This window comes from Eucalyptus grandis, chromosome 7, assembly GCF_016545825.1.
Source record: "Eucalyptus grandis isolate ANBG69807.140 chromosome 7, ASM1654582v1, whole genome shotgun sequence".
NCBI lineage: Eukaryota > Viridiplantae > Streptophyta > Magnoliopsida > Myrtales > Myrtaceae > Eucalyptus > Eucalyptus grandis.
The window spans coordinates 18,270,418-18,342,506 of record NC_052618.1 but is presented as its reverse complement, the minus strand read 5'-3'; the positions used below and the strand labels follow the sequence as shown (position 1 = coordinate 18,342,506).

The 72,089-nt window shown below is 36.9% G+C and overlaps 2 protein-coding genes and 1 long non-coding RNA gene across 3 annotated transcripts; 2 read left to right on the top strand and 1 right to left on the bottom strand.

The window, feature by feature from the left end:
- Positions 1–14,374: 14,374 nt before the first annotated feature.
- LOC120286448 lies at positions 14,375–42,900 on the top strand. The gene is made up of 5 exons (XM_039317543.1): positions 14,375–17,320; positions 30,461–30,910; positions 31,172–31,426; positions 40,411–41,373; positions 42,076–42,900. Exons 1-5 carry the CDS (start codon positions 14,375–14,377, stop codon positions 42,898–42,900), a joined length of 5,439 nt encoding a protein of 1,812 aa, XP_039173477.1.
- Positions 42,901–49,406: 6,506 nt separating this feature from the next.
- Positions 49,407–51,704, top strand: LOC120296403. Its single transcript, XR_005553355.1, has 3 exons — positions 49,407–49,679; positions 49,760–49,877; positions 51,211–51,704. It is a non-coding gene; the product is annotated as an uncharacterized LOC120296403 (long non-coding RNA).
- Positions 51,705–68,183: 16,479 nt separating this feature from the next.
- Positions 68,184–70,079, bottom strand: LOC120295927 (probable bifunctional riboflavin biosynthesis protein RIBA 1, chloroplastic). The gene is made up of 4 exons (XM_039317542.1): positions 69,966–70,079; positions 69,686–69,816; positions 68,802–69,089; positions 68,184–68,450 (listed from the first exon to the last, which is right to left on the bottom strand). Exons 2-4 carry the CDS (start codon positions 69,692–69,694, stop codon positions 68,184–68,186), a joined length of 564 nt encoding a protein of 187 aa, XP_039173476.1. The 5' UTR covers positions 69,695–69,816; positions 69,966–70,079.
- Positions 70,080–72,089: the final 2,010 nt, after the last annotated feature.

The window sequence follows — 72,089 nt, the reverse complement described above, 5'->3', positions numbered from 1 at the left end:
TTCATTTGAATCTTCAATAACCATTTGTTGCTAGTCTTTCAAAGTCTGAGTTGCTTCTTAAGATTTAGACTTTGTAGAGTCTGGAGCAGGTTCAGATTCTTCAAGATGAGTCTGAGCAGATTCATTTTGCATAGAATCCTGGAATTTGACATTCATTGATTCCTCCACAAATTGACTCTTATTGTTATAGACTCTGTAGGCTTTGCTTGAAGTAGAATATCCAAGGAAGATGCCTTCGTCTGATTTTTCTTCAAACTTACAAACTCTATCATTTGCATTTTTCAATATAAAGCATTTGCATCCGAACACATGAAAATATGAAACAATAGGCTTCTTTCCTTTGAATAACTCATAGGGGTTTTTTTTTCCAGAATAGGCCTTAGAAAAACTCTATTGATAATGTAACATGCTGTTGAAACTTTAGCCCAAAATCGTGAAGAGATGTTACTTTCAATTAAAAGAGTTCTAGCCATTTCTTGAAGCGATCTATTCTTTCTTTCCACAACTCCATTTTGCTCTGGAGTATATGGAGAGGAGAACACATGTTGAAAACCAGATTCATCACAGAATTTCGTAAAATCTAGATTTTCAAATTCACCTCCATGGTCTGTTATTATACTCAAGATAACATACCATTTTTCATTTTGAACCTTTTTAGCAAACTTTTCAAAGTAAGAGAAGGTTTCAGACTTACTTGTAGGAAATATACCCAAGTAAATCGTGAGTAATCATCCACAATTACTAGGCAATATTTCTTACCTCCAATGCTCGAGTTCTGGTTGGTCCAAAAAGATCCATATGCGAAGCTGCAAGTACACGATTAGTGGAAACTTGATTTATTGGTTTAAAGGAATTTTTTACCTGCTTTCCCAATACACATGGTGTACATAAATCAGACTTTTGGTATGATAATTTGGGTAGACCACGAACAAGCTTCTTTGCTGAAATTTTGGCTATCTACTTCATATTGATATGCCCAAGCTTTCTGTGCCATAAGCTCGCTTAATCTTGAATTGAGATTAGACATTGCGATTCATCTGGTTTCACATCCAAGAGGTAGATATTTCCATGTCTTCGGCCCATGAATGACTGAGTAGAGTCTTTACTGGTTCCTGAACATAGTCCCTCTTGAAAGTTAATTTTGAAACTAGTATCACACACATGTGACCCGATGCGAGCGGATTGTAGTTGAGTCCTTCCACTAGGGAAACATTGCTTATTGTGAGGTTTCCAATCTTTACAGTTCCAAATCCCAAAATTCTTCCTTTGATGTTTCTTCCAAATGAGACTTTTCCACCATTTACTTGAACGAGCTTTATGAAGCAATTTGAATCTCCTGTCATATGTCTTGAGCATCTACTATCCAGATACCATTTTACCTTTTTCTTGATAATGACCTACATTTAAAAAGACTTAAGCTTTCTTTGGTACCCATATTTTCTTGGGTCCATTGGTTTTAATATAATATGCGGTTTTTGCCCATACTTTCTTAACAGGTTTCCAAACCATAAGACGCTCTTTTTCAAAATGATCTGCACTATTGCACTTTGAACATCTGAGAGCATTTCGACCTACTGGTTTTACAAACACTTTTTGAAAATGATTTTTGTAAAATGTCTTTGGAGGTCTTTGCTTAATTCTTTCATTCACTTTAGGAAAATCAATTAAAGGAATGGTTTCTGCTGTCATTCCTAAACCAGATTTATTGAAATAAGGTCTTTGTCTTTGAAAGAATTTTTTCAAGTTTCTCATATCCTATTGAAAATCTTTTTGAAATATTTGATAAGTCATTTTTTAAAAATGCATTATCTTTCAAGAGATTATCTTCACTTTCTTTAAGAGTAGAAACATTCATGTCTAAACATTTCAACTTTTCTTTCAAAACATTTTCCTGTTATTTTAGTGCAGAGTTTTCCTTTTTAAGTTCGGAAATCCTTTTAAGAGAAGTCTTAAGACTAAAACACGGCTCATTAATGTATTTAGAAACTTTAACAGGGATTTTAAAGTTACTTACCTCAAATTCACTATCTCGAATCGAGTCTGTTTCGGAGTTTGATTCGAATCCGATTGTGCCATCGACATATATTGGCATAATCATCATCACTTTCTTCACACTCTGTATCACTCTAGGTTTCTGCTTTAAGAGCCTTTCAATACTTTTCAGCTTTTCCTTTCTTCTTTTTCAAAAGAGGACAGTTGGGTCTGATGTGTCCCTTTTTCTTATATTCAAAGCAGACTACATCTTTGTTTGATTCATCATCATCAACAGACTTGGTCTATTGCTTTTGAAAACTCTGTTTCTTTGGATTGAATCTTCTTCCTTTTTTGTTCAGCTTTCTGAATCTTCTTATCATGAGAGCAAGCTCCTCATCGTCCATATCGTCTTCAGAATCTGTGACATTAGAATCATCATTGGATTTTAATGTAATGGATTTCTTACCTTTAGGATCTTCGTCTTCATTGATTCGTTCCACTTCATAAGACTAAAGAGTTCCAACCAACTCATTGACAGATAGTGGCATGATTCTTTGTGTTTCTCTTATTGAGGTCTTTATGTGATTCCAATACTTGGAGAGTCCCACACGTAGCTTGTTTACCTTCATGGGATCGAAATTGGTTGACCTTGATTTTCAAGACCATTCACGATTTCTGTAAAACGACTAAACATGTCAGTTATAGATTCTCCTGATTTCATTTTGAAGGCTTCATATTGACCGAGGAGAATGTTGATTCTGGTCTCTTTCACTCGATCAGTTCTTTCATAGGTGATATGTAATCTATCCCAGACTTCTTTTGCTGTAACACATGAAGATATTATGTTATATTCAGTAGGTGAGAAGCACAATATAAAGAATAAATTGTTTTTGCATCAAGAGCTTGTCTCTTGATTATCTCTTCCTGAGTCATTTCACTTGACTCAATAGTTTCTTTTCCTCTCTCTGCGACAGATGCAGCTTTAGGAGTGATTCCTTTTTCTACAACGTCCCATTCCAGATGATCCTTTGATCGTAGGAACGCTTTCATCTTGTTTTTCCAGATGTTGTAATCATTTCAATCAAAGTAAGGTGGTATGGTATTGCTTTGCCCTTCCACCAGCCCTGGTGCTAGCATACTAGCCACGGATTTTTAACTCTGAAGTAAAACACTTCAAACAAAGTGAGTACACAAGCTCTGATACCAATTGATATAGATAGTAATAGCACCTAGAGGGGGGTGAATAGGTATTTAAATAATTTCTCAAGATATGAAAGCAATACTAGGCAAACAATAGAAATGAAGCTCTCCTTTAGTTAACAAAACGAACTATGATCAAAGTAAAGCAAAGAGTAGGAAGAGAAAATTGAACACAAGGTTTATAGTGGTTCGGCTTATTCCAAGCCTACGTCCACTCTTCTACACCGATGCCCACCGGCTGGATTTCACTATGAACAAAAGAGATGTTACAGCAATGCTTTCCCTTGATTCTACAGTGTAGATATTCTACCACACTTCCACAAGGTATCTCAAAATATAGACTCTCTTTTGCGTACAAGATTTCGCTTAGTAAGAGAATTGACTAAGAATCAAAGAGTTTCAGACTTTGGAATTCTTCTATCGTGCACCACCTCAAACAACTAGAACGTCTTCCTTTTATACTCCTTTGTGCCATCATACCCGTTGGCACTTACCAAAGGAATTCTTCCAATCCCCCCGTTGGACAGAATCAATTAGAAATATTATTCTAGCTATTAAAGGAACATGTCGATAGCCCATCAATCTTGCTCGCCCATACAATCAGGATCTTGGTTTCCATAAGTAGAACCTTCCATGAATACTTCGTCAATCATCGGATCTTTAATCATTCTTGATTTGAATAAAGGAATCCGTTATGTCATATCCAGCCAAGAGATCTTCTCCAGTCGATAAGGCCAAATCCTTAATGAAGCAGTTCTGGATAGCATTTCTTCAACGGATTAGAAACTGTCAATGAGAATAGACTTTGAGTCTTGAGTCCAGTAGTCCAGAGGTCTTCAGACTTTAATAGTAGAGTCTGCAAAACTTCAGACTAGACTGATAGAACCGTTTTGTCAGCTTCAAAATATTCCAGAAGAATTTCTCCAACAAGAATCAGATCGGCTAGTTCTAGGGTTGACTTGAGAATTGGCCTATATCTTTTTTTCCGTATCATTTTTTATTTAATTATTTTATCATATTCATTAATTAGATATAAGGGTCTAAGTTAGCCCAGGTCTACTATGTTAATTGGTAGAACATTATCAAAAATTATTCACACACACATATATACATATGGCCATTTTATATTTTATTGAGTGTTTTCTTAATTTATAATTTATAATTTGATGGTATTCTAAAATTTAAAGTCAGTAGAGATAGAATTATTCAATTAATTTTGGCATTAGAAAAAGAATATCAACCAATGTATAATTTATGACATGAATGAAGTTTTCAAACAGTAATTAGGAAATTTACTGGCAAACTTAAGTAGGGAATGATTCGACAAATAATTTTCAGAGCTCTTAGCCTGTACTTTCGCTTTCCATCACATCCTCAAGAAAGTTATTATTTCCCACAAAGCAGCCATGAATTATTATTACCAAAATCCCAAAATTAAACCATTCATGCCAAAAATGGGGTCCACATGTATTCTCGTCTGAAAGAGTTCTATCATTGGAAAAAGGCAACGCACGCTACTCAGGCCACAAGATGCAATAATTTGACAAGACATCATTTAATAGAGTGTCCTCACTCTCTATCTATAATTGCCCTTTAGCATGCGGAGCATCACGCCCAAGATATTTTTTCTACAACGTGGAAATAAACCAATGGTTGATGATAAAACAAGTTTCATTTTTGCTGTTGAAATGAAATTTGCTTCTGTTTTGTTGTGTGCCTCTTTCGTGGTGAGTTCGTTTTTGTGTACTTCTGTGGAAGTTTTTTGTTCTAAAAGGGTCGTGTTGCTTGCTGGTCTGGGTGTTGCGGCTTTGCTTCTATTCGCTACTTTTTGGCAGATTCAGTTCAGTCATAGATTCTTGATTTTGGACCTCGAGACTCTGCGTACCGTCGCACCCTTTTATTTAAGTCGAACATTAGAACTAAAGATTTGGTGATTTAGGGCTTTAGCTTAGCTGCTCGACCAAGCAAAGTCGCCATTTATATCAACAAAAACAGCATTGTTCCTCAGTCCACGTCACATCTTCATCTTTTCTGCTACACATAGGATGATTATTTATTATTGGATTGACGCGTTAGATAAATTAAGTGAAACTTGTTTGGAAAGACTTTATTACAATTTTCCTTGAAGGATTAAGACTAAATTGATTCAATTAAAAAATTTAAGGCTCCATTACATTATGTATACTAAGTTTTAGACTAATTGTGCAATTTAGCAATAGTAAAACTCTAGCCTGTACTTTGATGAAAATAGAACATTCTTGTGTATGTCTCCCCATTAATCATGACAGAATCTTAATCTCATACATTTCTTGATTACACAAGTAAAATGATGATTTGCGCTTGTAAATTTTGATCATCTAATTTTTATGTCCTCCCCTTATCGCAAAACTTTATTTCCACACGTTAAAAACTCCACACTATTAAAATAATTAGATAGAGCAGTATAAGGGTAATATTTAAGTTCAACATGCATCATTTGGGTCTCAAGTGAAAATGACGTAATACAAAGAGCGAGATCATTTCAATTCATGAGGACTAGGTTCATGCAATTACAAAACCTCTTTGTTTATTCAAAATCTGGTTCTAAAAAGCAACAAGGAACTTCATTCGCTCAAGCTGATGGAGTTTCCTAAGCCATGGTTATGGTCAAAGGTGAAGTTCATCTTTTCTATTCTTCTTATTTTTACAACCGTTTTGAGTCGAAATAACTCATCTTTTTCAAGTACTCCTATTTTTTAAATTGTAATGCCTTCTTAGCCTAGAGTTTAGAGTACACTTGTGTCTAGCCAATCACCAATCAAAGTAAAAGTTTATAATTTAATACGCACATATCATTTGAATATTATCAAGCAAGATATAAATAACAACTAAAAGAATTGATTTATATAAGTGATGTGAATAAGCAGACAATCGCATCATTTAGTCAATCATCTCCAAATGCATTATTCTTAGCAGGATTCACTTAGCCAGCACATTTGAATTAGAGCATTTATTTTTCAAAGTGGTGATGTAGCCATCTTTTTTTAGAGATTCATGGATAGATCCCAAGCTCAACATGCCAAATTTGAAAGCTTGCCTCGTATTATAGTTTGCTTTTAGCGTGAGTTTTCACTTTGTTTGCTTTTATCCATTTTACACGTGGCTAAGACTTGAGATTACGTTATGTACCCTGTGTATGGTCTAAGAGCACAAATTTTAATAAGTTAAGATTAATTACTTACATATTATGCACCCTATTGTATAGTTTGGGGCGGTGATTGTAACTTCGAAACTAACAAATATTGCCAAGTGCTGTGAATAATTACACTGATAGTTAGTTCCCTTTGGATTCTTCATGGTATATATTGAGGGAAATAATAATTTCGCAACTTTTATTTATTTAGAAAAGTCGTGGAGGGCCAAGTTAAGGATTCATAGCATCTTGTTAAAAAATAAAAAAAAAAATAGATGACTAAATTGCTTGTACCTTCTTCTCTCCCATGCTTGACGTCGTCAACTCATATAAGGGTCAATAATAAGGGAGACCAAAACAGGTCCAGAAGATGCAATAATTTGAATACATATTTGCTATCGGGGTGTCCCACAAATATTCCTCTCGAGTTCCGCTTTTAACAAAGATGCTTGTTGAAAAAGCTAAAAGGACCAAGGGATGCAAGGACAATCAATGTTTGTCCATTAGCGGTGGAGGAAAAAGGATGGAGACCAGAAATTGTTGGTGGTCACTGTTCAAGCAAAGGAATAATAATGCAGAGAACCATCCCTGCACTAAAGAAACCGATTGGTGCTTAGTTCAGGCCTAAACTAAGGTTAAGACGTCGAGCTCCATTTTATGTATTAGAGATATTTATATATTTTCTAGGGATATTTAGAATATTTTTCTGAAAATAAAATGATTAAAGACAGTATTTGACAAAATTGAGAAGTTATTGAAAATGAGATAACTGAATATGGCGGCATAAAGGAATAAAAGGTTGGGTCAAATTTGATTCATTTTCTCTTGATTGGTTAAAAAAAAATCCTAAATATCTCTAATGGTATGTAAACCAATCTCTCTTTCTTTCTCAGGGTCTGTGTCTTTGTTAAAGTTTTAAATAATTGGATCTCTACTATTGAATCTCATAATATTTCACAAAAAGTTGCTATGTTTCTTTCACCAAAATTTAAAGATCGTCATGTCAAGAACCAAAATCGAGCGTAAATGTAATGCTCAGTTATAAAGACTCATCACATATTTCTCTTTATTATCCTCGAATTAAAACAACAGAGACATTATTATAGCACATTTATTTAAATAAATTTAGAGTTTGACCCCTTACTAATAAGTCTTGCCGTTTTGAAAAGAAATCATGATACTATCCCGCCATTAATATTACCTGGAGAGGAATTATTTTCATAATACTGTCTTGCCATTAATATTCCCCAGAGAGGAATTGTGTGAAAATAACTTCAACTCGCCGCTAATGCAACCGGCATTTGACACCACGGACTATGTTGTACTAGTTATTTGTGGGTCCATCTTCACTTTCCCTGTACCAAACTTTGGCTAAAAAAATGATACGAGAGATTAAAGCTGTGGGTGAACTTAAAATTGAATCTTTTGTCTTGCAAAAATGGTAGCTATCAAAAAGAAAACCATATTATATTTCACTTACATTTTTGTCCACATCTTACTAGGGGTGATGTTTCACAATAGATATGTTTCGAATCAACAACTTGGGACTTACTCTTTCGTTATCTTCCCAGTCATTTTTTTTCCACATATCTATATTCATTTTGATGACCTTGTTCAAAATGATTGTCATGAATTAGGAATATGCAAGAGAGATTCTGAAAAGATTCCATACAACATTCCATCATCATTTTTTTTTTTTTGACTTCTATAGTTAACTTGCTCTACTTGTTTAAACTTTTTGAGTACCACTTTCTGCGTTTTGCTTTCGCTAAAAAAATTGAAAATGATAATAATTAGGTTTTATAAATTATGAAAAACAAATAACTCTATTTGTCAATAATTGTATAGTTTTGAAGGCTTTGAAAATCAATTTGTGATAACTACAATATTTGGATAATAGATGTTAGAGGTAAAAAAACTCCAAACAGACCCAAGCATTTGTGATAATTAGAATCAGAATGAGAGGCCACGAAGCAATCGTCAGTTGTTGCTCACAATCGTTCCCATATTTATTTTGTCATGTATGGAGTAGCAGCATCCAAGAAGCAAGAACTGAAAAAGTTTAATTTTCTTAGGAGTTCTGATCGAGCAATTTTCATTTGAAGTTACATCTAATGTAACAATTACAATTGACATTCTAATACAACAATTTGCTCAATTATAATGTTAATTTTATATTTTAAATATGATTTCATTGATCTGTGCATGGACCGGGTTTAATACCAGTACCTAATTAGCGTTTGTCCATTAATGGTGGTAGAAAGGATGACAGGATGGATCGGGACTAGTACATTACCAGTGAAAAGGATGAAAGGGCCATTTGCGGTGGCAAATGATGAAAGGATGGATACCTACTAAATGTCTGTCCACTAGGGCGAAGGAAAGGATGAAGGCTCCATAGCATGTACCAATCTCCTCTTTTTTCGTCGTGGTTTGAAACTTTGTTAATGTTTTAAATTGATTGATATCTAGTACTAAATCCCAGCCGTTGATAAAATGTTTCAGCAAAAAGTCATTGTGTTTCTATTATCAAAATCAGGCTAATTCCCAAAAAGAAAAAGTACAAATTTGACCCAATTTATTTTTTTTTTCCGTAAAAAACACAAACTTTACATCAAGGGATAAATTGGGCCTAAACCTTTTTTTTTTCTCGCAAAAAAGTTTGAACTTTAGATCAAGTGATAATTATGGACCCAAATTTTTTTTTTTTTGGGTAACTTAGGGAACCCCGTTGATGAAAGCAAACCCGAGGAGTGACTGCAGGACCCACTACCATAGTACTCCAAGTAAGAATCCTTAACGCCGCCTCTGGGATTCGAATTTCTCCTATTCGTGAGGGAGAGAGAGCTCGAGCCAGCTGCGCCGCTGAAGGCGGTGGTTTATGGACCCAATTCTTTCTTCTTTTTTTGGTAAAAGGTAAGAAATGGACCCAATTTTTTTGTCTCATAAAAAATCACAAATATTCACTTTTATCCAAATTCTAACCCCTACCATTAACATTGTATTTGAAGTTAACCTTGTTTCAGCAAAAAGTATTTTAGTCGTGAACTTGGCGAATCTTGACCATGGTGTCTCTTGGTAGGCAATGGTCTACAATTCCATATTACGGTAAAACAACAAAATCTGACAAGAGAAATTCAATCAAAGGATTTTTTTACTTGTTAGTAAAGTGTAGGAAATGATGAATAGTTTCATCATTATTCTCCAAATTGTGGCTAAAACAAGAGGACGATGAATAGTGTTTTAAATCTAGCTAGCAAGTGCATAAATCCAAGAATAATTAATAAATCTAAGTTAAGGGAAACCAGATTTAGAATTCAAGTGAAAGTTGATGATTTTTTTAAAGACGAGATAAAAAAAAGAGTTAGGGATAGAATTGATATTCAATCTAAAGTTGGTATCGTTTTACAAGACAAAAAAAAGAGTTTGAGCAAATTTATCTTTCGATTTAAAATTGATGCTTTTTTTTTTAATTACCCACAAAAGTCTGAAGATTCTCGACTTGTCGAGCCAAAACATGACCTGGTGGGAAAAGAAAAAATAATGCTTCGACGCTAAGACCCGTCCATGCATTTATTTTCATCACCCTTTAGTTAAAATGACACGCGTCATTGGAGCTTCTTTATTCCAATATATCTCGAGCTAGACCCCTCAGTAAAAAGGCTTCATGTTCATAAGAAAAGTCATTGTACTGTCCCATCATTATTATAAACTGCAGGTGCAGAGGAAGAGTGTAAAAAAGGACTTCACGTGACGGATAAGACAACTGCCATCTGAGACCAGAAGGCCATGTTGTACTACACAGCAGTGCGTCCATCTTCACTTCCCATTACCAAACTTTAACCGTATGATAAAATGATACAAGTAAAGGAGCAATTACCCTGGTAGTGGGGAAGGTGAGAGAGATTAAAGCTGTCGGTAAAAATGAGATTAACTTTTTATCGCGCAAAAAAGGTAACTGTCAAAGAAAATTGTCACTTTCATTTCACTTATATTTCTATCTGCATCTTCTTATTAGAGGTGATGTTCCAGGAAAAATGTGCTTCGTACCAAGAACGCAGAACTTATCCTATCAAAGCCTTTATCCTTAACTTGAAGTCTGGATATGAACTTGTTGATCCTAGAACCAGCCTAGAACCGGCCTACCTTTTTTCTTCTATTTCAATTTTTATTAAATTGCTCTTTCATATTCAATATATTTGCAAAATTTCTCAATTGGAACACCATAAAAGACTTATTATTGAATATCAACAATACGATAAATTTATAGTACCATTTTCATTTAAAAAAATAATACAGAATGCAAAATACACATTATTTACAATAATAATATTATGCTTACCTAACCAAAAAAATTAGTGTAGTTGATTGGGATGCTAGGAATTTCTAGATTATGAACCAAGGTCACCCCTTTGAGTCCTACAAAGTACGCGAAAACTATTTTGATTTAAAGCCACCTTCGCTAGCCAAAAGATTGATCTCAACCAGTTCATGGGTTTGTGGGATATTTCATGAGTTACTAGGTAGACGAGTTTCCATGCTTGTATCATTGGATTATAAAAAAATATGCTTACTTTATGTGGTGAATTTTTCATATGCATTATTCCTTGTAAACTAATTGGTTATTATGCAGAAGGTCTTTATCAACTTAATCACAAATAGAAAGTACCTCATGACTTTAATTAGTTATAACATTTTTTGGTTAGAAATTTATGATATACAGAGCTAGGAGTAACTTCACATTCTAATCTAACAAACGTGGCTGGCAAAATGTTTTCTTTAAACGACTTGGTTTTCTTTATGAACTGATTTTTTTTTTTCTATTTTTACTTATCTGGATATTTTGAGGGGTTTTTTGTCAACAACTCTGTCAAAGTTTGAAAGATAATACTTATTTCAACTAACTGTTAAAACATTAATTATATAAACGGATCTAAGCGAGCCCAAGTCTATTATGTCAATAAATAGAAAATTATAAAAAAATTACTATTCAATATATAAAACAATAACGTGGCTATATTATATTTTGAAATTATTTCAATCCGTATATCATTTTGACCTTTAAACTTTCAATTTTTTCCTATAGCTTAATCCTAATATGACTTCTATATTTGTAACACGATTTCATTGACCTACACAAGGAGTGGTTTTAGCACCTGTACCTAATCAATGTTTGTCAATTGACGGCTGAGGAACGCATGAAAGGATGGATTAAGACTGGTACCCTGCCGGTGGGAAAGTATGGACACCCCCATCAATGCCTTGGAGGAAAGGATGGAGACGTGGACATTGGTGATGGCCACTAGTCCAGTAAAGGAACAATAATGCAGAGAATCATCTATTTCTATAACCAAGTAATTGACTGGTGTTTATTTAAGGCCTAAACTAACGTTAGGGTAGCATCTATATCTTGCATTATCGAATTATCAATAATATGACAATTTTATGTTAACATTGTCATTTTCTTTGCAAATGATATAGAATGCAAAAGAAATGTACCTACTTTAAGAGAATGATAACTTTACATGGTAATTTGTTTATGCACTTATTCCTCATAGATTAGGTAGTTATTATGCAGAGGATCCTTGTCAACTTAACTAGAAAGAGAACATCCCTCATAATTTTATTTAGTGATAACATTTTCTTTGTTAGGAACTAGTCCTAACCTTTTCAAATAATCATAACAAATAATACGGATTTGGGAGCAATCTAACAATCATGGCTGAGTTTGAGAAAAGGAGTGAGGAAGTTGTGCTGGCGCCCGGGCCTCTGGTGGAGCAAGCCGGCGAAGAAGACGCCAAGTTTTGGGACCGTAAATAGCAGCGGAGATGGCGGAGGAGGAGAAACACCGGAAAGAGATGCAAGTGTTGGTACTTTTGTCAGTTCATGGCCTTTCGCTTTTGTCTAATTAGAGAGAGTAGTTAAGAAAAACAAAGCGGGAACGCCCTAATTAGTAATTAGAGGAGCTGTGTGTATGCCCCTGTATGTATGGATGAGAAGCAGGGAAATTAAGCCTCAGATCGTGTGAATCACCACACCCCACGTTTTAATCACTATTCAGATCAGATCTCAAGTAATAAAGAGGAGCATAACGGGTTTTAACAAAGTCAGGCCAAAGATATAATTTTTGGAACGCAAGAAATGAAAAAGGGTTCAAAAGCAAATTTGACCTTATCATCTTAACAATTTTATGCTAACTTGGATCAAGACGTGATTTTTAGAGAAATTTGCACGTAGTAGTTAGAAGAATGGCTCAGCAAGCTCCACATTAATTATCAAGCCAGCGATTCACGTGGCACAATGGCACACAACTTAAGATTTCTTTAATTTCCAAATCTCTTTCTAGTCATATTAATTATCTGCCGCAAGCTGCCACTGCCAGTTCATGCTCCCTACAATCTTGCTCTTGAGAATGTACGTCTCGCTTGCCTTGATTGCATTCAAGAACGCCAGAGGGTACTCTCAATTGAGATTGACAATGGGCGAGATTGCCTAGCTCGATCCTGGCATGCTGCTTGGCAAAGTCATTGCACCTTCAAGGCCGTTGATGCATTGTCGCAAACACATTGAGCACAAAGTGAACTCATCCTTCAAACAAGGAGTGGAAGACTCATCCAGTGAAGGCGATGGATGGGAATCAAGGTCCTCGGCATCATTTGGCACGCATGGACGAGCTAGGCCAGCTAAAGCATTACCTTCTAAAATGTGCTAATTTGATGCTTCATCATCATCATCATCATCTGTTGGTCATCGTCAACCTCCATTAACGGAACCACTTGAGTGACCTTAGATCTGCATCGCGCGACCTCATATGTAATGCGCACAACCTTAAGCGAGGTGTCGCACCTCAATCCCAGGACACAAGCTTTGTTAATGTAGGTTGACCGTATAGTGAGGGCGAGAGAGAGAGAGAGAAACCCGATGGTGGCTTTTGTATGATGGTGGTTGTAGTGGCGGTGGTTGAGTTTGATCTTGACGATGGTGGTCGAGTTGTTGGTGATAGTAGTGGCAAGTTGTGGCAGCAATAACAATGGTGGTAACATCTTTAAAAAACAACAAAAAGCTAGGGAGAGGATGAACTGCAAATCAAGAGCTTTTAAAAAAGATAAGATAATAGAAAAAGAGAAATTTAGCAAAAAAAAAATGAGAAAAATAAGCAAAATAATATCATTTTAAATAAAATCATATATTATATCACTGTTTATATTGGACATTCAACGATTATTGAATAAAACTATATCACAATTGATTGAAAGGATTACAAAAGAATTTTGTATAGATATTTAAAATTAAATTTGTGTAATTAAATAATTTAAAGTTAAATTTGAATTAGGATAAGTTGGATAATCACAATTGAATTTATTGCGGGACCAAACAGCATGTCAAGTGGGTGTGACCTGTCCTTCTCCAGTTGCACTCACCACGCGTGCGAGGATTTAAGTCGAATCGTTTTGTTATTTTGACAGCTGGTCATTACTTTTACGATTTTCTGGTAACTATTCAATTTGGGCATTAGCGGGAAGGCTCTGATAGTGACCGATCAACTAAAGAAATAATAAAATGCAGAAATTCATCTAATTCTGTAACCTCGACTGTTCATAAGTCCACCATCTTTTTCTTGTCTTGATTGAGGCGACTGGAACGGTCTTATTTAATTTTTATCTTTTGCCAGTTTCCACTCTGAGCAATATGCTATCAAGTTTTCAGCTACCCAAGAAATTAACTAATGTCTAGTTAAGGCCTTGACCATGGTTAAGTTACCGAGCTCTTTTATACTTAAATTGACTGCTCTTCCCTCTCCTTCCTCCATCCTTGTTTGCGCTCAAATCTGTCAGGCTTCTTTCATCTCTCATCGTTCTTGCTCTGTTTCCCTCTTTCTTCACCTCGGCACAACCGTTCTTCTTCCTTCTCTTCTTCTTCGGTATCTGCTTCTCTTTTCCATCGTCTTCTCTCTCTGTCTCCCTATTTTCTCGCCCTTTCTTTCTCAAAAAAAAAAAAAAAAAGAAAAAAGAAAAAAAAAAAAAAGAAATGTCGATCGATGTTGCTATTGCTATTGCGTGGGATGTCTTCAAGTCCGTAGTTGCTCCCATCAAGCGTCAATTCGGATACGTGATCTACTCCAAGAGGCACGCCCAAGATCTTCAGGAGAAAGTCGTGGAGCTTGCGGATGAGGTTGATAGGGTCCACAATCTCGCTGAAGAGGCCAGAAACAATCTTCGGAAGGTCTACGGTCGCGTCACGGAGTGGCATGCAAGTGCTGAGAAGGCCTTGAAGGAGGTGCGAGACCTGTTGCGCGACTTCCAAGAGGCGAGCAAGACTTGCTGCTATGAAACTCTTCCTGATCCCAAGTATCGCTATCAATTCAGTAGGAAGGCCAAGGACAAGATCGAGGTCATTCAGCAACTCACTCAAGAATGCAGGGAATTCAAGGAGTTGAACGACATCTCCTCCAGCAATCCTGCTCCAGGGAACGTTGCTGCTCTGACTCCGGCCAAGATAGAGGGCATCTCCTCCAGCAATCCTTCTCCGGGGAACGTTGCTGCTCTGACTCCGGCCAAGAGAGAGGGCAAAGATGTCGTCCACTCGGCCACTGTGACGGCCTCCGCTTCTTTTACCTCGACGTCGAATAAGGTTAGGGACGATGGTGTCTTCGAATCGAGAGCTTCTATTATTCTGGACATCATGGGCGCTCTTGCCGATGATAGCAATAGCGTGGTCGGGGTTTACGGGCAGGGCGGGGTCGGCAAGTCCACCCTTTTGGCGGATGTTAAAGGGAGAATGATAGAAAAGAAGTCGTTCGATTGGGTCGCTAAGGCCGACGTGTCGGAAAATCCAGACATCAAGAAGATTCAAGGAGAGATTGCGCACGCCTTGGGCCTGGATATAAAGAACGAAGAGATTGTCAGCGTGCGAGCCGAGCTTTTGCACAAGAGGTTGGAAAATGAGGAGAGGAAAAAAAAGGTCCTCATAATACTGGACAACCTGTGGAAGGGGCTGGACTTGAAATCAGTGGGCATTCCTTGCGGACATGACAACAAAGTCATAGGATGCAAGTTGTTGCTGACGTCAAGATTTCAAGATGTTTTGCGAAGGGAAATGGGCTGCGACAGGGACTTCCACCTTAAAGAGCTGAGGGATGAAGAGGCAAAAAGATTGTTTGAGAGCATGGTGGGAGACAAAGTTCATGATGACCCATTCAAATCCTTGGTGGATGAAGCAATCCACAAATGTGCAGGTTTGCCTTTCCTAATTATTTCAATGGCGATTATTTTTAAAGACGCCGAATTTTATGAATGGAAGGATGTTTTGACACAAATCGAGAAGTCTACAGACATAGGAATAAGTGAGAGCATAAATAAGACGTTGCAGTTGAGTTATGATCGTTTCAAAGGGAAGGATGGTGAAGAGGTGAAGTCATTGCTACGACTCTGTGTTGTTTATGGTGTCTCTAAGCCCTCTCTTGAGAACTTGGTGAGGTACAGCGCGGGTTTGAGGTTATTTCGAGAGGATAGCAGCATGGAAGAAATTAGAAATAGGTTAAACACATTGATCCAAAAATTGAAAGCAGCCTCCCTTTTGTTAGAAGACAATGAAGATGTTGATGGTTTCAAGATACATGACTTGGTTCGTGGATTTATTGCCTCAGTAGCTTCAAGAGATAACCCTCTTCTCGTGTTGAAAGAAAATGATAATTCGGTTATAGAATTGCCAAAGGACAAGCTCAGAAGTTGTACAGCAGTATGCTTTCCCTACGTTGACATGAAGGAGCTTCCCGAAGAGTTAGATTGTGCCGAAATGCGGATCTTTTTGCTATTCATGAACAATGAATCTCTTAAGGTCCCAAATTCATATTTCAACTCTATGAAAAAACTCATGGTCTTACATCTTTCTCATGTGTGTCTCACTTGTTCACCTTCGCCGTTTCAGTTGTTGGAGAACTTGCACACTCTGTGTCTTGATGGTTGTTTGTTAGAGGATGTAGCCATGATTGGCAAGCTAAAAGGGCTGCATATTCTTAGCTTTGTGAATTCCAAAATTCAACGATTGCCAAAAGAAATTGGACAATTGGTAGAGCTGAGGTTGTTAGACTTAAGCCATTGCCCGCTACTTAAGATAATTGAGCCGGGTGTGCTTGGAAACTTGATGAAATTGGAGGAGTTGTATATGGAGAATAGCTTTGATCGATGGAATGCCATGGAGCAAACTCCAACTAATGCCATGCTTATTGAGTTGAATAACATGAAGAATCTATACACTTTGCATGTATCCATTCTCGATCCAAGTGCGCTCCCAGAGGATCTAAATGTCAAGAAATTAACCAAGTACAAAATCCATATAGGTGATGTGGCGTGCTGGCAACGTCACAAAGGATCGAGCATATTGGATCTTAAGTTGGATCCAACAAATGATATTCTTCAGAAAAGATACATACGAACTTTATTAGGCAAAACCGACAATTTATTTTTAGATGGATTAAACGGAATTGAGCAAAGTATCTGCGTGTTATCCCAAGAAGCCTTTCCAAATATAAAGCATCTACATGTGCAGAGTAGTCCCTCCATCCACTATGTCCTGCAGTCACCATCCCATGCAGATTTTAAGATGCTGGAGTCGTTAATTCTCATGAATCTCATCAACTTGGAGAAGATATGCAACAACCATATCTCCTCTAATTCCTTTAGTGCTTTAAAATTAGTAGAGGTTAGGAGTTGCAACAAGATAGAAGTTTTGTTTCCTCTTTCGTTATTGAGAGAACTTCCACGGCTTGAAGAGATCCAAGTTATCAACTGCCACTTAATGCGGGAGATTGTAGAAGTTGATGACTGTGGCAAAGTTGAATTGTGTAATTTGCATGTATTGATATTGTATAACTTGCCAAATATCAAGAAATTTTTCACCCCCGGGACGGCTGCTTTAAGTAGTGCATCAAAAGACCAAGTTGGCACTCAAGTTGCTTTCTTCAACGGACAGCAGGTAACTTTCTATCAAAAGAATATACTGCCTATTAATCTTTTATTGATTTGCTAATTAGAAGTACCATAGATTTTAATCCTCATTCCTTTTTTTTTTCAGTTCATTTTCTTCCTAATTACCTTGTCCAATCTTGCCTTGTAATTAGTTAAAGCAATCTTCCATTTCTCTTCATTGTGTAGAAGTCAACTAATAGAATGGAATCTAGGGGTGTGCATGGTCCGGGCAGGCGGTTCCCGACCTAGAACCGGGATCCACCCGTTTGTTGCATGGATCTACTTGGGAACTGGACTGTCGGTCCGGTCTGGTTCCCGGGTGGATCCATGGAACCGATCTTAACGCGAAACAATTTTGATTTTAAACATAGAACGACTACGTGACATCAAAACAAGCCAAATAAAGAAAAACCAAATTTAAGTATGTGAAGATGCGGACGGTGGGAGAAGTAAACGTAGCGAAATGGTGATAGGATTAGGAGCCGAAGACGAAGGGAGTGAGATGAGATCTAGGGTTTCTTCTAGTAATTTTTTTAATATTAAAAAGGTTCCGGTTCAGTCCGGGTGGGTGGGCGGGCAGATCTATCCATGGAATCGGAACCGAAACGTACCCATCGGTTCCCTCAAGAACCGCCAGTTCCGGCGATTCGGTCCAATTCCGGGTGATCCGGGCGGTTCCCGAGTATTTTGCACACCCCTAATGGAATCCATGTAAATTTAGTTTGGGATAGGATCTGAGTTATTTTCAACTTACATGCTGCAAGTATACTTGTATTAATAGGCTTTACAGAGCAACATTGAAGGGAATTTTGGCGCTAGAATAATTCCACAATAACATCATTTCATAATCTTGTAAAATTGATTCCTCGAATTTAGTTATCTTTGTTATTATCTATAAAATATAATATCTAGGTGAATTCTATACCAAGAATGAGCATGGGGATTGGGTTTTCAAATAGTAGCAACGATGCTAACCTGATTGATGTGTATTTCAATAAGCACTTAGTCATTGCATAGATCCTATTAGTATAAAAGTACTCAATTTCATGCGTGTTCATATATTTTGTAAAGCACTTTGGGCATAACAAACATAAATATTCAACTTGTGCTAATATCTTGTAGTCATAGGCTTTAGTTTAGCAAAAACTACATGTAATTCCATGAAGATTTTAAGCAGTACACATTTACTTCCAAAATTTGGTTATATTAATTATGGCATATTGAGCATAGCTATGTGATGTTATCATCCAATGGTCCTTTTAAATAGCTGACCGGGAATGCTATATGCATAATGAAATAAAAAATTTAGCCTTTCCTATGACTGTTTTATATGCTTGGGATATACTTGAAAGCCTAGTAGGTGTTTTGCTTTTTCATGAAGTCAACCGTATTATTGGTAATTTTTGTCTTAATCTCTATTAAGATTATCGAGTCTTTTTCCTCATTTTTATTTTGAAAATTTTCAACTCATTTTAGTGCATTCTGAAGCCAAAGGACGATTTAACCAAAACAGATACACAAAAATTGCAACTTTATCATACATGTAACAAGCATTTGAGTCCTAAATATGTTTGAGGGCAAAGTGTCTTAGGAGTCTTTAACATTTTAGTCATGAGTCAGTTGAGTACCAAATATATTATTTGGAATAGTCCTCACATTTTGAAAAACAATGAAAATCAAGTTCTAAACTTAGTGTTGTTGACAAATTTTATCAACAGAAATTATAACATCTTGTTTTTCGTGAAGTCCAGTATGATTTTATCTAAATCAAGGGAATGTACATAGGTTTGGTCCATAATGGAGTGGAACCTTGATTATCATAATTTACCCAAAATAAGTCACAAACTTGTGAAGTGGCGAAAAATCATTGTCATTTTCCCGATTTTTTTACTCAATATTTGAGCTTAATTTTATTAATTAATTCACATAATTGAGTTTTTTTGGCTCATTTCTAAAGTACCTCATGTGCATTATTATGGTCAAAATCATGGTCTTAATAGGTGAAAGTGTAAAAAGAAATGATTTTCAAGTGAATACTTGGTTTAAAGCATAATTCGAAGGTGTAATTGAGGCTCAAGCGTAGGAATTGGCAATTGAGATATAATAGACCGTAACATTTATAATGAAAATAATTAATGATTTTGTATAATAAACCTTTATCACCTAGAAATCCGACTTAGAACATGGTCTCAAGCACTATGTAATTGAGAATTTATGAATATAAAGTTGACAATTTAGATCATAACAACAACAATTAATGGTATTTAATTGAAATTGAGGCCATTATGTATAGTTGATTAGACTACTAAACTAGTAGGTGGAAATTATAGTTAATTGTTTAACTAGCTTTAGCTATAACATTTAAGAGGAGATCCTTTTCGTTTATGCACCCATTGTCTACGACACGTATGGATGGGCGACATGTGTCATCATCCCCCCCAAAAAACCCTCTCTCTCTCTGTATCCATCCAAAAGTTAATCAGCATCGGGAGAGGGCCTGCATCTTCTCTCGCTGAAGGGGTTGAGAACTAGATCTGCTTGGCCCCACCGTAGCCACGCTCATCCGCCCCCACCATGACCGGCCACAGCTCACCTCCGTCCACGTCTCCACCAACTGCTGGCAGATTCTACCCTCATGCCCAGTCACGTCCCTTGCGGACCTGGCACAAATTCTATCTATAACTGTTTTTCTTCTTCGCTTGTAATCACCGTCACGAACTCTGTCGCGACCAACAAGCTCGACGCTAGCACAAGGCTTGGTCGCATCTTCCTGAGGTCGATTCTTCGGGGACGTGAAGAGGGAGAACAAGAAATTGGTAAAAAGAAAAAAAATAAAGAGAAAATAATGTGCCACGTGTCTAACTATTGGTGCGAGCAGTAGACAATAGGAGTAAGGGCTGTTAGACGCAAATTGCGCAACCTCAAGATCTCCATAACCAGAACAAGAACATGCATAATTGAGTAGAAAGATTAATGCACCTGGATCCATCGAACATAAAGCGGAAGTAGAAAAAGGGATTACCCACATATAAAGGGGATACACGCATCAAGTCCTTCTCCTCTATTGCCCTCCGTATCACTGGCTCAATGAGGTGGCCCCCCTCACGTGTAGCGTTAGGTAAACGCCCCTTAGGTGATGATACATGTGAGAATTATGGTTAGAGGAGAGACTTGAGCACTATTTATAGAGTTTCCAGCCGGTCTCTCATTACGGGCCGGGCTCAACTCGGCCCTCACTAGCCAGCCCATATTAGACTAATTAAGAAACCTTCTATCTCACCTTAGACCAACCCCGCTTTTTACGGTAACCGTAAAACAGTAAATTACAATATCAATTAATTTAGTCCACATTAGAAAAACTCTTACATTCTCCCACTTGGACTATATTAATTGAAATCGCATCAGATGTGCGCATATTTGGTCTAGAGATAATTCTTAATAGTCAATCCTATCCCATAAAGTCTTAAACACCGAATCATGGCGGTAACTGCGTGTATACACACAGAGCCTTCCATGGTCATGAATGTTCTCAACTTTATTGATATAAATTCAATATGGTAGTGTGTCAAATTGATAACGTCTCTCATAGAGAGATTCCATTTGTCAGTCACCATTTTATTACCTTAGGTGTCACAAAAACTTGTGCCACAAGAAAATGCTTTATGCTTCCAATGAACCCACATATGTCTTGTCTTTATGGTTAACCTTTCTTTATGTATCACAAGACATATGCATAAAGCTAATAACTGGATGCCCGGATGCCCCTAGCCTTCACTCAAGGTCTATACAATCCATTGATACTTTATCAATATATATTCAACATAATAACAACACATTCAAAATATTTTATTGAATGCAAAAGTTGATACATATCAAATCGTTACTAAGTGTAACGAACCACAGATGTGAACTTTATCAGAGTAAAGCCAAAATAGCTCCCACTAAACAACAGCATCCGAAGATACTCCTAGGCCCATGTTAACGACATGTTACTAAAATACACATGAGTGTAGGCCTTTAGTTAGTGGATCTGCAACCACATCATCTGTGAAAATATGTTATATTATAAGTCACCTTTCTGTACCGTTTTTTTATGGTCAAAAATATCTGACCACTATATATTTAGACCTCTTGAGACCTCTGTAGTAAATAAATAATACTACAAATTTGTTATCTCAATACAACCGTATGGGTCTATCCATCAAGTTAAAATGATCAATTCCGTCATGAGGTTTTAGAGCCTAATAGCCCAAGTAATAACCTAAAAGAATGTTACTAACACTGCATACATAGTAGAATATAACATAAAACTTTATTTACTGCACTAAATCTGTATTCCGTTATTGATTGCATGTCATTAGAACAGCCATCAAAGTTTACATCTAAATACTCTACTAACTGCAAAAATTGAACATGTCTATAAATTAGCATATAATCTCTTGTCTTCTTTAAGTACCTTAAAATTTTCTTGACAAAGAACCCCTTGTGATCATGTCCCGGATTTGACCGATATCTGCCTAGAAGTCCTATCACAAAGACAACATTTAGTCTAGTGCAAATTTGAGCATACATTATACTTTTAAGTGCACTGACACAAGGTAAACATATTTAGTTAGATTTTCTCAATATCTAAATAAGGACAATGTGATAGATTTAGTCCATCACCCTTAACAACAGAAGCAATTCCTAGCTTACAATGATATATATTGAATATTTCCAATATACAATCAGCAAATGTTTTCCGAGAAAATCTAATATAATATGGCAAAAAAAATCCTTACAGACCTCAGTACAAAGGATATAAGATGTCTCAAGGTCACAACTTGTAAGCAAAACATCATGTACATAAAGTATGAGAAAAAATAAATTTCCTCCCACTGACCTTGTAGTATATTGAATTACTTTGTTCCCAATTGAACAAAATAACAACACTATGAAATTTTAATAATATTGTCTGGAAACTTGCTTAAGACTATGAATTAGAACTTTTCAGTCTACACACAAGTCTACTCGAAACGTTTATTGCAAAGTTCTCCAATTGCACAATATAAATTTTTTGTATCTATTTGGCGTAACTCCATATATAAATAAATAAATAAACTGTTAATGCCGCATTCACTCTAAAAGAATCTTTTAAAGAAATAGTTATTTCTTCACTATAAACAATCCACCCATCTTTCAAAGTGAAAACTTTAGTTACCAATTTGGCTTTAAATTCCACAATCTTTCTTTGAAATTCTTTTAGTTTTGTACGCCAATTTGCAACTAATAAACTTGTGAGCTTTAGACAAGTCAGTAAGTTTCCAAACATGTTTCATAGATTATATATCGCCTTTTATGGCATCTAATCACATACTTGATTGAGGATAAGAAACAACATTTATTTATGTCACTAAATCAACCATGTAATGGATATTATAGTCATGCTTTCACAAATAGACTATATAGTTTAATGGAATAACTGATTGTCTTTTCCTAACAAATCTCCTTAATAAAGCTGCAACCACTTCATTCTGCACTTGAGAGATTTAAGAAATTTCATTATAAACTATATCAAGAATAGTACCTTGAACCTCAATAAGTTTAGTCTATGATACAAGAGATTCCATAATTATCTGTATAGGTAAAGACAAAAACATAGTAAGCTCCATCATACTATTATCTTTAATAGTCTGAGAGCAGTTATCCTCTACAATTACGTCAATTTTTAAAAACTTTAGAGTATGTGATTACATAATTCTTGTACCTTCTTTAGGGTCATAAAATCAATACCCCTTTTGTATATGAAAAAATTGCTTTCATAATATCAGCCCACAAAAGACTAGATAAATTAGTCTTACTAATCATACTCATCACCATGTTCAATATGGTGCATTTATGCCTTTCGACCAAATCTTTTGTCAGAATTTTCAGGTATAGTAATTAAATTACCACCCCAGAATCTACCAAGTATATGATAAATGACCCTTTAAGCTATTTCGCATTGTCATACTTGCCAAAATACTAACGGCCACTGTTAAACCTAACAACCTTTTAAGACATTTATCTCGGTCATTTTCCTTAAATAAAAACAACTTTTTGAAATAACCTTTTAATCATATACGAGATGTATATGTCATTAGGACTTAAACACAATCTTTGCATATGTGTCATACTTTCAATATCAGACAAGACATAATTTCAAGCAACTAAGGCTTCTATCATCTTATAGCAGTGCAGTCTGCAGGCAAATCTCTTTTCAAGTGTTGCAGAATGGAACGCTTCATGGACAGTAAGCAAATTCAATTGCTCTTTTCTCAAGCAACAAATCATATGTCCACAACTTAAAATTTGAAGCAGTAAAAACCTCACTGGTGACTGAATTATCATTTACAGAAAATGTGATTGAAAAACAAGCAGTATATAATTAGCATCACGTGAGTATTGTGTAACTTGACGTACAAGTACACATCTAGAGAGTTACATGCAAAATCACATAATCACCTTTGGGCAGAATACATGACATGCAATTGTACACTTCCCACATGATAAGGGTTATGAGAATATATTCCAATCTTTGTGAATTCATCACCTTTGGGCATATGAACCATTAAGATCAGTCACTCCTTCACCACACTATCATGTATCCCTCCATGAACTAATACACAATCACCTCATTTGGGAGTATAACTATGCATTAGACCAGGAGACATCCCAATCAAATATACGAGATCGAAATTTCTCAAACCCAATCAAGTGTGCCATTTTGGCGGTCACAACTCAATTGAATTCTTGAAATTCTCTCATACTAGGGATATAATATTTACTACTCACATACATCATATACATGTGATTTTAATTTTAGTGATAGGGGCATGTTATCACTAAAATCACATATTATGCTAATTACATTGCTTTATCCATTAATAAAAATTAATCATACATATATATATAAATATATATACAATGAATCTGTTAGACAGATTCCAATGAGATCATTAATCACAGTAACACAAAAAACTTCTCATAACAGAGAATAAAACATCTCTTAGGCACCCCAATTACATATTACCAGAACAACATAAGAAGAATGCTGATTTATAATATCTCTCACAAATTAACATTAATTGTAATACAGGGTAAACCAAATCGACAAGTTTGATAGCTGATCCATTATTACTCATGAGTTCATAAGGCAAAAATGACTCCAAGGCCAACAACTGATTTATTAATCAATTTTAGGTAACAAATATCATTACTTCAACCAGTGACCTATTAATTGAGTCAAACCAGAGAATCAAATATCTAAAATTTAACAGTAGATACTATTGCTCTGCATAAATGTTGTCATACTCCTTAACTTTAAAAAATATTCAACTTGATATACATTAACAAGTGACCAGATGAGTTCATGTACAATATGCAGTAACTTAATTGACATGCATTATCCACATTCAGCGGATGTGTTAATCGGCACATCGTTTGGTCACGAGTCCTTAAGTCGTCTATCATTCAAAGATTACCAGTGTGTAAAGGAGTATACTTGACTAACAAAAGTTTCATAATCTTTATTGTTTCTCATCAGCTCAATACATAGCTCAAATACAATCTCATACGAATTGTAACTCATTAAGCCAGCTTCAATTCACAATAAAGTTTGATTTTTATTGATGAATCACACCTTTTTATTATGTGATAACATACTAGTAACCCATCACCTGTATTTCCAAAATAACAGAAAATACAAGAAAAATACGCAAAAATACACTAAAAATACACGTATTTAGGATTTCATATGCAATTTCACATCAATAAAACCACCAAAAATATAAAATAAATATACCACAAGATAGGAAATCACCATACGAGTCCAACGCCGCCAACCACGCGCCAAAATAAGCCTCCACGCGCCTGCACGCGCCGCCTGAGTGCGCGGCGCGTGGGGATCACACGCGGCGTGCGTTCGATGCCCAGGCGGCGCGTGGGGGCGCGTGCAGCATCCCCTGGCGACGCGCCGCCGACCCTTTTGCTCGTCTCGTCTCCCCCAATCCAAAATTATGATTTAATTTAATTTTTATTGAACAAAAAGTCTCGAAAATCACAAATTAGGGCAAGATCAGTACCAATTAGGGCTAATCCATACAAATTAGGGTAGATCCATACAAATTATGGTAAATCCGTACAAATTAGGGAAAAACCAATTGCATTCGAGTTCTAGGGTTATGATTGCTCTGATACCACATGTTAGACGCAAATTGCGCAACCCCAAGATCTCCATAATCAGAACAAGAACATGCATAATTGAGTAGAAAGATTAACGCACCTGGATCCATCGAACATAGAGCGGAAGTAGAAAAATGGATTACCCACATATAAAGGGGATCCACGCATCAAGTCTTTCTCCTCTATTGCCCTCCGTATCACTGGCTCAATGAGGCGGCCCCCCTCACGTGTAGCGTTAGGTAAACGCCTTTTAGGTGATGATACATGTGAGAATTAGGGTTAGAGGAGAGACTTGAGCACTATTTATAGAGTTTCCAGCCAGTCTCTCTCATTACGGGCCAGGCTCAACTCGGCTCACACTAGCCAGCCCATATTAGACTAATTAAGAAACCTTCTATCTCACCTTAGACTAACCCTGTTTTACGGTAACCGTAAAAACAGTAAATTACAATATCAATTAATTTAGTCCACATTAGAAAAACTCTTACAAGGGCCGCAATAGATAATCCACACCCAGGTAGTTAATACTAAGGAAAGAAGGTAATAGCCATAATGAGCTACCAAATGTCATGTTGTTGGATACAAATACAGTAATTTATTGGATCTTAATTGGATGAATTGTAATGCTTCACCCATAAAGTGATTGGGTCCGGACAAGCCCGAGCGGGCTAAGATAGGTGGCCCAGGCGTCAAAAAGAAGTTGCTTGCAGTAACTGAACTTTTATGATAGTAATTTTCCCTTCTGGAGTAGTAAATTAGACATACCTTCCGTGATTAAGGTCTTGTAGCGTTGTAATTTACTTCTCGTGATTGCAATCTCGCCTTATTGATCACCTATTGCAATGAGATATTTTCCTTTTGTTAGCAAATTGCCTATGTCTTTTGTAATCATGGCCATTCTATAGTTTCTTCATTTATTTTTTTCATGGTAGTAATCCTCATTGTGAGATGGTATAGTGCTTTATAGCAATCATCTGATAAAATGAGTAATGTAAGTAGTAACATAACCTAAGAGGGAGTATGTTACCTTATGGGAAGTAATCTACCTTGAATGTACTTCCTTTTGCTTTAGGGATTATTAATTTTTGTAGTCATTAGCAAACTGAATTGATGCTATTTCTTGATGATTGTGGTTCCCTTATTGTTAATAGATTGAAAACAAAATCTAATCGTAATACCACCATGAATCTAATTTGTAAATGCAAATATCTCGTAGTTGTAGGCATAAGTAAGCGGCTTTCAGGAAAACTACACAAAATCCCCATAAAGATTTGAAGCGGTACACATTCACTTCCAAAATTTGTTTATATATATTATGAAGTATTGAGCACAGCTATGTGATGTTGTCATCCGGTGGTCCTTTTAAAATAGCTAACTAGGGAGGCTATATGCATAATGAGATAAAAAATTTAGCCTTTTCTGTGGTTGTTTTATATGATTGGGATATATTTGAAAGCCTAGTAGATGTTTGGCTCTTTTCATGAAGTCAACCGTATTATTAGTAATTTTTCTCTTGATCTCTATTAAGGTCATAGCGTTTTTTCCCTCATTTTTATTTATTTATTTATTTTAGGAATTTCCAACTCATTTTAGTGCATTCGGAGGCCAAAGGATGATTTAACTAAAGCAGATACAAAAAAATTGCAATTTTATTGTAAAAAATCATATGTAACATGTAAATGGTAAAATGCTCAAAGGGTTGACATCCGCAATAAAATCAAAGTTGAACAAACTCATGTCATACTTAAAAGGTTAGGAGTAAAGGTGTGCTCCCCTCAAAGTTCATGAGTGGGTTGGGTAATTTCCCCGTGATTTTTATGTTCTTTTGTTGGTAAATGAATGATAAATTAGCATCGTAAAAGAATGAGGAAAAATATAAGAGTGTTAAAATTCAATAGTGAAATTATGGAGAAAGGGAGGAGGAGAAAGCGATTACTAATGAGTGGCTTGTTGAGAGAGGAGTTCTAAGATTGTCATACAGGGAATTTGAAATACATGCAAATAAAGTTCTAATGTTAGTGTTGTTGACAAACTTCATCGATAGAAATTATAGTAGTTTATTTTTCACGAAAGTAAGTATAATTTTGACCTAAATCAAGGAATGTACATAGATTTGGTCCCTAATAAAGTGGAATCTTAATTATCATAATTAACTGAAAATGTATTCTATGTTAAGCAGTGAAATATCATTGTCATTTTCCCGCTTTGTTTACTCAAAATTTGGGCTTAATTTTATTAATTAATTCTCGTAATTAAGTTTTTTTGCTCATTTCTAAACTACTTCATGTGCTTTGTTCCTTCATTATGGTCAAAATCATGGTCTTAATTGGTGAAACATTAAAATGAAATGATTTCCAAGCGAATGCTTGGTTTGAAGCATTATTCCAACATATGGTCAAGGCTCGAGCATATAAAATGGCAATTGATATATAGTAGATTGTAACATTCATAATAAAATTAATCAAATGATTATGTATAATAAACCTTTATATCCTAGAAATTGGACTTAGAAAATTGTTTGAAACACTATGTAATTGATAATTTATGAATATGAAGTTGATAATTTAGATCATCACAATAACACTTAATGGCATTTAATTGAAATTGAGGCCGTTTATGTATAGTTGATTAAATTGATTATTGTTAGTAAGAGAAGTAAACTATGGATAAGCAGTGGTCCAATTAAGGAAAACGCATGGCCGTTTTGTACAACAAAAATTTCTTGAAGCCTTTTAGTTGAATAGACATGATTATCCTATTATAATGACGTAATAAAGATCCGTGGAAATTTAAGTTGTCATAGTAGATTAACAAAGTATAAAACGGTAGTTTGAGTATGGGCGTTTGCGGCCTACTGTGCTACGGCACGTATCGATGGCCAATACGTGTCATCATGCTCTTTCCTTTTTGCCCCCCGCACTTCTCTCTCTCTCCGTCAGAATGTTGTTCAACATCGCGAGAGGGACTGCGTCTTTTGTCTCTCCTACTCACCCCGCGTTGAAGGGCTGAGAGCCAGATCGGCTTACTGACACCGTCGACACGCTCATCGCAATCCGTCATCTCCCTTGTGGACCAGGCACAAATTCTATCTATATTTGTTTCTCTCACGAATTCAGCGTGACAAACAAGCTTGACGCTGCTATGGACCTTGGTTGTGCTTTTCTGAAGTTGATTTTTCGGTGATGTGAAGAGAGAGAATGAGGATTTGGTAAAATGAAAAAAAAAAAAAAAAAAAAAAGAGAAAATAAGGTGCCGTGTGTTTGACTATTGGTGCGAGCCATAGACAATAAGTGTAAGGATCGCTGTAGACCATCCACACCCGGATAGTTAATATTAAGGATTGAAGGACTACATTCGTGAGAAGATACAAATTATAGGATAATTGTTAAAGAGGAACCCCTCGTGTAGAATTTATTGAATCTTACTGAATAAATTATAATATTTCATGAATAAATTGATTCGGTTTGGATAAGCCCAAGTGGGCTTAGGTAGGTGGCCCATGAATAGAAAAAAAAAGAAGTTACTTGTAGAAACTAACCTTTTATAATAGTATTTTCCCATGTGAAGTAATAAATTACTTTTCAAAATTGCTGAATTTCTTTAGGTAGGTAGTAAATTAAACCTTCCTTAATTAAGTCTTACAGCATAGTAATTTACTTCTTGTGATTGCAATCTCGCTTGTTTGATCACTTATTGCAATGATATATTTTCCTTTGTGAGTAAATTGCCTATGTCTTTTGTAAACACTGTCATTCTATAGTTTCTTTATTTTTTATCCATTGTGAGATAGTAGCAATCATATGAAATGAGCAATATATTATTTTACAATTTTTTTTCCAGATGGAAGGGAGCTCTTGCTTTTAGAGTAATCATACCTCTAAAGGCCCGATCCTATCTTAAATGCTAATCTGCGCAATTTAGTTTTTGCTATTTGCTCGACCATTTTTATGGAGGTGGTGATGATTTTGTTTTTTTTTTGTGTGCCTCGGGTTGGGGGTGGGTTTAGTGCGGGCACTGTGTTGGGGTGGTTGACAAGTCAACGTTGTGAATTTAAGGCGACCCTGGGGGTTTTCGTTCCCCTGCTCCGCAAGCCTACGTGATTGCACCCGTCTAGGTTGAATCCTGGGGATATCCAGGTTACTTGTGAGCCATGGACGCAATCTCATCTGTGGTGCCTTAGCGCGCTTCGACAGAGCTAATTGATTGCTCTCGAGTGCTTTGGGGTGCACGGGATTGTCACTCACGTGGGGGGGGGGGGGGGGGAGGCACACTTTGTGGTGCTGTTTGGAAAGTGGGGACTTTCCATGATGTGGCGGGAGGCCATTGGCGGAGAGGTAGAATGGGAAGTGGGAAAGTTGCTAATAGGGACAAATCAACCGCGATTACTTTATTGAAGTAGCCTGATTATTGTAGAGAAACAACACAACCAAACTTGCCAAAATTAAGGCCCACCGCTATTAAGAAATATTGTCCTTTTTTTTTTTCAAATATTTTATATTGCCTTGTGAACCATCCTTTGAAAATATGGGGAGACTAATATGTGTCAAAACATAAACAGAATAGCTTTGTTTGTCTTATTGTTTTGTGTGGTCTTCCATCCTTTGGTATGACCTTTGCAATATGAGGAAGCATTCATCTAATGAGATGGCCACAATTGATAGATCAAGATTGATAGGACTATCGTTTCTTCCATTTGTTTCCTTGCATCTCGTAATTTTTCTTTACCGCAATTAAGAAACTCATAATTTGATTTCAAGGTTGAAGCAAGCAACTACTTCTATACTGCCACTTTTGATGGATGATTAGTTGGTTTTTTAATCTCAATCTCTTCATTATTTACTTTCTAATGATGACACTCTTCCTCACTCAAGCTCTTCTATATATAATGGAACTTTATGAACTTTTAATCTATAAGAATCACTAATTTCGCGAGCAAATACTGCAGGTTGCATTTCCTAGCTTGGAGACATTAGAAATTGGATGCATGGATAATTTTGAGATAATATGGGACAATCAAGTTGCTGCGGATTCTTTCCACAAACTAAAATCGCTTGAGGTGTGGAGCTGCAATAAGCTATTGAACATTGTTCCTTCTTGCATTCTTGGATGGCTCAAGAGCTTGGAAAGTTTGGAGGTAGGATCATGTGATTTGCTTGAAGTTGTTTTCAAACTTCATCCACTGGATCCTCTAGATGGACATCCTATTGTTGATTTGCCATTAAGAAGGCTAGTGTTAAATAGATTACCAGAGCTAAAGTGTATATGGGATAATGAACAACATAGTCAAGTCAAATTCCAGTATCTCCGTTTTGTTACAGTTTTTAGATGCAAGAGCCTCACCTCTCTATTTCCAGCCTCAGTAGTAGTACATCTAACCCAACTTGAGGAATTGGAGGTACGATTATGTGATTCGCTTGAAGTTGTTTTCAAACTCCAGCCACTAAATCCTCTAGATGGACATCTTGTTGCTGATTTGCCATTAAAAAGGCTAAAGTTAGATGGATTACCACAGCTAAAGTGTGTATGGGATAAGGAACTCCATAGTCAAGTCAAATTCCAGTGTCTCCGTTTTGTTACAGTTTCTGGATGCAAGAGCCTCACCTCTCTATTTCCAGCCTTAGTAGTGGTACATCTAACCCAACTTGAGGAATTGAAGATTGATGAATGTGGCATTGTGGAACTTATCAAGAAGGAAGACAGAGGAGTTCCTAGGTTTGTGTTCCCAAAGTTAACCTCCCTCAAGCTTCAATATTTAACAGAGTTGAGGTGCATCTACATCGGAAAATATGTGTCACATTGGCCAGCATTGAAGACCCTGGAGATGTGTGGCTGTGACAAAGTGGAGATACTTGCATCACACCCTGAGAATGATATGCCATTTGATAAACAACCTCTCTTCTTGGTAGAAAAGGTATGACCCATGATTATTATTATTATTGTTATTATTATCATTTTTGCTTTGATGGTGAATATTGGAAGTCATGATTAATTGTTATGCTAGCCAACTAAATAATTAAAATTAACGAAAAAAAAAGTTGTACTAGAGACAAAGCATAATCGCCGAAGCCCCCCTTTGGTTAAAATTGGTTGCGTTAAGCATAATCACGGCACCATAAAATCTAGATAAGTCAAAGTAGAGTTACTATTCAAATTGTGATTTTAAATTGAAATGAAGAATTTAAAGTAGAGTCACTACATATACAAAAGTTGGATAATTAATCTTCAATGAGCTCAATTGTTAACTCTCAAAATTGTGGGGTAACTATATAGTGAAATATTTTGTGATATAGTCATTGAACTTTTATTTAATCACCTAAGGCAATATATTTTCATTCTTTATAATATATGCACTTTGACAAAAAAATCCAAAATTTTCCGGCGAACTATCGATGTGCAAGACACGTGGCTAATTTTCTAAATGGGCTACTATTTCCACTTCACTACCAAATCATCACCTCACTGGAAAATCTACTATAATTATTTAATAGAGTCACTAAAAACTCGCAAGACGATCATTCTCCTTTTCTTGTACTTTCCACTCATCTTGCTTCCAACAAGAATTCCTCTTTCTCATATGTGATTGCCTTGTTCGAGGCCATGGGTCTTAATGAGTTTTAGCATTGCAATTTAGCAAGGTAACGCTGCCTAATGTATATTTCTTTTGATGAGTTATGTAATTTTCTCTCAATATTACAACGATTTTATTTATATACAGCTATATATAATCACACTATGTCATATAACATTTACAATTATGAAGTTTTAAATGTTATAAAATCCCTATGTTTTACATAATACAAGTTATGTCATATGAATGAGATACAATTTTATTATTTACTCGTGTTAAAAACATATTTTGATTTTACATAAATGAAAGATTCCACGTCTGCACAAACACATGAGAATCCTGCTAATTACCTAGTAATTGAAGAAAGAGGAATCATGCAAAGGAGTCTTGGGTAGGCATATAAGGTTATTGAGAGAAGTATTATGATCATTCTGAAGCTTTCGCGTTAGCAATTGTCTTCCAAACGTAACTAAATATAAGTACTTTCTATCAAAATAAAAATTAAAAATTTGACTAGCTGGCAATTTATGTTCATCTGACAACGCTATATTTTTGTAAATTTTGCCACAAACATACGTATATTAAAGTTCATATCAATCTGTGTCATTTTCGAATTTTTCAAATAATCATTTACAAATATGTTAATTTGTATAATGAATTGTCAGCCCTTTCAATTCTTATATTTTTATATATAAAATTCTAATAGTTCTCATGGGCATGTACAAGCTTTTGGGTACTTTGAAACTCAATGTATGTATAAATTTCGTAATAAACACAAATAACATTACTCAAGTGACGAAAAAAGAACATGCTACCGTCTTGTTAATATGATAGAAATGTTTGTTAAGTCATAAGGTATATTATACACATCTCCAATATTCTCTTTTAGAGTCAACACTTTTGGAGTCATTTCTAAAATCAATATATCGTCAAAGTGAGCTAAAAAGAAATTGTAAATATTGGACAGTTTTATCACAACACAAACCTTATTAAGAAGTAGACTATTAGGAAGTAAGCAAAATTGCATTAAGAGAACATATAAAAGGAATAGAAAAAAAAAAAAAAAAAAAAAAAGAGGAGAAATTCAAATCATAAATGCACGCATGTGGAAGGGAAAGTAATAAAAGAAATAAGAATGAAATAAAAACATGAGGAGAGAGAAGATCGCAAAAGTTTGACATGTATACACACATATTCATGTATATCTTCTTTTCTTTTACAATTTTTTTCCTGATGGAAGGGAGCTCTTGCTTTTAGCTTAATCATACATTTAGAGCCCCAACTCTATCTTAAATGCCAATATGCGCAATTTAGTTTTTGCTAATTGCTCAACCATTTTTATGGAGGAGGTGGTGATGATATTGTTTTTTTTTTTTTTGTTTTTTTTTTTGTGCCGAAGGGTTGGTTGGGTTGAGTGCGGGCACTGTGTTGGGGTGGTCGACAAGTCAACATTTGTGAATTTAAGGTGACCCTGGGGGTTTTCATTCCCCTACTCCGCGAGCCTACGTGATCGTGCTCGTTTGGGTCGAATCCCGGGGATATTCGAGTAAGCCGCAAAGCATAGACAAAATCTAAGCCGTTGCGCCGTGTGCGCCCCGACGCCCTTTGATAGCGCTAATTGACTGCTCTCGAGTGCTCTAGGGTGCACGGGATTGTCACTCATGTGGGGGTGGGGGTGGGGTGGGGGAGGGGGAGGGGTGGGGTCGTCACACTTCGTGATGCTTTTTTTGAAAGTGGGGACTTTCCATGATGGGGCGGGAGGCCATTGGCGTAAAGGTAGAATGGGTAGTGGGAAAGTTGCTAATATGAACAAATCAACCACTATTACTTTATTGAAGTAGCCTGATTATCGCGGAGAAACAACACAACCAAACATGTCAAAATTAAGGCCCACCGCGATTAAGAAATATTGTCCTTTATGTTCATCGAACAACGCTATATTTTTGTTAATTTTGCTACAAATTTACATGTATTAAAGTTCATATCAATTCGTGTCATTTTCGAATTTGTCAAATAATCATTTATGAATATGTTAATTCGTATAACAAATTGTCAGCCCTTTCAATTCTTATATGTATATACAAAATTCTAATAGTTCTCATGGGCATGTACAATCTTTTGGGTACTTTGAAACTCAATGGATGTATAATAACATTTCTCAAGTGACAAAAAAAGAACATGCTACCATCTTGTTAATATGATAAAAATGGTTGTTACGTCATAAGGTAGATTATACACATCTCCAATATTCTCTTTTAGAGTCAACACTTTTGGAGTCGTCTCAAAAATCAATATATCGTCAAAGCGAGCTAAAAAGAAATTGTAATTATTGGACAGTTTTATCACAACATAAACCTTATTAAGAAGTAGACTATCAGGAAGTAAGCAAAATTGCATTAAGAGAACATATGAAAAGAACAAAAAAAGAAGAAGAAGAAGAGAAATTCCTATCATAAATGCACGCGTGTGGAAGGGAAAGTAATAAAAGAAATAGGAAAGAAAGAAAAACATGAAGAGAGAGAAGAACACAAAAGTTTTGACATCTATACATGCATATACATATATATCTTCTTTTCTTTTACAATTTTTTCCTGATAGAAGGGAGCCCTTGCTTTCAGATTAATCATACAGCTAAAGGCCCGATCCTATCTTAAATGCCAATCTGTGCAATTTAGTTTTTGCTAATTGCTCGACCATATATTTATGGAGCAGGTGGTCATGATTTTGTTTTATGTTTTATGTTTTTTTGTTTTTTTGGTGTCGGGTGGGTTGTTGGGTTGAGTGCGGGCACTGTGCTGGGGTGGTTGACAAGTTAACATTTGTGAATTTAAGGCAACCCTAGGGGTTTTCGTTCCCTTGCTCCGCAAGCCTACGTGATCGCGCCCGTCTAGGTCGAGTCCCAGGGATATTCGGGTAAGTCACAAATCATAGACGCAATCTAAGCTGTTGTACCACGTGTGCCCCGGCGTGCTTTGACAGTGCTAATTGACTGCTCTTGCGTGCTTTGGGGTGCATGGGATTGTCACTCACGTGGGGTGGGGGTTGGGGTGGCTGGTGGGGGAGGCGTCGTTTCGGCACACTTTGTGGAGCTGTTTTGAAAGTGGGGACTTTCCATGATGTGGCGGGAGGCTATTGGTGGAAAGGTAGAATGGGTAGTGGGAAAGTTGTTAATATGGACAATCAACCACGATTACTTTTTTGAAGTAGCCTGATTATCGTGGAGAAACAACACAACCAAATGTGCCAAAATTAAGGCCCACCGCGATTAAGAAATAGTCCTTTTTTGTTTTCAAATATTTTATATTGCCTTCTATCCTTTGAAAATATGGGGAGACTAATATGTGTCAAAACATAAACGGAAGAGCTTTGTTTGTCTTATTGTTTTGTGTGGTCTTCCATCCTTTGGTATGACCTTTGCAATATGAGGAAGCATTCATCTAATAAGACGGCCACAATTGATAGATCAAGATTGATAGGACTATCGCTTCTTCCATGTGTTTCCTTGCATCATGTAATTTTTCTTTTCCGCAATTAAGAAACTCATAATTTGATTTCAAGGTTGAAGCGAGCAGCTACTTTTGTACTGCCACTTTTGATGGATGATTAGTTGCCTTTTTAATCTCAATCTCTTCATTGTTTACTTTCTAATGATGACACTCTTCCTCAAGCAAGCTCTTCTATATGTAATGGAACTTTATGAACTTTTAATCTATCGAAATCACTAATTTCGCGAGCAAATACTGCAGGTTGCATTTCCTAGCTTGGAGACATTAGTAATCAGAGACATGGATTATATTGAGATAATACGGGACAATCAAGTTGCTGCGGATTCTTTCCACAAACTAAAATCGCTTGAGGTGTGGAGCTGCAGTAAGCTATTGAACATTGTTCCTTCTTGCATTCCTGGATGGCTCAAGAGCTTGGAAAGTTTGACAGTACGATCATGTGATTTGCTTGAAGTTGTTTTCAAACTTCAGCCACTGAATCCTCTAGATGGACATCCTATTGTTGATTTGCCATTAAGAAGGCTAGTGTTAACTAGATTACCAGAGCTAAAGTGTATATGGGATAATGAACAACATAGTCAAGTCAAATTCCAGTATCTCCGTTTTGTTACAGTTTCTAGATGCAAGAGCCTCACCTCTCTATTTCCAGCCTCAGTAGTAGTACATCTAACCCAACTTGAGGAATTGGAGGTACGATTATGTGATTCGCTTGAAGTTGTTTTCAAACTCCAGCCACTGAATCCTCTAGATGGACATCCTGTTGTTGATTTGCCATTAAGAAAGCTAGTGTTAAATAGATTACGAGAGCTAAAGTGTGTATGGGATACGGGACTCCATAGTCAAGTCAAATTCCAAAGTGTCTCCGTTTTGTTACAGTTTTTGGATGCAAGAGCCTCACCTCTCTATTTCCAGCCTCAAAAGTGGTACATCTAACCCAACTTGAGGAATTGGAGGTAAGATTATGTGATTCGCTTGAAGTTGTTTTCAAACTCCAGCCATTGAATCCTCTAGATGGACATCTTGTTGCTGATTTGCCGCTAAAAAGGCTAGAGTTAGATGGATTACCAAAGCTAAAGTGTGTATGGGATAAGGAACTCCACAGTCAAGTCAAATTCCAGTGTCTTCGATTTGTTACAGTTTCTGGATGCAAGAGCCTCACTTCTCTATTTCCAACCTCAGTAGTGGTACATCTAACCCAACTTGAGGAATTAAAGGTACGATCATGTGATTTGCTTGAAGTTGTTTTCAAACTCCAGCCACTGAATCCTCTAGATGGACATCTTGTTGCTGATTTGCCGCTAAAAAGGCTAGAGTTAGATGGATTACCAAAGCTAAAGTGTGTATGGGATAAGGAACTCCACAGTCGAGTCAAATTCCAGTGTCTCCGTTTTGTTACAATTTTTGAATGCAAGAGCTTCACCTCTCTATTTCCAGCCTCAATAGTAGTACATTTAACCCAACTTGAGGAATTGAAGATTAATGAATGTGGCATTGTGGAACTTATCGAGAAGGAAGATATAGGAGTTCCCAGGTTTGCGTTCCCAAAGTTAATGTCCCTCGAGCTTCAAGATTTAACAGAGTTGAGGTGCATCTACATTGGAAAACATATGTCTCATTGGCCAGCATTGAAGACCTTGAAGATTTGTGGTTGTCATAAAGTGGAGTTACTTGCATCACACGCTGAGAATGATATGCCATTTGATAAACAACCTCTCTTCTTGGTAGAAAAGGTGTGACCCATGATTATTATTATTATTATTATTTTGCTTTGATGGTGAATATTGGAAGTCATGATTAATTTTTATTTTAGCCAACTAAATAATTAAAATTAAGGAAAAAAATAGTTGTACTAGAGACAGAGCATAATCACCGAAGCCCCCCTTTGGTTAAAATTGGTTGCGTTAAGCATAATGACGGCACCATAAAATCTAGATAAGTCAAAGTAGAGTTACTATTCAAGTTGTGATTTTAAATTGAAATGAAGAATTTAAAGTAGAGTCACTACATATACAAAAGTTGGATAATTAATCTTCAACGAGCTCAATTGTTAACTCTCAAAATTATGGGGTAACTATATAGTAAAATATTTTGTAATATAGTCACTGAACTTTTATTTAATCACCTAAGGCAATAAATTTTCATTTCTTTATAATTTATGCACTTTGACAAAAAAATTCGTAATTTTCCGGTGAACTATTGATGTGCAAGACACGTGGCTAATTTTCTAAATGGGCTACTATTTCCACTTCACTACTGAATCATCACCTCACTTGAAAATCTATTATAAATATTTAATAGAATCACTAAAAACTTGCAAGATGATCATTCTCCTTTTCTTGTACTTTCCACTCATCTTGCTTCCAACAAGAATTCCTCTTTCTCATATGTGATTGCCTTGTTCGAGGCCATGGGTCTTAATGAGTTTTAGCATTGCAATTTAGCAAGGTAACACTTCCTATTATATATTTCTTTTGATGAGTTTTGTAATTTTCTCTCAATATTCCAACAATGTTATATATATATAATCACACTATGTCATATAACATTGACAATTATGAAGTTTTAAATGTTATCAAATCCTTATGTTTTACATAATACAAGTTATGAATTTAGCCTTTTTTAATTCAAAAAGGTAGATTCATATGAAATGAGATTCAAAGTAATTAATTACTTGTGTTAAAAACACATTCTAATTTTGCATAAATGAAAGATTCCACGCTTACACAAATGCGCGAGAATGATGCTAATTACTAAGTAATTGAAGAAAGAGGAATCATACAAGGGAGTCTCTCAGCTTTTGCTTATTGGGTAGGCATATAAGTTATTGAGAGAAGTATTATGAGCATTTTGAAGCTTTCACGTTAGCATCTGTCTTCCATGTATCTTCCAAACGTGACTAAATATAAGTACTTTCTATCAAAATAAAAACATAAAAATTTGACTAGCTGGCAATTTATGTTCATCTGACAACGCTATATTTTTGTTAATTTTGCCACAAATTTACGTATATTAAAGTTCATATCAATTTGTGTCATTTTTGAAATTTTCAAATAATCATTTACAAATATGTTAATTTGTATAATGAATTGTCAGCCCTTTCAATTCTTATGTTTTATATATAAAAAATTCTAATAGTTCTCATGGGCATGTACAAGCTTTTGGGTACTTTGAAATTCAATGGATGTATAAATTTCGTAATAAACACAAATAACATTACTCAAGTGACGAAAAAAGAACATGCTACCATCTTGTTAATATGATAGAAATGTTTGTTAAGTCATAAGGTAGATTATACACATCACTAATATTCTCTTTTAGAGTCAACACTTTCGGAGTCATTTCAAAAATCAATATATCGTCAAAGTGAGCTAAAAAGAAATTGTAAATATTGGACAGTTTTATCACAACATAAACCTTATTGAGAAGTAGACTATCAGGAGAAATTCCAATCATAAATGCACGCGTGTGGAAGGGAAAGTAATAAAAGAAATAAGAATGAAAGAAAACATGAGGAGGGAGAAGATCGCAATAGTTTGACATGTTTACACACATATACATATATATCTTCTTTTCTTTTACATTTTTTTTCCCGATGGAAGGGAGCTCTTGCTTTCAGATTAATCATACCTTTAAAGCCCCAATTCTATCTTAAATGCCAATATGCGCAATTTAGTTTTTGCCAATTGCTCGACCATTTTTATGGAGGAGGTGGTGATGATATATGTGTGTGTGTGTGTAATTCTATCTTAAATGCCAATATGCACAATTTAGTTTTTGCTAATTGCTCGACCATTTTTATGGAGGAGGTGGTGATGATGTGTGTGTGTGTGTGTTTTGTGCCGGGAGGGTTGGTTGGGTTGAGTACGGGCACTGTGTTGGGGTGGTTGACAAGTCAACATTTGTGAATTTAAGGCGACCCCGGGGGTTTTCATTCCCTGCTCCGCGAGCCTATGTGATCGCGCTTGTATGGGTCAAATCCCGGGGATATCCGGGTAAGTCGCAAATCATAGATGCAATCTAAGCCGTTGCGCCATGTGCGCCCCAGCGCGCTTTGACAGCGCTAATTGACTGCTCTTGAGTGTTCTGGGTTCTAGGTTGCACAGGATTGTCACTCACATTGGGGTGGGGGTGAGGGAGAGGGAGGGATGGGGTTGTCACACTTTGTGGTTCTGTTTTGAAAGTGGGGACTTTCCATGATGGGGTGGGAGGCCATTGGTGTAAAGGTAGAATGGGCAGTGGGAAAGTTGCTAATATGGACAAATCAACCACTATTACTTTATTGAAGTAGCCTGATTATCGCGGAGAAACAACACAACCAAACATGCCAAAATTAAGGCCCACCGCGATTAAGAAATATTGTCCTTTTTTGTTTTCAAATATTTTATATTGCCTTATGAAAATATAGGGAGACTAATATGTGTCAAAACATAAACCGAAGAGCTTTGTTCGTCTTATTGTTTTGTGTGGTCTTCCATTCTTTAGTATGACATTTGCAATATGAGGAAGTATTCATCTAATAAGACGGCCGCAATTGATAGATCAAGATTGATAGGACTATCGCTTCTTCCATGTGGTTCCTTGCATCTTTCAATTTTTCTTTACCGCAATTAAGAAACTCATAATTTGATTTCAAGGTTGAAGCGAGCAGCTACTTCTATACTACCACATATGATGGATAATTAGTTGCCTTTTTAATCTCATCTCTTCATTATTTACTTTCTAATAATGGCACTCTTCCTCAAGCAAGCTCTTTTATATGTAATGGAACTTTATGAACTTTTAATCTATTGGAATCACTAATTTCGCGAGCAAATACCGCAGGTTGCATTTCCTAACTTGGAGACATTAGAAATCAGAGACATGGATAATATTGAGATAATATGGGACAATCAAGTTGCTGCGGATTCTTTCCACAAACTAAAATCACTTGAGGTGTGGAGCTGCAGTAAGCTATTGAACATTGTTCCTTCTTGCATTCTTGGACAGCTCAAGAACTTGGAAAGTTTGGAGGTACGATCATGTGATTTGCTTGAAGTTGTTTTCAAACTTCAGCCACTAAATCCTCTAGATGGACATCCTATTTCTGATTTGCCATTAAAAAGGCTAGAGTTAGATGGATTACCAAAGCTAAAGTGTGTATGGGATAAAGAACTCCACGGTCAAGTCAAATTCCGGTGTCTCCGTTTTGTTACAGTTTCTAGATGCAAGAGTCTCACCTCTTTATTTCTAGCATCAATAGTAGTACATCTAATCCCACTTGAGGAATTGGAAGTACGATCGTGTGATTTTCTTGAAGTTGTTTTCAAACTTCAACCATTGAATCCTCTAGATGGACATTCTGTTGCCGATTTGTTGTTAAAAAGGCTAAAGTTAGATGGATTACCAAAGCTAAAGTGTGTATGGGATAAGGAACTCCATAGTCAAGTCAAATTCCAATGTCTCCGTTTTGTTACCGTTTCTGGATGCAAGAGCCTCACTTGTCTATTTCCAGCCTCGGTAGTAATACATCTAACCCAACTTGAGGAGTTGGAGATTAGTGAATGTGGCATTGTGGAACTCATCAAGAAGGAAGGACCAATTCCCAAGGTTGTGTTCCCAAGGTTAACCTCCCTCAAGCTTGAGAATCTTATAGAATTGAAGTGCATCTACACTAGAATACATGCTTTATGTTGGCCAACATTGAAGAACTTGGAGGTGCAGGGCTGTAACAAAGTGGAGATACTTGTTTCGCAACCTGAGAATGAGATGCCTCTTCATAAACAACCATTGTTCTTGATAGAAAAGGTATGACCCAAGATTATATCTTTTGCTTTAGTGGTGAATATTGGAAGTGATGATTAAGGTCGCAACCAAGCATCTCATACAAGTAGCTATACATATTAAGATTTAAGCTACATGACTCTCCTCGAATCAATAGAACTATTACGGCATGGAAACATTGTATGTTCTTCAAATATTGAATCAAAATTCTTGTCAATGTCTGATGTAATGCATAACGTTAATTTGTTAAAAAAAAGGTTTAATTTAATTCCGATGGTTCAATTCTCTCTTAACTATCATGAAGATTTAAAATACGTGACATGGGGTGTGATATTACGGAGTTGTAAGTGTGTTATCTAAATTGGACTATGTAAAGATGGCTGATTTTATGATAAAAACAGAAAGATGTGATGTTTTTGTTCACATTAATCTCTGAAATTTGTGCAATTATGGTTATAATTGATGGAGAAGTTATTTCACAAGGTATGTATCTACAAAAATGGGAATATAGGGATTTACTTGAGTTCAAATATGGGTATAACGTCAAATATAAAATATTGGTGATAATGTCTATTCCATGAACTCACATGTCATTCCATTAAGTCACATGAGACTCAACATCTTAAGAAGTAGTTATCGAGCATGATATGTAGGGGCATATATCATAATACATGAATACTCTTTTAATTAAGATGGTTTTAGATCATAATTTGACTAATTTCTCAGGGCGCATTCCCAAATCTGCAAGAGTTAAAATTGGATTTATCCGGAGGGATGGAGATATGGCATGAGTATTTTCATGATGGAGAATTCTTCAGCAAGCTTAGAGTTCTCGAGCTTCATCATTTCTCAAAGGAATTTGCAATATCCACATGTTGTTTTGTCCAGAGCTTAGCCAACTTGGAAAAACTTGTTGTGCGCGAATCTTACCAAGAAGAGCTGAGAATCAATATAGAAGCCATAGCAAGTCCAAGTCATGAGCCAGAAGTAATATTACCCTTTTCATTTCAACATTTGAAGACCCTAGAAATGTCAAATTGCAACGGATTATCTCCATACATAATATTACCATTTTCAGGATTTTTTCAACACCTCAAGACTCTAGATATGTCATTTTGTGATGGGTTGTCCAATATATTCACTCTGACAATAGCTAGAAATTTGGTGGAACTCACAAAATTGAGGATAATTAATTGTAAAATGTTGACGGAAGTCATTTGTGACGAGGAAGGTGAGGAGGGGCTTGTGGTGGCTTTCAATCAATTGAAGTATATTGAACTTGATGGGTTGACAAGGTTGAGATGTTTCAGCTCAATTAAATACACTTTGATGTTCCCTCTCTTGGAAGATGTCATAGTGAGTGGATGTCCCCGCATAAAGTTCTTCTCTAGGGGACCAATAGAGGCGCCAAAGTTGGAAAGAGTACAAGTATCAACAAGAACAACAAAAGCATGGTTTTGGAAGGAAAACCTCAACATCACCATCCAAAATATGTTTGAAGAAATGGTATGCATCGATTACCAAATTTTGTGCAATTCACCAACAGAGTAATTTCTATTTGCTAACTAGAAGTTTACATTAATGATGCTTTTTCTAACAGGAAATGGTTAGTGGACTAAAGTTTATACAGCTATCTGAGTTCCCCAAGCTGATTGGAAAATGGCACGACAAACTTAATCCCATCAAGCCATCTTGGCAATTAAAATCATTGATGGTGGATAAATGTCCATCATTTATTAATGCTATTCCATCCAAATTGATGCTTCTTTTAGTCAATATGACAAGGTTGCAAATTTGTGATTGTGAGTCTCTAGAAGAAATATTCGATCTTGAAAGGCTGGTGGGTTTGGAAAGCACTTTGATGATACCTTCCTCCATGACTTTGGACTTGGTGAATCTACCAAAGTTGAGGCGACTATGGAATAAAGATCTTCAAGGGTTGCTGCCCTACGATTTTCTATATTATATAACCCTATATAATTGCAGCAACTTGAGACATGCTTTCAATACATCGATGGCTCAGTGTCTTGCCAATCTAAGTCAGGTGGAAATAAAGGAGTGTGATAGGATGGAAGGAGTGATTGAAGAGGAGGAAGGGCAGCGAAGCATGCTGGAGAAGATTACATTCCCGAATCTTAAGAGGATGAAGCTAGAATGCTTGCCCAATTTGACTAGCTTCCTTTCGGGGAAGAATCAAATACTAGAATGTCCCAACTTAATAGAGTTGACCATTGCCCATTGCTCCAAGATGAGTAGTTTGACCAAACAATCCTTGCTAGAGATTGACCACCATAGTCCTTCACTTTTCACCCCACAGGTCAGTCCTTTATTCTTAATCCATTGCTTTTGATTTTTAGATTAGTTATCTTGTCAAATGGAAGTACCAATGGAATGCTAGTGCTTTGCATGAAACAATTTTAGTGCTAGAGCAGTGCAATGTCCACTTTTTTTCTTTCATTTGTTTTTGCCTCTAAATCCTGGACACGTAGTATCAATCAAGGATAAAAAAATTGGTTACCCATTATAGGCTTAAAGATTTGTAGTTAAGTGTCAACAATACCCAATAAAACTTAATAACTATAAACCCATTTACAAATTGGTTAAACCGAAATCTTCCCAATCAATGAAATCACAAATCAAGAATTAGTTCTCTTGAATAAGGTAAAATGAAAACCAATTGCATGTTCAACTTAAAGCAAATAAATCGAAAATTTGTTACCTTATAAATTAATTGCAAGCAACGTTTTGTCTTTTGATATTCAAATTGAGGGAACTTTCCAAGAAGTCATCATGGCAACTTCCCAAAAATTAGAGGGAGAAGGCGTTGCCAGTATTTAATGTCAAAAAGCCAATTAAAAGTTAATGTTCATTGTACTATTGATTATAAATTGAATTTAGGAGAGCTTGTCGTCAAAGTAGAATAATAAGGAAATATATGTACACACCACCTGTTAGACAATTCATATAAAACTTAATGCGGAAATTCATAACAAATCAATGATCTTTGATCTTCATGATTTTCACAAATAGATTCAGACAAACCTTTATCCATAACGCTACGCTTGATGATGATCGTTGTAGAAAACCCAATGATCTCGAACCAAAAGGAGAAATCCGATTTTCTCCCTTAACCCACTAAACCTTAATGTATTCAATTGATGGAGGAGAGAATACGTTCTTTTAGTTACTGTTGTTCGTATGTGGGTGGAGAGAGGACCGGACTCTATTTATACGTTCGTTGAAAGGGTGCCTTCCATCAAAGCGATATACCCTTTCGTTTTATTAGAGTCATACCTTCTCGTAACCAATAATTATTTATAGCATTTCAATAATTATTAAACCATATAATAAATCACATAATATGGGCCACAATAATTCTTACACCACCATCTAATTTTTTGAAGAATAAAAGTTAATTTCCAAATTTATTTTCATTGAATTTAGTGAACACAAGCTAATATCTTTACCAAATTTGTTTTGATTTCCATCATATCTTAAAAAGGCAACGCACACATACCAACTCTTCAGGTTTTTTTTTTTCGTCACTCTTTTTCTTTATTTCAAATACTTTATAAGTTTTAATCAAGGTAGTGATTTTTCCACCCCTTGTTTAGCTTAAACACTTCCTATCATAATATTTTGACCATATTGTCCCTTATATGACCTACCTTTTAGCATTATTTGTTTCTCTTTTTTCTTTACTTCTCTTTTTTCACTGGTCCCACTTTCCTCCCCCTTCTTATCTTTCCATCTTTCCATGCCTTTAGTGTTCTGTCACAATCCCGTTTCTCTCTATTCCCTTTTTTTTTTTTTTTTTCCTTTTTGGCTTCAGACATGCCTTTGGTGTCTCATTCTCTCCCTTCTTTTCTAAAAAAACATTCAAATGCTTCATGTGAGTCCCCAACAAAAGCTCAAAAGGAAGAGCAAAATATAATAGAAAATGTCAACTGAACTTGTTGGTGTTATTGTCTGCTCTTCACCATTCGCAACTTCATTATCAGCTACATTTAAGCAATTTGGAAATAGAGAGGGATACTCTCTCTGCACAACCCCGCAGCATCTTCCCAACCCCATTCCCTCCTCTGCTCTAAGAACATGTGCTCATCAACATGACGTCCAACTCCCCTGATACCCCTCGCTAACTCCTCCGATCCCCACACTACCTCCCTCACCTCCACTCATTCCCCTTAGTTGTTTGCTTCCACGTTGCTCTTCAACCCGTGACGATTAGTGCGACATCGGTGATGATGACATAGTTGGCCCAGAGCTAAGCTGCCATGAGCCTAGGAGCCCAGCTGAGCTTGATGATGTTCTTGCTTATGAGAGGGAACGGACGGAAGTGGGCTTCGATAGAGAGCCACTTGGAGAGGACGAGGGTGGAGTCCCAGTGCTAAGATCTGGTAAGGGGACAACTCATGACCAAATCGTAGACGTCCTTGTCTTGTTCGATGACGTGTATCCGTGTCCTGCGACTCCGATCTCCCTTGTGGTCATTAATCCCAGTGTTTGCAAGCTGCTTCAACGGGATTCGTTAGTTATCTGTTTATAGGAGCTAGTAAATGATAAATGTCATGTGATGTTGCTTTTCCTTTTGGTTCTATGAATGCGATTGCTAGATTGAGTTCTACGCATTCACTACTTAGTGCTTGGTCTTTTAATCAAAGTTCTGGGACTTTTGGCTTAATCTCTCTTCCATCAATCCTCCTTCTAGAGTCTACACATGCTGAGAAGGCTTGTTTGAAGCGAAAAATGGAAAAAGACGGAATAGCAAAGGAAAGATAAGAAGAAGAAAAATGAGACCCATGAGGAAAGAAAAAGCAAAAAAAGAAAAAGAAATAAGGAAGAAGGAGAATAATGCCAAAAGGTGGGCCACATAAGGGACAATGTAATCAAAACACTGTAATATGAAGTGTCTTAGCCAGATAAGGAGTGGAAAAAGCACGGCCCTTAGCTATTGCTTTCTTTTCTAATGGAGGAAATGCTTGAGTTTTTTCTTATTCTAATACTTTTTTATTTTATTTATTTATTGTTATAAGTGAGTAAAACATTTCATCATAACTAGCATCCACACTCTTTTTTTTTTTAACTCTTTAACGATAAAAGTTAAAACTAGTTATGCATTTACTTCTAATGTCATTAATATGCCGTTTGTGAGTCGTCATATGCTCACATTGTTAGAATACTTCAAAAGGTCATCATAATACTCATTTTAGAATACTAATAGAAAAAGAAGTATCGAACTAGTTGCCTAAATTTTTGGTACTAACAAGTTGCAATAACATTATTTCATTTATTTGTCAAATATAAGGTATCCCCCACATTTTTTAAAATATTTCAAAAACTCATCATAATCCTCAATTGAGAATATTAATAGATTTAAGGAAGTATGGAAATAGTCATCTTGTTTTTTGGTAGTGATAAGTCATAATTGCGTTAATTTTATTGAAACCAAATAAAAAATGTCAATACCCGCTTCTTAGTGGACAAGTCATAAGAGCTCACAACATCGTTGATTTTCTACAAACAATAATGTGCTCATAGGGATCATTTGACTAAGGCGGATATCTTGGTGGACTATTCGATACTTGTATGACAAATTTGTCTTTTTATGTGGTTTGTGGATTTAGGGAACCATGCAAATATGCATTTAGTAATTGAGATTGTAGCATGTTGTAATATAATTAGTTTTATCATTATTAAACGAATATTCCATACAGGCCATTGAGTGAACAATTCATAGCAGTCCGTACAATTGTTTCATTTTTTTGTATCTAAATCTATTTTGGCATGACATGTTTCATTTGTTCATGAAGACTAATTGCATTTGCCTAGGAATCCTTGTTTGTGCAAGAAAATTGCCTTAAATTTCATGTCATGTGAAATTTTTAGGAAATTGCAGAAGTATTCATATGGTATTTGAGGTCATCATTTGTGTTCTTTGGGTCTGTAACCCAATGAAAAATGTTTTCCTATCTTTTTGCGTGAGTATCAACAGGTGGTACGGACTGCAAGGTAATTTATTTTGTTGCACTACATTTCGGGTTTGTTCCAATGCAATATACTTGGCCTTAGTCATTAGTCAATTGAAATGAAGGCATCAAGCAACCCCTCCTTGATTTTGTCACTAACAAGTTCTAGAATGTTATGATTTGTGAGAGGAATGGAAGTTTGGAAATTCCTTCTTTGAGGTCATCACTCAATGTAATTAAATTTATTGTATTATTTTTTCAATATGGCAGGTACAATTTCCATGGCTTGAGTCGATGGTCCTGTCCCACATGGATAATTTAAGAAAAGTATGGACCGACGATCCTCAAGATACTCTCACTTTTGAACATTTACAAAAAGTGAAGATTGAGAATTGTAAGAGCCTTGAAAATCTATTTCCACATTGGGTGGCTACAAGTCTAACCCAATTTAAGGAACTTCAAGTGGAGTCATGTGGGTTTGAGGAAATAGTCAAGAGTGGAGATGACACTTCACACTCTACTACTGCTCAATTTCTTTTCCCACAACTGACTTCTCTGGTGTTCCATGATGTCTCACAACTCAAGAGTTTTTGCCCTAACCTGCTTACTTTGAACTGGCCATTCTTGACGGAATTGCGAGTGACCCATTGTGACAAATTAAACACATCCTTTGTGGCATCCATGAACAAGTGGGCTCAAAGAGATGATCAACATGACCTTTCAAATCATGAAGCAGACTTCTCACTTGAGAGGGTATGATTACAATGGCCATTTCTTCTTCATTCTTTTATTCACCCATATAACTCATGTGCATAGCGTAGTCATGTCACGATATGATAATATAGTAAACATGAACCCTTTAAATATTAGTTTGTTGACAACTTAAGATATTTCCAACATCTTTAAGCACACTTTTCATCTATGGACACCCATAATGTTTTTAGTAACACTATAAGCACATCTTGTCACCTAAAATTTCAAGGAACTACATATTTTTATGACAAGCTAAGATATTTGTAATTGAAGATGATTTTGATTAGGGTGATTACCATACCGACATTTACTTAAAAATTCTCTTAAAAATTCTCGATTTGAATAAAAAATGTGAATTTCCTAAGGACTAAATTGAGAATCAAGCACTAACATATAGCTATTTCTTTTCAAATCGTAGCGGGATGGCCATCTTGCTGGGTAAAATGAATTTTCATTCGTTTGATTGATCATTCATATGCCAAAACAATTCTTTCTTTTTCTATATAATCATTATAATATGGTGCACAGCCTACCTTGGTTGGCGGATGGGCATAGTGGAGCATTTGTTTATAGTTTGAATTTTGTAGCTCGACTTTAGAAGCTTGAGAGTCATATTCAGGGCTCTAGAAATTAATGAAATGTAAGAACAAAGCCCCTTTCCATGGGAGTTAACTGACTTAAGTTTATCTCTAAGAGCCCATGATTTATTGTCAAGCCTTGTTGAATTTATTTCTCTCATTGTATTGACAATTTTGTAGGGCATTCCCACCTTAGAGAGACTTCTTTTAGTCGACAAGGATATTCAGAGTATACACGATGGAAAATTTTCTGATGACTTCTTTGGCAAGCCAAAAACACTAACATTGGCATGCTTTCATGATGAAAATGTTGTCTTTCCTCCCATATTCCTCCTACAAAGATTTCAAAACCTACAAAGCCTTGAGATCTTTTGTAGTTCTTTTGAAGATATATTTCCTGATGAGGGGCTTGTCGATGAGGGAAAACATCTAGTGCTTGAAAATTTGGAAGAACTTAAGTTAAGGCAACTACCCAACCTAAAGCATGTATGGAGAGAAGGCTACTTGGTGGCAAAAATTCTTCAGAGTATTGTCAAATTCGAGGTTTGCGATTGTCCCAGTTTGACAACATTATTTCCAGCCATGACATTCTTCCGGAATATGACAGAGTTAGTGGTGAAGAATTCCTCTGGATTGATGCATCTAGTGACAGTTTCAGCGATCACAAATTTGATGCATCTCACTAACATGACTATAATAGGATGTGAAAGAATGAAAGAAGTAGTAGTAGACGATGGAAATGAAGAACGAAAAGTGATTTCTCTTCGGAAGCTAGGAAGATTGACACTCCAAAATCTGCCAAGCCTAGAATGCTTCTCCTCCATCACAAGTTGTATATTCAAGTTTCCATCCATGCATTCAATAGAAGTGGAAGAGTGCCCGAAAATGAAGATATTTTGTAAGAGTACGATAAGCACACCAACACTCTATTGGGTGACATTGTTCGGATACAAGTGGCAAGAGGATTGGGAAGGTGATCTCAACACAACCATTCAAAAGTTAACAACATAACTAGATGGACATAAAATTGGTAAGATCTAATTAATGTCATTCTTATCCATTTTTTTCTATCTTGCCTCTGCTTCTTAAATTGTTCGACACTTGAAGCAGCACAAGTTCTGTAACTTTTCACATTGATGAAGGGAAGGGTACATGCTGCGAGCGGTACAAAGATCTAGAAGTTACTGAGGCACAGTCAAAAGTTGAGAGGACAGAAATTTCTATTAAGGTAGCGATTCTATTCCCAATTTCCTCTCATTCTCACTAATAAAAATCACAGTTTTGCAAAAGAGGGGGGCAACTGCTGGGATGGATATATAGGTAACGACATTATTTTCTAACCGTTTACCATGTCTGCATAACTGCCAAGATCACACCCTTCTCATTTTTCATAACTAAAAGAAGCATCCCATTTCCTTTCGTTTTCCTTCAACTCTCTTTTCATTCAAACGAATCAGCATATTGGTCCGTTCTTTTCTTCTTCTTTTTAAGGAACCTGCATAAAAAAATAAAAAATTACTTAAACGTTTTGCTTAATGTAGAATCAAGTTTTAAATTTTAAAAAAGTGCGATTAAGTCATAAACGTCTTGAATAAGATGCAATGAAGTCCTTCCCAATGACCACTCAACCAGTTTTGCTGATGTGGCATGTGGGAATCTGACTTCAATTTTCTAATAGGTATTGGTCTCTATTGATCAATACACAGGTAGGTTCAGATAAAAGTCTGTTAATCACTTACTGAAATAATCAAGGATGAATATTAAAAGTCAGCATTGACATTGAAGGAGGAATTTCGACAAGAGGATTAGTCTTTCACCTTTTCAACTTAGAAAATTGAATAAAACTGAAAAAGATAATCACGAACCTTACCTAAGTATTAGCTGGAAAAAACTTGAACTTAATCGCCTTAAAAATACAGGTTTCACGGCTGAGGAATTTCTAAAGGCTAAAGATCTTCGGTTTGTAGTAGGTACGCAGTGTTTTACCTTCAATTCTTAGTTACAGGAATTGCTGGTGAGACTCCCAGTTAATATAATCTACATGCTAATCTGAACTCAACAAAGGAAATAAAGATTGACCAGCTTAGACATTATAGATACGATCAGTTGAGTTTGAGTGAATTATCTTTTCTTTTGCTGTTGTTATCTCTAACATTTAGACGAGGTGTTTGGCCTCACGGCATAGTTTGCCTAGGTCTGCCAACCCGTAGGTGCAACTGAATGGGTGAATATCTAATAAAGATAGTCATACTTAGTTCACATTACTTTATAAATCAATTCTGTCAATTTCAGTCTCAATACCTTTAGGATTATTCTTGATACAATTTCAACCAACCAACAGGTTGTCCATCATTTCATCCATTCGATTCCCTATGTGTACTTCTTAATGTCCTTCCTCCAGCATTCATATGTTTTTTTAACTTTTCGTCTCATAAATGAACTTCTTCTCCAATCAAATGCTTCTTTTAAATAAGTCGGCTCATATAAAGACACTATAGTTTAGTTTCAAACGTTACAGCTTACTACACGAATTGTGCTCAAGGAATGACTTCTCGTTGCAGGATAGAAGATGAACATCGCTGGCAAAGTTTTGCAAATGGAGACGGCTCATTTCTTCAAGGTCATTCTCTCTCTAAAGGAAGGAAATGTCTGTGTGTTCAAGCTCGTTAGAATTTATAATATTTGACTCAAAGTCTCCATTTTCAGAAGGAATGTCAAGACTCTGGCATAAGCTCTGGTATGCCTGCAAAAAAATCTCTGCTTCGCAATGTTTTGTTTAATTAATCAGATCGAAAAAAGCAAAACGTTCTGCTGCAACAGATTGAATGGTGATGCATTTCTTGATGTTTTTTTTATAGAGTAGCGAACATCCTTAGACCTAGACATTGCATCTTTCCAAAATTCCGGGTATGTTATAAGTCGAACTCATGCGGAGCGTGATATCAATAAAATAAAAGGCCGAAGGCAATTCTCATCTATTGCCATTATAAGATCACTACAATCTGGAACTCAGTTCCGACCATGACATAGAAGTTAATGAATGAACGATTGAAATGCGCTCGATAATGAATGCGATGCAGAGAGCATACCAACCTTTCCTTAGGGGATGTCCTCGATCGCCTCCGCTATAGAAGCAAAGCATGCTCCGGGTCAATCCAAGTCGAATTCAGAATCTTCGATGAGCATAACTCACTACCCAACGGAACCGCACTTAGATCGGACGAAAGGCCAATTTTGGGAAGAAGGGGTGGAGCCTGAAGCAGCAACATCGGATGATTTCGAGTTGGGGTAGACTCTGCATGAGACAAGGCCGCTCATATTTTTACACCTGATGATTTCGAGTTGTGATTTGGGGCGCTTTTTTATTCGTGGACAAAATTCCTAAATGCGAGATGATTGGGCACTGCAATTGTCAATTTGTCGGGAAATTTGAAGAGACGAGACAGGCGAGTTGTGATCGGGAGGTAGAGCAGGCGAGTCGAGCGGCGAGCTGCGCCTGGGGCCGAGTGGTGAACCGAGACCGAGTGACAGAGCGACGGGAGCTGAAGTAAACGCCGGGTCGGGAAGCAGAGTGGGAAGCGGAGATCTGCGACCTCGGCACAGAGCACTGGACCATCGACGCGCTGCTAGCTCGGGGATTCATGAAAACGGCAGATCTGGAAATCGAGAAGCCGAAACACCTCAGATATGGATTCCACCGCTGGAAGGAGCTTATAAGATCAACATAGATGGAACGTACGTACCTGTTCACTGGAGAATTCCATAGCTTGCATCTGCAGAGATTCGGGTGGGAGGTTGGTGGGAGGAACGGCTGAATCGGTCAGAGCCTCCTCTTCCTTGATGGCTGAAATCCTAGCTTTATGGAAAGCCCTCGACTACTTCTTTTCTAAAAGCTTATTATGAGTCACACAACTTGCAATTGGTTAAAGCTATGAACAGTTCATAAGAGTTGAGTTGGGAGACTCAACCTTTTGTTAGTAAGTGCAAGGAAAAAATATGGACCTTCTCAAATGTTCAGATAGTTCATTGCTTCAGAGAGACCAACCTTATTGCAGATTGGGTAGCCAAAGCTCACAAGAAAAATTAATTATCTCTGAATTGGGTCTTGTCCCTTCCTCAAACTTTGTTGGACCTTTTATGTAATGATGCACATTCATAGGGCCTCTCATCTTTGCTTAGTAAATGAAATATTTCCATTTCTGACAAAAAAAAAAAACTAAATTTATGCGTGTTGTCAATCTTAATTCATCGAGAGATTACGGGTGTGATTTTGAAATTACATTTTCTTTAATTTATGTACTCATCATATTACCAATTATAGTAGAGACAGCGTCCTTTTTCTTTTCTTCCATTTTTAAAATTAATTGGATGTGTACCGAAAGAAGATAACTACTATTTATAAATTGAGAGGTTGCAATCAGGGGCGTCGCATTAAACTAAATTGTTTGGGTGTGTAACATATTCGAACCAAACCACGCCTCGAACCAAGTTCAATTCCAATCGGTTCGGTTTTTTAGTTTTCTTGAAAATGAGAGAGATTGTGTGAATTTTATATTAAGAAGACATTGTGCAAATTGTTAATCATCTCCGATTCACTTGAATTGAGCAAACAATACACACAAATTCGATTCAGGTTTCGATTTGATTTTCTAGTTTGGTTTTGACACCCCTAATTGCAATAAAGATGAACATTGTGTTAGTAGCCCTCAAAAGCAACTATTGTAGAGGGTCATACTCTACTCATACTCTAATTCTTAGACTTTAGCCATGTTTTTTTGCAAGGCATGGGAGTCAAAATCCACACTTAAAACTAAATCATCCCCACTTCAACTCCCTTAAGAAGGTGCTGATTCGAACCCCTACCTCCCCCTTTCATGTTAGAAGGGTAGCCACTGAAGCAAACTCCAGTGATTTTATTGTTGAGTTTGAGGGCACAATATTATGGCATTTTGGCATCAAATTGCCGAGTTGGGATTAAGGACTTTAAATTTTTATGCTAGAAAATACTAGCATAAGTGGACATCTTGTTTGCCTTTTACTTTAGGGTTTGCTCGTATTTATTTATTTTTCTAATCATATATTGGTTAGCGGAACTTCCCCTTGGGAGAGTGCTACTTGTGAATTTGTAAAGAGATACATTCAAAAGAACCGAGAAATTGCAACTCTTATGTATTTAGACGGATCGTGGTTAGGGGCAGCTTAGGACCTATCAACACAATTGGCCCGCGTTCATGAGAGAAGCTTGTCTGCATCAAATGTCTGCATGCATTGAGGTCACACCAGTAGGGACGATCTCCTGTTCAAAGTCTCGATCTTCAGAAGTGCTGGTAACTTGGTAAGGACCGATTGAGACAAACATCATTTAGGCCCGATTGAGACAAACATTGGAAGTGCCACTTGAGGCTATATATCAGCCCTAGTGACAGAGGGTTGCAGACACAAGGTCAGAATGTTGAAAAAGGCAGTAAAAACCATAATTTAGGAACCTAATGATTTTCAGTTTAAGTATAAATGCCTCCCTAAAGTATCAGAATCTGATATAGACAATCTTTGTTCGGAAAATATTGGAGTCCGTTAGACAAGAAGGAGCAATTCTATCTTTGGAATATCTTCTCCCTCTAATCCTCGGGCTCTGGCTCTTTCAGGCTCTCTTATCCTCTCGCGTCCCGTTTTAGCATCGATGCACTTCAATTATTATAGTTGCGTAAGTATCATTTAAAGAAAATGAGATGTGTTGTTGCCTCTACTAACTGTCATTTTGGAAGTTCTCCTTGCGGACGCATCCCTAAGTCTGGTACACGTGAAACAACAAGTTGCATGTGATAATTGTCATTTTGGGACTCAAGTTGACCCTTCTTTGAAAAGTAGTAGTAGAGAAGCTTCTCGTGTGAGCTTGAGAGCGGGAGCAAAATCAGGAGGTAGGGCTTTGCTTCTGAGTGAACGAGGGTCTGCCAGCAAGTCCAAATTGAAAATTGGTAGACCGATTGGAGTTTCGATTTGGGGCTTCTTCCATGGACAAATTCCTTAAATTCGAGGCCTTCGGGCCTACATTGTTAATTTGTAAGGGAAATTCGAAAAGACGAGGAGTACGCCAAGCATGGGATCAATAAAATAAAAGGTCAAAAGCAATCCTTATCTGTTGCCCATATGAAGAGTTGATCTATAATAGGAGACCTTTTAAGTATATTCCTTCAAGTAATATCTGTCACAATTAGATGGTCACAGAAGAGGAAAGAAAGATTGTCCGGCATCGACTCTGTTTTCATGAAATATGGGGAGTTCTCTGGAGATCAATACACAAAGATTCACGGAAAGGTGAATTAAGGATAATTCTTGCCATCCATCAATAACACAAAAGGAAATTTAAGGGGACTTGTCTTTCACCTTTTCGCCTTGCAAAATAGATGGAGGACATCAATAGAACAATAATCAGCAGGTATCCCAATGCTATTGACCTTAATGCTTTGAAAAATAAAGTGATAGCACCATCTGTCAGTGAACTTACTTGCACCCCCGCGAATAAATCATTAGCAGCAGACTATCCTACGGTTTCTATGAGTCAGACACAGCCGGATAAGAGAAACAGTTCTGCTCGGCTTGCTGTTTTTCCTTACGAGATTGGTGAACCGGCCTTTGATTGCCAAACCATAGATGTGCCCCATCTTTGGACCGTTTCGTCTCCAAGTATCTCTTGTTCTCCTTTGTTATTGGAGTTACTAGAGGGAGTCTCCCGGCAATAGTCAAGCCATAACCTTTAAGCCCCACGTACTTCGATGGGTTGTTCGTCATCAGCTTCATTGTCCTTACTCCTAGGTCACGCAACGTTTGTAGTATTAGCCAATCTGTTAAGCACTAAAACAAATGCATCAAATACCATGAAAAGTTTCATAACGGAGTGACTATAAACTAATTAGATCTTGTCTTTTTGAAATGAGGATTTGAAGCTCTACTTTAGTCACCAGCTTCCTCCTACTGATGATACACAACCTCTGAAACAGTTACTGAAATTCAACTACCTTTAATTTCAGATTAAGTTTACTAATCCTTCTCAATTCCACAAAGCACAATGACAATGGCCATGATTGGGAAGCTTTATGTAGGACCTCCCACATCAGTACGGTTTCTGGCTTAAGGAAGAAATACAGGAGCACCAATTCCGTACTCTCAAGGGAACGGGCAATCCAACTCCACATTTGATTCTGTGGTGTCACACTCATCGTCCTGCAGGTTATAGGCACATAGTTTGGGCGCCAAACCTATGCCTCTTCCTCCGTCCCCTCGGAGGTACACCAGCAGGCCCTCAGCAGCCGCTTCCATCTGCTGCAGCGCAAGGGCAAGCTGGTTGCGTAACACCAAGAAGTTTTTGTTTAGCATACCAAGTACAAGAATCGTCCCTGTTTTGGGACATTGTTCGTTGTCTGGCTGATTTTCCACAACTGGCATTCAGCAGTGGATATCCTATCTCAGATGTGCTTTTGTAGAGTCTGAGTACATGAAAAACGAGTTGCCTTCATATTTGAAGACTAAAAAGTGGCCATCACAAATGAAGTAATGCTCCACAAATTTGCTCCAGCCCTTTGACAACCAAACCATGTCATCCCATACTTCCAATTCCACACTGACCAAATCTCACCATTCGGAACCCTAAGATGTTAGAATGAATATAAACTAAAAACTTGGAGATCCCGATTTATCAATAACAGGTAAATTCATACAGAATTCGGGATCGAATAGCGGAAACATAAATATCAACATACCTTTGAGCACGATTGATCTGCAATATAGAAAATGTATGTCCTATTCTACTAGTCAAATCCCCTTCAAATCTGATGGTGTGTTTTTCTGTATATGAGGATTTGAACCAGACGACCTAACGTTTTTATTCCGTTGGTTATGTTACCGGTATCTTCCATTAAGACCATTATGGTAATATAATAACGGACATATATCACTTAATACACGTGGGTAAAAAATTTGGCAATAAATTGAAATTTATATAGGGAATTTATTGGGAATTTATTGGGAATATAATGTTGGAATCATATTTAGAATAATAAAACATATTACATATTTTAACATTCTCCCACTTGATCCCAATATTCCTTCAAATGAATTATTAACCCAAACCCACAAAACTTTATACTGAAATAAAACACATGAATCACGGCGATGAGTTCTCTTAGAGCGAGTATTATCTTCCGTGTATCACAATGTATTTCATCAGCCCATATGTGATCAAATAACTTAATGAATAAACCTTATGTTTACTCCAGGCCAAACATAATTATTTTTCTCATAATAACTGAATATATACAACTGTATTGAGAAAAACATTATAAATAAATAAAAGTCTCATAAATTTTTCCATATAAAGAAAAATTTACATGATTTGACCAATGCCCATTCTAAAAACATGATCCTTATAACTCATTGGCGGCATGCCTTTAGTTAAAGAATCAGCTATCATCAATCCAGTGCTTATGTATTCTATGACAACTTTCTTCTCTTTAACACGTTCTCTGATGGCTAAATACTTGATGTCGATGTGCTTGCTTCGACTACCACTTTTGTGGTTCTTAGCCTTAAAAACTGCAGCTGAATTGTTGCAAAATATTCTTAATGGCCTAGCAATGGAATCCATAACTCTAAGCCCCGATATGAAACCTTTCAACCACACACCATGTGAGGTGGCCTCAAAACAGGAAACGAACTCTGCCTCCATAGTGGAAGTGGCAACCAAGGTTTGTTTTGCACTCCTCCAGGATACAGCTCCGCCAGCAAACATAAAAATATATCCCCATGTTGATTTACGAGAATCAACGCAGCCAGCAAAGTCTGAGTCCGAGTAAGCAACTACCTCCAAGTTGTTCGCCCGTCTGTACCTAAGCATGTGTCCCATTGTTCCTTGAAGATACCTCATCACCTTCTTTGCAGCTCTCCGGTGATCCATACTTGGATTACTTTGGTATCTTCCCAACATTCCCATAGCAAAGGCTATGTTAGGTCGAGTGCAAATATGAGCATACATCAAGCTTCCAACAGCAGAAGCATATATGATGTTCTTCATTTGTTCCCTTTCAAAATTGTTCTTCGGGCATTGGTTTAAATTAAACCTATCACCCTTCACTATGGGTGCTATACTTGGTGAACAATCTTTCATCCGAAACCTCTCTAAGACCTTATTGATATAGGTTTCTTGAGATAGTCCTAATAGACCTCGGTCTATCTCTATGGACCTTAATGCCAATGACATAAGATGCTTCACCCATATTTTTCATATCAAAACTCTTAGAGAGAAATTGTTTCACTTCATATAACAACCCCTTGTCATTGGTTGCAAGTAAAATGTCATCTACATATAACATAAGAAAACAAATTTTGCTCTCACTAACCTTCTGGTATATACATTAATCCATGACATTCTCTTTAAAACCGAATGAAGAGATGACCTCATGGAATCTTAAGTACCATTGGCGGGATGCTTGTTTCAAGCCATATAGAGACCTTTTAAGCTTGCATATCAAATGCTCACCAGCATTAGAAAAGAATCCTTCTGGTTGTTTCATGTAAACCACTTCTTCCAATTTTCCATTGAGAAACGCCATTTTCACATCCATTTGATATAACTCCATATCAAAATGAGCAACCAATGCCAAAATAGTACGAAGAGAATCTTTCTTGGATACAGGAGAAAACGTCTCCGTGTAATCGATTCCCTCCTTTTGAGTAAATCCCTTGGCAATGAGTCTAGCTTTGTATCTCTCTATATTGCCTAATGAATCTTTCTTAATTTTGAAGACTCATTTACAACCAATGGCCTTTGCACCATCAGGCAACTCAACTAAATCCCAGACTTTGTTTGATGCCATAGAATTCATCTCTTCCTTCATGGCATTGTACCATAAATTAGATTTATCACAACTCATGGCTTGTGAAAACGACTTAAAATCACTTTCAGCTCCAACATTATAGTCAGATTCTTGTAGATACACAATGTAGTCATTAGGAATTGTTGATTTTTTCATTCTAGTAGACTTTCTTAATGTCATATCAACATCCTCCTGAGGAGTATGCTGTTCTACTGGAAGTTCAACAGTATCTGGTAATTGCTGAACAGTTTGGTCTACCGGATCAATATCAGCAGGTTATGGATCTTCAATGATTGGTTGCTCAGCGACCGGTTGAACTAAAGGGGCGCTGTAAGCAACAACCAATCCAGTATCTGAGGTGGAAGGTTAAGTATTTGAATGATTTTCTTCGGGAACAAAGTCCTTGAATTGATTGCTCCCACTAATTAGATCATTTTCAAGAAATTTAGCATTTCTTGATTCCACAAATCTAGTGGTGTGAGATGGACAGTAAAATCTGTATCCTTTGGACTTTTCGGTATATCCAACGAAATACCCACTTATAGTCTTTGGATCTAATTTTTTTTCCTGTGGATTGTAGACTCTTACTTCAAATGGGCATTCCCAAACACGTACATGTCGCAAACTCGGTTTCCAACCTTTGAATAATTCAAAAGGCGTCCTTGGAACAGCCTTGGTTGGAACTCGGTTTAATATGTATACAACCATTTTAAGAGCCTCAGTCCACAAAAACTTATGAAGTTTGGCGTTGCTAAGCATACTCTGCACCATGTCCAATAATATTCGGTTTCTTCTTTTTGTGATACCATTTTGGTCCGGTGAACTAAGCATAGTGTATTGGGCAATAATCCTATGCTCTTCAAGAAATTTCGCAAATGGACCAGGTGCTTGTCCATCTTCAGTGTATCTATCATAGTATTCTCCACCTCTCGCCGATCTTACGATCTTAATTTGCTTGTCGCATTGTTTCTCTACTTCGGTTTTAAATACCTTAAAGGCATCCAGTGCTTCGTGCTTATTACGAAGCAAGTAGAGATACATGAATCGTGAATAATTGTCTATGAAAGAAATGAAGTATCTCTGACCATTTGAGTCCATATCTGGACTACAAATATCTGTATGTATTATTTCTAATATTTATGTACTCCTCTTAGTACCTTTCTTTGACTTGTTGGTCTGTTTTCCTTTTATACAGTTCACACAAGTGTCATAATCAGTAAAATCTAGAGTATTAAGTACTCAATCATTTACTAGTCTCTTAATTCTATCTATAGAGATATGTCCCAACCTCCGGTGCCACAACATATAGGAATCCTCATTCACAACACGTTTTTTTATCCAACACTATCATGAATGTGCATCGCATTATTAATGGCATTGTTTTGTAAATTAATTTGAAAGAGACCGTCAGACAAAATACCACTCCCAACAATTTCAGATTTATACGATAAATTGAATGTTAAATCTGAAAATTCAAAGGAGTATCCCAAAGGTACAAGTCTTGAAACTGAAATTAAATTCCTAAAAAAACTAGGAATATAAAAGGTCTTTTCCAAAATTAAAACAAAACTACTATTGAGAACTAATCTGCATGTCCCAATAGCTTTCACACGCGAGCGCATCTTGTTTCTCGAATAGATGCTTTGTTCATGATATCAACCCTGCAAGGAATTCGAAATGTGGATTGTAGAACCAGAATCAATCCACTAAGTGTTGTGACTCATATCAACCATATTAGTTTCATAACATACACATGTGAGTTGGTTACCTTTCTTTTTGAGCCATGCCTTAAATTTGGCGCAATCTTTCTTCATGTGCTCCTTCTTTTTACAGAAGAAGCACTTGGATTCCTTCTTAATGCCAGATTGGGGAGGTAGAGGCATCTTACCATTTCCCTTTTGCTTGCCTTGCCCTTTATACTTATCCCGTGTTGCCATATGAGCACTTTCTCCTTTCTCCATTAGTAGCCTTTCTTCCTCTTGAACACACATGGTCATGAGTTCATTAATTGACCGTTTAGTGTTATGTGTGTTGTAAGAGATCTTGAAGGGGGCATATTCTTGTGGGAGAGTATTTAGGATTTAGTATATAAGAAAGGATTCTCATATCCCAACCTCAAGATTCTTTAGTTGAGCTGCAATGTCCCTCATCTTCATGATGTGCTCATGCACACCTCTTACACCGGTAAGCTTCAATGATGAGAACTTCATAATTAGAGTCATGGCATGCGCCTTCTCTAAAGACTCGAATTGTGCATCAATAGCCTTCAGCAATTCCTTGGCATTGTTATACTGAATGACTGAACCACGAATACTAGCAGAGAGTTTTGTCTTTATCTACATCACATTGAGACGGTTGGACCGCTCCCATTGAGCATAATGAGTATGCTCAGTATGAGTACTATTCTCAGTAGGTTCAGGTGGTTCGTCTGACCTAAAAGCATAATCAAGATCCATGCACCCTAATTGAAGAAGAACTAATTCTCTCCATTCTTTAAAGTTATTTCCATTAAGCTTGGGAACAATTATACCAGAAATAACTGTAGGTGGTAATACTGCATCATAATCAAAGAAAACTTATGTATCAATATATTTGAGGCAAATAAACTTAAATCATATTTTACCAATGTAAAACATGTTTTAAAATATGAATCACATAACATCAAAAACTACCCGTAGGCTAAGTTTCTAATTTAAATTGATTCATAATTACTTCATGATGAAACTATCAAATTATATTCCCTTCCTTAATCCTTGTGGGTAAATTAAGAAAGATAAAATAATATTTCATCCTAATTAATCACATTAATATGTTAAAAATTACTGTGGGATAAAATTCATAATATTAATGTGAATAATTACAATTATTGTCTTTAACTATATGTGATCCAAAGGCTCTTAATGTATATAATTTAATATAATCAAAGATGTTGTGGCTAAACCTTAATTAATTAAATATATACGGATCACCGGACATTTAATTTTATTTTTAAAAATTCAGAAAATTGCACTTTAGGGTAGAACAGTAAAATCACATGCAAAAAGGGGTAAAACTGGAATTTTGCACGCAAGGCCAGAATTGGAATTTTACTTTTAAGGGGTAAAAAAGGAATTTTACGCCCAAAAGGGCGTAAGTTTCCACACACCCTGGGGGCAAAATCAGAATTTTACGCGGGCAAGGGCAGAACCGCAATTTTACTAAAGGCGGAGGGGCAAAATTGATAAATCATAGGCGCGAGTGCAACACACGCGCCCGCTTTAGCCTCTCGGGCGCATGCATCACATGCGCCCACCGCAGCCCTTCGGGCGCGTGCGTTGCACGCGCCTGCGCCGCTCTCGGGCGCGTGCGACACCCGAGGTCTTCTTTCAGGCTCTCTTCCGCCGCGACCACCTCTGTTCCGCCGTCCGGGGTCTTCTCCCACAGCCCATGTCCGACCAAATTGGTTTATGGGTTTCGAAGAGAATGCCGGAACGCACGAATAAATTCGAGATCCGGCAAAAACGACCATGTATGGACCAGAATTAAGCCAAAAACAATCTGCCCTATAAAACCCTAACCACCAAAATTTCACCGCTCGATTAACCTTCGACGATCAGTAATATGTTGAAAAAATTTAAGGGTTTCTCTTCCTAATGGCGGTGTGATCATTCAGATCCATTATCGCGAGGTGGGTAGCCCGAATTTGACCAGAATTCTAAATTCCGATCCAAGCCATATACAAATCCGAAATTTACCCACATATAATTCAATAAAAATAAATTCCAAAAAGTTTCACCAAGGTAGAGATTGCAAATCTGGCTTTAATACCAACTGTTAGAATGAATATAAACTAAAAACTTGGAGATTCTGATTTATCAATAATAGGTAAATTCACACAGAATTCGGGATCGAATAGCAAAAACATAAATATCAATATACCTCCAGCCATTGATGAAATCTGGAAGTGGGAAATCTCAAAACCTTTGATGGATCCACACAGCACGATCAATCTGCAATATAGAAAATGTACATCCTATTCTACTAGTCAAATCCCCTTCAAACCTAATGGTGTGTTTTTCTGTATATGAGGGTTTGAACCAGACGACCTGACATTTTTATTCTGTTGGTTACGTTACCGGTATCTTCCATCAAGACTATTATGGTAATATAATAACGGGCAAATATCACTTAATACACGTGGATAATAAATTGGGCAATAAATTGAAATTTATATAGGAAATTTATTGGGAATATAATATGGAATCATATTTAGAATAATAAAATATATTACATATTTTAACATCAGGAGCATCCTTTTTGCAAGATTCTCCCAAACTTTCTCAAGAATTTTTTTGGCATTCCCTGTGGATAAAGAACGAGAAAACAATTCTTAAGGATCTGATCCGTTGGGGCAATAAGAATGTTCAGTGAAATCCACAATAGGTGCAAAAAACAGGAGTGCTTTGTGACTGACGATGATGTTTGCTCGACCACACACTTCAAAATACATTATCATCAAGTCTAACTGGTGCAGCCAAGACTCTGTTTTACGATTGTTTCCTTGGATAGACTAGTCTAAGCTCAAAAGAGCATTTGACATTAGATATATATCTAAGTCACTGCTATACAAAGAAACTTGCCAAACTAGTGAATGCTTACATATTTGTTATTGAGCATCGCATAAATGTCTATTGTATCATTTACACACATTCCGTTATATTTTTTCTTCTTTTTTATGGTAATGCATCTCAAGTTGAATAATCAATGAATCATTCAATTCTTATAAAAATGGGTATATGTTGACATAAAAAAAAGGCTAAGTTTTGTCAACAAATAAGTTGTTAGATAGTTTGGTCAAAACAATCGATAACTCTTTAACATAATTATCAACACCAAACATCAGTTGTCTATGAGAACCTTCAATAGTCGATAAAATCATCAATTGTCATTATAGGTTTTACTAGGTGTTGGAACTCGAAGGTAGTAACAATGAATTGACGCTAGAATATAATGGCCGGATGGTTAACTTGTAACTTCTTATAGATAATTGTTGCTTAATCTAGGAGATTGTGGTATAATTTCTTGTATGTAAATGTCCGTAGATAGCTATAAATACCACAAATGTATTTATTGTAAATCCCGCTCAATCAATCATAAAGCTCAACGTTCTTTTTTCTTTTTCTTTTTTATCTTTACTTTCCCAATTTATATTTCCTTACATTTACATGGCTAAAGCCATGATTGCCTCTGGTCTCTTTAAATTTCTTATCAATTATTTCCTATCCAAAATTAATAAAAGACCTGTTGACATAATTTTGGTTAAATATTTAAAATTAAATTACATAGAAAATTAGGAACCAATTTGGCCCTAACAAAAAGGATTTTCGCATCACATGGGTACTGATGTTATTTGGATTATTTAATTTTCATTTTTATTTTTCCCTTATTTTACTGCATTTCGAATAAATAAAAAATGAATTTAAAAATTTTAAAAAATTAATTTAAAAAAAAAAAGAAAGGAGAAGACAAGGGGGCTCGGGGGCTGGGCTTTCGCCCCACCCCGCTTCTCTTTGCTTTCCCCCTCGAGTGGGCCCAGGGCCCATCTCGCCCCTAGCACGCTCCACCCTCCGCGGCCCGGCCCTCTCTCTTCTCCTCCTTCGGTCCTTCCTTCCTTCCTCCCTCCCTCCTCTGCAACTCACGCACGCGCGAAGGACAGGAGCAGCGCGGAGGCCGCCGAGAAACCCGGACGGATGGGACGCGACTTCAATGCGCTGAGGAGCTCGAGGCCGTAAGCCTGGCCAACGTAGAGAGGTCTGCGAGCAGAAGACGGGATATGACGCCGGTTCGGCCAAGACGGAGGGAGGCCGGTCGGCGCACCATGGACCGGCAGTCGAAGCTCTCCGTCGACCGATAAATAGCTGGGCTAGGTCAGAGAGAAACGGGGGAGGAGATCCAAGAGAGCGAGAGACTGAGAAGAGAGAGAGAGAGTTTGAGAGTGATGAGTCTCGGCCGATGCCTTCAGTCTCGCGGCTTCCGTTTCTTCCGGCGCGAAGCCTCCAATGGGTTTTCGATTTTTGCCTTGGTCTAAGTATGCCTTTCCCGAAGACCCTAGCTCGACGACACAAAGGCGGCTGGCCATAGCCCGACTCGTTTCGGGCTCGCCTTTCGGTCGCCATCGTCGAGCCGGGTAGCGACCCACGGCCGACGCTTCTTTCAGTAAATCGTTTGCCTGCCTTCTCCAGTTGCCTTAACGCCCGTCTGCCTATCCGTGTTGTTTTGGTTGGTATGTAGCCGAACTTCAATCAGCCCAGCTTTGCTTCCATTTCGGTAGCGTTACCAAGTGTTCCATGAAATGCCCAAGTTAGACGCGCGTTAATGTCCTTCGTTAATGGCTGAGACTTGTTGGTTTTCATGCTCGTTCTGATTTCGTTTGCTCATTGTAACTGGATTTCGGTCTTAGTATGGGTCACGGGTATGCCTACCTTCTCCTCATGTCACGCTCACTACGTGCTCGACGAAATGCTTCGATCAAGCTCGCTTGAACTTGTCTCTGTGCTGCGTATTCGAACTGTCATGTGTTTGTGATAATGTCTAGATGTGTTCTCGTTCGAGGGAAACGTTTTGAATCGAAACACTGAGGTAGTCGTGTTATATATAACATTCGTCTTTGGTTCATTCGGCTGGCGTTCATTTTTCTATGATTCGAGTCTCGGCTGTGGACGTGTGTGGGTTATCTTCTTGGCTGTAAACTTGTGTTCTCGTTTGCGTGTTCAGTGAATGCAGTTAGAAGTTAGAACAAAAGAATCATAAATGTTACCTATATATTAGCTGAAGAAAATTAAATATTTTTTTATCAGAAAAAAAGAAAATTAAATATGATCGCCATAAAAATGCGGACTCACGGCTAAGGAATTTCCAAAGGCGAAAGTTCTTCAATTTGTAGCAGATACCCAATATCTAATTTCCATTTCTTATATATAGTAATTACTAATAAGACGTTCCCAGCAATAATATTATTAAATGCCTAGATTAATCTGGACTTAACACAGGAAATAGTAGGTTGACTACCTAACGCGGAGGATGCCGGTTTGACTTTCATTGAATTATCGTTGCTTTTACCCTAATCATTGAGCTGGCGCTCGGCCTCACGGCACAGTCTGCCGAGATCCGCCGAGCCACGGTTTCAACTGAGTGGGCCAAGAAAAGCGATTCCCTTCTTTAGCTCGGCATGCAAAGCTAGACCACTTAGACCCCATCAAGATTAATTAATTATTTGATCATTGATGAGTCTCGGAAAGAGTTTTTACGCCTAATACCTAAATCGATTTACTCGTTGGTTAAGTTTGGCATGCTTTCTGGACATAGTATTGAATAGTAATTTTGGGCTTGAATTTTAGCTATTTTTGGTAAGTTCTTGGAGCAGTTGAGTTGGAATTATTGTAATACATCAAAAGAGCTTTCTAAGAATTGTAAGTGGCCTTGAAATAGAATTTTATGGAGAAAATTATGGCACGATGAGGCTTAATCCGTGAGCCACACTTAGCGGAAAATAATAGGTTTATGCTAGCAGCGAGCTTTTTGTTGGCATATAGGTATATAGTCAAGTCATTTTTTTTTGGTCGGTATAGTCAAATCATTTATTAAAATATCGTTTCATTTGATCTTTTGATATTTTTTTTTAGCCATTTACTAGGAATTTGATTGCGTCGACTTGAGTAATCACTCTAGTTAACTTTCGACTTTTCCCCGGATAGTATTTCTTCTATGAGTTTGTAAACGCATGTCTTAAAAGTTATGGAGATTTGATGTATAAAGCATGTTTTGTTGCATAAAATCTATATCAAGTGTTTACTACAATTTGGTATTTGTGAATGGTTTGCAAGTTATTGCAAAAGGTTACTACAATTTGATCTATGAAATGTGTTGTATAAAGGTATGTGAAATTTATTTTGCTTTAAAAAACAAGTTCTAAAATGATTTGAGAAATACTTTACGAAAATTATTTTTGGTGAATGAGCCGAATTGCAAAAAGATTAAATATTTTGATCTATGAAACTTAGATTTTGGTTTGGCTTTGTAAATAATGGAGGTTGTTATGGATTGGTGTTGATACTCATGTCGCTATGAACCTATGGGTATGCACATGGTAGTCTATGATATCCTTATAGGGCAAGCCGCCGGCTAATAATAGATGAAGACCTAACCAATGGGGGAATCTTGATCGCTTTGTCACGGGCGCTACACGTGATCATGGTTTGATACTTGAGCAAAAGATTGATTGATAGATGGACCATCGACATGTAGTTTCAAATGAGATGGATTAATGAGGCAAACCATTTGTGCAGACTATTGATGGGGGAATCTTGATCGCTTTGTCACGGGCGCTACACGTGATCATGGTTTGATACTTGAGCAAAATATTGATTGATAGATGGACCATCGACATGTAGTTTCAAATGAGATGGATTAATGAGGCAAACCATTTGTGCATAATAAAATTAATTGATGGAATGGACTATTGATGTATGTTTTACGAGATTGGTAAATGGAATTGATCATTGACGTGTGTTTTTATGAGATTGACCAATGGGTTGGATCATTGGTATTTGCTTGTTATTATCTTGAATATTTCTGCTTTGAAGATATTATGTTAAAGTAAGAAATATTACATTTTTAGACTTGAAGCTTTGTTCAATTCCTTTTCTTTCTTTCTTCTTCTTCTTTTTTTTTTTTTTTTGGGTGTGAAAGTGAGTTATATTTGTGTTTAAAGTGCATAGTGATTGCTCAATTGGCTTAGAAGAAATATATTATTCACTGGACTGTGGTATTTCATTTTTTTTTTCTTATCATGTTTTTCATATGTCTCAGTTAGTGATCGATAGAGCAGGAGTATTATTATGGAAACTATTAGGAGCTGGATATTTGGATAATAGTGTGAGGCCACGTCCTATAGGGTAAGGATAATCGTATTACCCCCTCATCCCTATAGTATTAGGGCTGTCACAGCTTGGGTAAGCTCTCTGCCGATTGTGTTCGAGCTCGTTGGAATTGGTAACATTGAATTCAAAGTCTCCATTTTTAGAAGGAATGTCGATCTTTAGTATGCCTAGAAAAATCTCTGCTTCACGGTGTTTTGTTTAGTTAATCAGATCAAAGAAAGCAAACCTCTCTGCTGCTAGTGACCGAATGGTGATGTGTTTCCCGACCATTACACGAGAATTGCATCGTAAAAAATTCCGGGTACATGTGTCTTTCTTCAACAAAGTATAAATCCAACTCATACGTAGCTTGGAGAGTTGATCTAACAGTATTATATTCCTCCAAGTAAATATGTCACCAATGTGGTGGTCACCGAAAAGGAAGGAAAGAATGTCCTGCGCTAGCTCTGTCTTCATGAAATAGGCAATGGTCTCTAGAGATCAATACAAACAGATTCAAGGAAAGGTGAATAAAGGATAAATCTTGCCATCAAGCAATAACACAAACGGAAGTTCCAATAAAAGGGCTAGTCTTTCTCCTTTTTGCCTTACAAAATGGATGAACGACATCAATAGAACAACACTGAACCTTATTATAATTATAATTTGAATAGCCATAAATTTCCAGAATTCATGGTCAGCAGTTATCCGAATGTTCTTGTGTCCCCCGAAATAAGTCATTAGCAGTCGAACATTCAGCTGCTCCTTTTAGTCAGACACAGCCAGATCAGAAGAAACATCACTGCTCGGCTTGCTTTTTTCTATGAGATTGCTGAAGCGGGCTTTGACTTCCGAACCATAGATGTGCCCCATCTTGGAGCGTTTCGTCTCCAGGTATCTCTTGTTCTCCTCTGTTATTGGAGTTACCAGAGGGACTCTCCCAGAAATAGTCAAGCCATAACCTTGAAGCCCCACAAACTTTGACGGGTTGTTCGTCATCAGCTTCATTGTCCTGACTCCCAAGTCATGCAACATCTGCAGTATTACTCAATATGTTAAGCACCAATACAAAGGCGTCAAATGCTATGAAAAGTTTGATGATAGAGTGAGTCCTTCGACTAATCAAATCTCGTCTTTTTAAGATGAGAATTTGAAGCTCTGCTTTAGTCATCAGCTTCCTCTAGTAACCCTACAAATTATGTTCAATTTCTGAAACAGTCACCGATATTCAACTACCTTATATTTCAGATTGACGATATTAGTTTATTAATCTTCTCAATTCCATAAAGCATAATGACAATGACCATGATCCAACTACATTCAGAAGCTAAATTATGCAGTATTTCTCACAGTAGTTTCTCACTTAAGTAAGAAGTACCTGAGCACCAATCCGTACTCTCTAGAGTCAACGGGCAATCCAAGCTCCACATTTGCTTCCACAGTGTCACGCCCATCGTCCTGCAGGTTATAGGCACGTAGTTTGTGCCCCAAACCTATGCCTCTTCCTTCATGCCCTCGGAGGTACGCCACCACGCCCCTACCAGCCGCTTCTATCTTCTGCATCGCGAGTGCAAGCTGGTTGCCACAGTCGCATCTAGCAGATCCAAAAATGTCTCCTGTGAGGCATTCCGAGTGCACCCTCACAAGGACATCTTGACCATCTCCAATGTCACCCTGTTCAGATGATAAACTACAAAGTCTGAATCACATGAGGAGAAATATGGCTGTTTGAAGGGAGGACACAAAACATTAAATAAGAAAAATTAAGGACACTATTTTTAATCAAAATCATGGCATTCCTATATCAATCGCGCACACATACAGCCCCATTTTCAATCATTTCATAAACTGTTAGTGAAAAATAAATTATTGTTCTCCTCATTTCAAGAATATCCTAACAATCATTCCTCTTGATGTAAAAAATTCTGGTCCAAACAACCTTGTTAGCCAACATAAATTTCGTTATCCAAATTATGATTGACACATGATTAGACATTTTTTTAACAAACTTCAATATAAATTTCATGGCGTTCCACCTAAAAGATACCATCAATTTCTCAATACAGCCAGTTTCAGTGAAAATAATATCAAACAAATCATGCACTGGAAGTACATAAGATGAAGCACAAATTGAAGTTATGTTATAAAAAAAAAACACACTGCTACGAACATTATTCTCAAAGTTTACAATTAATTTATTCGAAACAATGCTATTATTGGTTTCTTAATTCTTCGAACAGTTTTAGCAATTAATTCATAATTTATCTCACCATGACCATTGCAATGTGCTCAATTCCGTCTACCAACGATCTATAGCAATGGGCTGTGAATGACCCCACATTGTTGGTAATCTGGCAGCAGCAATGTGTTCAGCTAATTTATCTTTTTTTTTCGGCGGTACCTGTAAATTTATGCATCTAATGAGAATTGAAATCATTTCTCGCTCATACAATATAAGAAGCTTCTCAATAGATACAATTTCAAGTTCTCCCGCTGTGCAAACTTGCGAAGCTTTGGTATTCTTGCCATGGGGCCACCGTCACCCACTACCTCACAAAGATCTGCCACAGGTTCCAATCCAGATAACACAGCGAGGTCAACAGAAGTCTCTGTATGCCCAGCTCTTTCAGGACTCCCCCCTCCCAGTACTTCCATGGGAAAATATGTCCCCCCTGTCGAAATCTTCAGGTTTTGGAATCTCTAGATGCAAGAGCCAAAACTGTAGTTGCCCTGTCACGCGCTGATACGCCTGTAGTTGTCCCATGCTTGGCGTCCTACAACAATATCTCCTAATTACCATCCATTACAAGGTACGAGGAGCTGATTGACGAAACTATTTAAACATCTTACAACATTATACCATAGTCACAGTGATTGCAGTGGGAAGCCTGTCTTCATTTTCCCCGTGATGCACCATCAGAGGAAGTTGCAAGCGCTCCAAATCCCGAAGTGCCGTATTTCACAACAGAATCCATAGCCTCAGGCGGTGTCATCATAAGATCACCCTCAATTCTCACTGTCCTCATCGTCTACCACCGCTACAATCTGGAGAACTCAGTTCCAACCATGACATAGACAATTATGGCTGAACAATTGAAATTCGCTGGATAATGAAATGCAGAAAGCATGCCAACCTTTCCCTAGGGGACGTCCCAAATCGCTTCTGGAATAGAAGCAGAGCCCGCCCTGGGTCGATCCAAGTCTAACTCATCATCTTCGATGAGGATAACTCACCATCCAACGGAACCGCAGTTAGATCGGACGAAAGACCAATTTTGGGAAGAAGGGGTGGGGCCTGAAGCAGCAAAATTGGATGATTTCGAGTTGCGGCAGACTGCATGAGACAAGGCGGCTCATATTTTTACACGATGATTTCGAGTTGTGATTTGGGGCTTTATTATTAATTATTATTATTATTATAACGTGGACTAAAGTCTGAAATGCGATATGATCGGGCACTGCAATTGTCAATTTGTCGGGAAATTTTAAGAGACGGGGCTTCCTAACTAAATTTATGCGCGTCGTCAATCTTAATTCATCGAGAGATTACGGGTGTGATTTTGAAATTACATTTTCTTTAATTTATGGGCTCGTCATATTACCAATTCAATAGGAGACATCGTCCTCTTCTTCTTTTTTTGCTTTGTCTTTGTTTTTTTAAACTAATTGGGTGTATCAAAAGAAGATAACTATTATTTATAAATCAAGAGGTTGCGATCAAGGGTGTTTAACTGAACCGTTTTTGAGTGTGCATCAAATTTGAACCAAACCGCATCCCTAACCAAATAGAACCTGAACTAAGTTCACTTCCGATTGGTTCAGTTTTTGATTTTCTTTTTTGAAATATTAAAAAGGAGTTTAGGAAAAAAAAAGAGAAATATTGTGTGAATTATATGTTTAGAAGAAGGGCAATTTTCACTCCGATTCAATTAACTGAACTGAGCCGATACTATCCGAACTAAAAACGATTATTATTTCATTATCTGAACCGAAACTCGAACTAAGCAGAAAATGCACAAAAATTCAATATGGTTCAATTTTCCAATTCTAACACCTCTAGTTGCAATAGAGATTATTAGTGTGTTAATAATCCATGAAGCATGTTGTATGGTATTGTAGAGTATAAGATCCCAATATTAATGGCATTTTGGCTTCAAATTGCCGGGTTTGGATTGAGGACTTCAAATTTTTATGCTAGAAAATACTAAGCATATAAATGGACATCTTGTTTGCGCTTTTCTTTAGGGTTTTTTCGTATTTATTCTTTTTCTCATAATACATTGGTTTACAGAATATCTACTTGACAGAGTATTATTTGGCAATTCATAAAGATATCCATTCAAAAGAAACAACAAATTGTGACTCTTATGTATTTAGATGGATCGTGGCTAAGGCAGCTCAGGACCTATCAACACAGTTTCGGGGCAAACATCTCAGGCGGTTGGCCCGCATGTGCGAGAGAAGTTTGTCTGCATCAAATGTTTGCATGTGTCCAGCTCATCGGTAGGGACGATCTTGTGTTCAAAGTCTCGATCTTCAGCAATGCTGGTAAGGACCCCTTCATTTAGGCCGATTGAGTTGAACCCCAGAGAGTCACTTGGTTGAAGACACACGGTCGGAGGGTTGAAAAAGGCAATAAAGTAATCATAATTTAGGGGACTGATGATTTCCAGT

Bases quoted from the DNA above. Each gene is read 5' to 3' on its own strand.
- LOC120295927 (XM_039317542.1), bottom strand. The intron at 68,451-68,801 runs GTGCTCAGGTAC...GTAATACTGCAG, and splicing joins ACTCTAGAGAGTACGGATTG to ATGTTGCATGACTTGGGAGT.
- LOC120286448 (XM_039317543.1), top strand. From the start codon at position 14,375: ATGTCGATCGATGTTGCTATTGCTATTGCGTGGGATGTCTTCAAGTCC. The intron at 17,321-30,460 runs GTAACTTTCTAT...CAAATACTGCAG, and splicing joins CTTTCTTCAACGGACAGCAG to GTTGCATTTCCTAGCTTGGA. The intron at 41,374-42,075 runs GTATGACCCAAG...CTAATTTCTCAG, and splicing joins CATTGTTCTTGATAGAAAAG to GGCGCATTCCCAAATCTGCA.